The sequence below is a fragment of the Numenius arquata genome, chromosome 7 (assembly GCF_964106895.1).
Source record: "Numenius arquata chromosome 7, bNumArq3.hap1.1, whole genome shotgun sequence".
Lineage (NCBI taxonomy): Eukaryota > Metazoa > Chordata > Aves > Charadriiformes > Scolopacidae > Numenius > Numenius arquata.
Window position 1 is genome coordinate 47,950,711 of NC_133582.1, and position 72,089 is coordinate 48,022,799.

Sequence of the window (72,089 nt, forward strand, 5' to 3'; positions counted from 1 at the left end):
TACAGATTTACATAGGGTTAGTACGTAGAGTAGAGTATAATGTAGTAGCCAAAGGGCAGAACACATATTTTGTTCTTACTATTCCACTGACTCAAAAACCCATCCTAGGTCACTGTGGTCACTTACCTACTACAAAGCTAGACAGTCCCTTCGCAAGATAAGGGAGAAAAATTATTATAAAAAAGAAAAATAAGTTAGTAAATTGAACCGTCTTTCTCTGTTCCTTTTAAACTACTATCCTGCTGAATAAATACTGTGCAGATCAGTCACCCCAAATCAGCTCCCTGCCCCCTGCCAGCTACAACAATTAATTTGGCATGTCCTGGTAGCACAAAGCAAGGAGCTGACAAAAAACTACTGAGATTAAGCCATTTACCTCCTCACTCAGTAAAGGAGAGGAGGAAACGATGAGCACAGGCGCTCCTGGTGTGATGTAGCTGTATACCAATAATTTTGCCAGGGTGAGCCAAACAGCTGAGGGAGCTTATACACCAAAACATACGCTGTGTCAAAAGAAGGCAGTTCAGCAGATGAAGCTAATGTACTACTACCCAGGACCACCCAGCAAAGGAAGGATACCACTAATTAACAAAATACTTTGGACCAAGTTAGATTTGATCCATATAGAGACAGGAAGAGAAGAATATAAATAAAATATATACAGACTCTGTTTTAAAGTACCAAAATAAATCTGAGAGCAAAATGACCACACAACACTCAGAGGAATGTTGCAATGTGCAGCACTTGCCGTGTGAAAATGAATCTCTACTTCCGGCCTTTACCGTAAGGGAGTGGTCAAAAATGCCATATCCACAACTACCCGCCTGTAGTACACACCTCAGTGTAAACACCATGTCTCTAGGAGATAATCTTTGTAGGTAGTTAAAGGATTTACAGATCAAGTCTCCTTTAAGGTGTCTTCTGCTAGCTTACCAGGACATGGTTCCTTCTCCTCTTCCAAGTGGGAATAGACGACTCCATCAGAAAACCAGGAAGATACTCTCTTCTTCCTTTTACCTCCTGCCTGTTTCCCTTCCAGACGTCTTACGCTTTCCCAGTTGTACTTTCAAATAACGTGCCAGCCCTGGAAAGTCAATGCTACGAAAACTTAAGCTAAAAAGTACCTAGCACGGACTCTGCGGCAGGTTACCTCCTCACGGGCCGTACCAGCCTGTGCAACACCTAGACAGTAAACAGCTGAGAAAGTCGTAGCTGTCATTCACTGTAGCTCGTCTAGAAGTGTCTTCCCAAAATAGCTGCAGTCGGTGCACTCACCTGCAGATCTCCCTTTCCTTATCCATCTGGTAATCCTCAAAGCGTACCGGGAGATACTATTCTGGCAAAATGACAAAGCAAGGCACTAAGCAGAAATCTTTTCTTCTTCTTTTTTTTAAACATCTTTTTATTAGCACAGTAACAAATGCAGACTTAAGTAGCCCACAACATACAACCAATCCACTGAGTGACTCCTATTCCACGCCTTACAGTTAAACAGCTTAAGGTATTTCACTACAGGTTGCCATAAGTCCTGATTAAACCCTTTATTCTTTTCACAAAGATAGATTGGCTTATAAAATAATACATTAACTACTTCTCATTTCATATATGAGGCCATATATCCCCCTCTCCGTATCACAGATCATGAGATGACAGTCTTTAAAAAGGATTTGTTAAATACCAATGTGCCCTCCATAAGGGAAAACAATCCCGGCATCTTTTTACAAAAAAAAAACCAAACAAACAAAAACCAAGAAACCCAACCCAGAACAAAATAACCCCCCCAAACCCAAAACAAAAAGCAAAAACAGTGTGTAGAGTCTTGAAAGGACTTTTACATAAATGTCAACATATGTACCTGTACAAAATTAAGCTGTTTTAATCTTTTACATATTGCAAGCAAACTGAAAACCAAAGAAGTCTAAGAAGTTTACATTCTTCTCGGTACTATATGTGAGCTAATATTGCTGAACTAATTACAGTCTTAAAATATGCTATTCCCAATCCTAGCTGTCTACTGTAGCAAGATACCTTAAGTTACAACAACAAAATTTTAGGAAATAAAAGACTGAATAAAATCTGTTATAGAAATACCCTACTCTTTACCAGCACCCTCCCTCCCCCCACCCCTTCAAAATCATAAGCAGCTCTTTCCAACACAGACAAATAATGTAAGAGTTTGACAAAAATCCAGTTTATGTAGCGTATCTTTTGGTCCACTGTCTGGCCATTCTGTCATGCTCTGCTCTGTTAGTCATATACTGAGTGGCAATACTTCCAACCAGGGGGTCAGCTGAAAAGAAAAGAAAGCAAACTGCTTATTTCAGACAAGTTATTGAATAAAAACGTAAAGATAAGGCTGAAGTGTGAATTTGACACAAGAGAATCACACAGGTAAGATACACCGCAACAATCTAAATACAATGAATTGGTGGTCTGTATCTTCACTGATTTGTGTGTATCTATAGTGACATACTAATCTATTACCTATTAAAGAGTGAAATGCCAATTAAAGTTTTAAGGAGTTTAAAAGACAATCCAATAGTCATATTTTGTATTACGAGGACTTTCACTGATTCATGCATTTCAGGTTTATTTTGCCCTTTCTAAAAGTGCCTGGGACACGCTAAGTGTACTTGTACCAACACAAATCTGCCTTCTAGGAAAGATCAGGTCACAAGGGGAGATTTTATTTTTCCAACAAGTTTATTTTTATTATATATAATATAGGATGAACTCTGGTGCTTCTCTCATCTTTGATAGACAAATAGAGAAATACAACCTGTAAAATTGACTTTGCAAACCAAGACATATTCCTCTTAACTGGTGGGTTAGAAAAGCAGCGAGGACTACTTGTGGCATAGCTGGTCACTGGGTTTAAATGGGTGATGGGAAGTAAAAGGCTAACCCCTGTGCTTTCAGAACTGTGTTTGTGGCTCTTCTAGCCCTGTTTCTGAATGACTACAGTCCTACAGACCAGTGAAGAGTGTTACCCAAAACCAGAGTTGGTTTGGAAGGGTAAGGAGTTTTTATGTGCAGGAGGAAGACTGCCGCTTTCCTCGCAGGTCAGCCAGAGGAGTGGTGAAACCTCCAGCCCCTCTCCAGCTGCCCTGGAGAGGGAAATGTGCTGCGCTGGAGGCTGGATCCGTGATGGCCAAAGCCAAGAGAATGAGATGAGGGCCATGTTATCTCACGTTATCTCTCTGAGGGCCAAGAGAATGAGACGAGGGTGCTGGGTGAAGTACAAGGCAGCAGATGGCCTGCGTGGGCCACACAGGGGGACTTACCCGGGTTGCAGTCTGTGAGGAGGGAGCAGATGGAGAGGAGAACTTTAGAAATGGTTAACGCTGGGCTCCAGTTGTCTTTTAAAATGTCCAGGCAGATGACGCCTTGGCTGTTAATATTACAGTGGTAGATTCTTGTCCGAAACGTTACCTGCAAGGAACAGCTATTAGCCGGGGTGCTGGGGTACCACAGGTGATGCGGTAACACACGACAGCGATGTGACGGGCAGTGAGAACTGAAGGGAAAAAGGAAAAGAGCCCACGCACCCTTGCGGGGAAGGGGTCACGGAGGCCGGTCCTTCGGCCCGGGCTCAGGCTGCCCGAGCCAGCCGGGGCCGGCAGCCCAGCACCCGCTCCCCGGGGCCGGGCGGGCTCCCCGGGCCGCCGCCGCCCTCTGGCGGTCGCTGGTGGGAGCGCACCCGCCGCCCCCCCCCCCCAGCCCCGCTCTCCGCCGGGCAGGGAACGGGCGGGCTCCCCCGGGGAAGGGGGATCCCCGACACCCCCACCTCGGCCGCCCGCAGCCGCGTTGCACTAAAAAAAGCCATTTTCCGCCGGTAGTTCCATGGTGAGATAACAGATACAGCCCAAGCACATCTTTGATGCCGGAGGCAAATCAAAAAGAGCCAGATTTTGAACATAAAATAAATAAAAATCTCACGAGCGCGAGGTTGGCAGTACCGTTTCCAGCCCCTCCGAGTACACCTGAGTGGTGTCAAACATGCCATGACAGGTGCTGGCACAGGTTTCCCATCCGAAGGAGAGGGAAGCGAAACCTAGAACGTGGGAGCCTTATTGGAGCCCTGGGGTGAATCACTGCGGCCCCAGCACGGGCTCATGGCTGACAGCCCACCTGCCATCTCCCTGCAAAACAGCCGCCAACTTTCCAACCCTGGGTGCTTACTGGCACCTGTGAAACCCAAGTTGTGGGGTTTTAAATTTTTTTATTTATTTAGTTCTGTCTTTTTGCTCACAGCAGTAAAGGGGCCTGGGGTGCCCAAACACCCCTGGGTGCCCAAACACCCCTGGGGTGCCCCTTTGGTGCCCAAATGCCAAAACACAAGCATTTTTCTCCCACCGGGCTCCCAAGGACTTGTAAAATCCCCCAGACAGGCCAGGGCACTTGGAATTGCGGCTCCCATGACTTCCAAGTGCTGAGCAGTCCGTTGGATTTTATTATTTTCAGATCTGGGAGATGGGAGTAAACCGGGCAGCTTGCCACAGCAGTTACCCGAAAGGGAAACAAAAGCACCACGAGCCATTTTCAGGAGAATACAATGTGACCTGCAGAAAGGCCTTACTCTGACTCACTGGATGAACAGCGACAACAAATTTGGTGGAACTTGCATGAATTAGGATTATCTGCGTGAATAAAGGTTGGTGGGTTCATGCCCTAAATCCTCAGAATTTGTCAGCTCTCCACACCCACAAATTTTATTGTCTGTTTATAGGTCACGGGGGTATTTGTGAAACACGCTCGGTAAGTGTGTGGTATGACAAGAACACACTAGTGCTTTCTCTCGAGATTAGATGAGCCCACATGTAAAACTTGCCAGCCAACCCTCATTTTTTCTACCCTCTTTCAGATGCAAAAATTTTGCCTGTGGCCCTCCCTCTCGCCGGCTCGGGGTGCAGGCACGGGATGGGGTGACACAGCTACAAAACCCCCGTGCCTGGAGCGTCCCCTGCCCGGCATCTGTGCAGTATTCCCAAGAAAGCTCCCGATGCACAGAGCACACCGGCTACTTTTGGTCTCAGCCTCACAACTGCAGTTACTCGTCACACAGGAGACACCCACACTGCACGCCTGCGGGGAGTCTTCCTACTTTGTTCCTTGTAAACTGCTTGGATTTTAGATTAAAACAGGAAGCAAACAAATGGGAAAACAAAACAACACCCAACCCCAAATCCCTACACTTTTGCACATTATGGGCGGGAATAGCAAAAAGCCTGCAAGAAAGCCGAAATGTGTCCCCTTCCCACACCTTCTGCAACAAGCTGCAACTCCAAAACTAAGAACCTCTGCTACTTTCTACCTCGGGAACTTTAGGGGTATAGCAGGTAAGAAACCAAAGCCACCTTTGTTTCCCAGGTCATCCAGTCCTCAGAGAAAAAGCAGCAATGACTCCCTACAGCCATGTGGAAGTCCATGTACATCAGCCTGAGCAGAGGGCGGATCTGACTCTGCAGTACCTGCCCCAACCCGTGCTCTTCAGGGCAGAACAGAAGTTTGTGGCTTTTGCAGTTACTGGCAATGGCTTTGCCTCGGGTTCCTGAGCAGCCCTCAGCCCAGCCCCACTGCTTGCTCAGTATTCCTCTATTTGACCTGCAGCTTTGGTTTCCTTCCAAGAAGGCTTCTAAATGTAGGTGAGGTAGTAATTTTAACAGATTAAACACTTCCAGAACAGGAAGCGTGAAGTATTCCAAATTGATACAATAAGGACCAAATTAACAGAGAGGTCAAGAGTTCTAATTTGTAGAGACAGAAAGTTGTTAATCCTGATTCTGAGCACAAAAGCTAAATACTCTGTAGGCAGTCTCTCAGTCCAGTTGATGAGTAACTGATAACAAAGAATCAATCCTGTTAGCCTTTAAGAATAAGACTTACTTTTAAATTATTATTCATGAAGGAGGGGAAAGAAAGACCCCTATGTATTTGTAGAACAGCCTGGTTCCTTAAGAAACCTTAAGACATAATCCAGAAGTGTTATACCCATGGCACTAAAAGCAGTTTTCTCCAGTTAGAGGAGCTCTACCTAGCCAAAGCACTGTGGGAAAAATCTAAATTTGTTTTCACTTAAGCAGCAAGTCAGAACTGGGATGGTGTTAGACACATGTAGTCCAGCTGTTTGCCATTTACAATTTTTGCTGATGGTACAAAAGCCAGCCGTGCAGGGAACCCAAATGAAGCTGGGAGAGGGGGAGAAACTGGAGGCCCACTTAGAAACAAACAAAAATATTTAAAGTTAAGTGTTCATAACAACAGAAAAAGGAAAAAAATAAATCACAAACCTAGCAGATTCAGACCAAAGCCCAGAGGTAGTACAATGTATTCAGGGTCAAGAGAACAGCATGTGGAATAGCAGAAAAATATACTGTAACTGAACAATCCTTTGGAAATGTCCCACCTGAGATTACATTAATGCAGTAACTACACAGAGGTAAGCACAGCTTTTGAAAAGACACAAAAGAAGCTAATCTCAACCTTACCCTGAAGTGATAGCAGAGGTTAATTTACACAAGCAGCAAAATGGGAGTGGGGGGAAGGAAGTGGTTAGAGGTTATTAATACAAATGATCAAAGCACACACCAGGTCAACACAAACTACTGTTTTCACCTCAATAAATGAAATCTAACCCAAGTATAATGTAACTCTTGGGAAAACGTCCATTGTAATAATACAAAAGGATAACAATCATCTTGAGGACTAAGTACTGAACTCTTAAATGCTAATTATACTTGTTTCTTGGATTCTCCTGAATTCAGGCCCACCCAGCATGTGCCTGACTCAGTTCCTACCTGAAACAAAGGCAAAACCAGAATACCACACAAACTGAGAAAACATAAAAGCAGAGAACAGATTAACACTAACATCTTCAAAGCGTTGTAAGGAATGCTCAATAAATGCAAAATAACTTCATTATACATATTTAGGACAGAAGAGAGTATGTGTCTCTGTATCAGATTTCTCCCACTGAAGTTCCTTGTACTGTGCAATGCATTTCCAAGTCAAAATTTAAGATCTTTAATTTCTCCAGCCTCAAGTACAGTAGCGCAGTCCCTCTTTCTATCCTTCCAGGAATCCGTTAATATCACTTCCAGCACAGGCCTCTGGCTCTCCTTTAGCAACATCACAACATCCTCCCCAAAAAGGTTCACTCCAACATACTGAATCAAACTCTCAGCTGGAGCTAGACCCAGTCCTCAAAGGCTGCACCTGTATGTCCTTCATCACACAGCTCTAGGATGCTCATCAACCACATGGCATTTGTCAATACTGGCTCTGCCTCAACACCTCTCACTCACATTCCTACGGGCTTGGAAGCCTGCCAGGGTGACCAGTTTCACCTCACTTTATTTAAGAAGGTAAATCCTTTAATGACATTTCATTTCCAAGTTATGAAATCTGTTCTGCCATAGGCACTTCACCATGGGGCAGCCCACGGCAGGGATTGTCCTCGTAAAGATTACAGAGGATTCAAAGAGGCAGCAGAGGTTTTCTTCCACTGCTCTTGCAAGGCTTAACAAGGAAGATTCAAGGGAAACTAGTCCTTTCACTCTAGACAGCTTAATCTTTTCAGAGGTCAAGGCTTTTGAAATGACCTTCAGTCAGTCTATTACTCTACTAGTGCTCATCATCAAAATGATACACTGGGTTTTGTTTCAACCAGCTGTTTCTTTATTTCTTGCCCTAAAAGACAAATACAGGAAGGCTATGGTAATTACATTAGTCCTACCACTTCCAGATGACCCACAAACAATATTTATCAGTCACTGCAAACAGTTGGGCAATCTGAAATCAAAAAAGTAGTGGGAATAAAGCAGGATGATAATTATATTTTCCACATTATCATTGATTAACACTAGCATAGGTGTTAACGCAGGAGCTGCTATAAGTCTTTGGTTCTCAGCAAAATTTCTTCATTTAAACTTGAAGTACTAAAGTAGTACAAGTATGTTCTGTTAGAGCACTGTCATGATTTCTCCTAGAACCCCTCCCACTGTGACTGAAGCTGTATGTATTTTATTTCCATACATATATGTGGTTTGTAAACCAACTTGAACTCTGCTAGATGAAAGACTCCATTTAAATACAACTCTGCTACAATACAGCGAATCTCCACTAAACTGGTCTTTTAAAGCCTCATTAAGTAGTGCCTGGTGGTTTTTTTTTTTTGGTTTGGGTTTGTTGGGGTTTTTTTGTTTGGTTGGGTTTTTTTGTTTTTTTTTTTTTTTTTTGTTTTTTTTTTGTTTTTTTTTGTTTTTTTATTTTTATTCCACCCTTCTTTTCATCTGGCTTTGTGTTTCAATCCAAAGATAAAGGCAAAGAGATCTCTGTCAGAGACAGTGGAAAGCAGGGCTGAGCTGGAACAACAAAACTCTATCTTTGTTTCTGCCTCAGGGAACTTGGCACACAGGGTTGTCTCAATACCACCGGTAGTTATAACATGGTCTTGTAAGGCATCAGGCTGGAGAAGCCTGGGACCATAAATGCTTCTGACCTGTAGCAGAGGAAGCAAAGGTGTAGCAAATCAGACATGGGAAGGTAAAAGTTCCCTCTTCAAATGCTTACTGGCCTCATGACATAAGATATATAGTTGATTGGACAATAAATTATCCAGTGCAAACTAATTAAACCAAAATAACGAAAAACTATTCTGAACTGGATTAAACTCTAACACAAGAGAACCATCTATGCTGCCAGAGAACCTCCGAAGAGGCAGACAGGCATCGACAGAAAATCACTAGAGTTGTCCCAAGGTAGACCATGCTGCTTGTGAACAGGAGCCCTAGCTTAGGTATAGAATTTAAGGTCCTGTTGATACTACCAGAAACCCTGAAGTTACGCTGGCAAGAACGGTTTTCTCTATTTAGGAAGCTCCTATTCATTTGGCTGGTATGGTCAATTAGCAATTGGATGGATGGCCCTCAACTACGGCAGCAAGTCCTTTCTACTGCAGACTAGACCAAAGTCTGAAGACGGGGCAGTCATTGGTGTTTATCTCATCAATGCAACTATTTTTAAGTAGAAGGTTAAACATGGACATAAAGGCTTTCAGATACAAGGCAAACATGAAATGTATACACAAGCACCTCTTCTTGTAATCCAACACTCCTCCTCTGGCCAAGTATGTGAACCACAAGATAACATTCATTTGCACTGGTATTTGCCTTGTAGCATTGGAACACAACAACACTGGGATATAAGAGCTTCACAAATATAACACACCTACAGAAAAGGTTTGTTACTGTACAAGTAGATGAACAACACAAGTACCCAACAAAACTGAAAAAAATAAACACTACCTTAGTGGCAAAACCACACACAAATGTTAGTCTTATGGTAACCGAGTGGTTTGAGAAACAAGTACTTGTATCCTTTCTCCTCCCCCAAGTTTATTTACTTTGCAGTTTCTAAGTCCTGTCCTGATACTCCCACTAATTGCTCAGGACTTCTTATAAATAGAATCAGAAAAAAAGAAAACAAGCTCTAAAACAGTGAGCAAGTGGATCGGAAAAGCCACTAACATTAGCTAACAGAAACCAATGTAATGTCCGAAATGAGCTTAAGCTTGTTCTTAAAAAGAGTGGCTTTCAAATGGGCTGTGTCCCATTAACACTGCTTGCTATTTGATGGGCTGTTGAACATTCACGTCTTAAGACATCAGCTACAGGTCTCTTACCTTTGGAGGCTTGAAAGGATATTCTGGTGTAAATGTGATGTCAAGGAAGAAAACACCTCCCTCATAGACTGAACCTGGAGGTCCTAGAATGGTTGATCTCCATTCGTAGATGTTATCACCTTTGGGGCCAGCACTAAGAAATTAAAAAAAAAAACAAAAACAAAAACCCAAAAAGGGATGTTTAGGAATATTACTACAGATCAAATAAATATGACCTCTTACATTCTTCAAGTATGATATGGAAGAAAGTCTTCAGTGTTACACTTCATACACCACCTGGAGTAAAGACAAGGATTAAAACTGGATCACATGCTTCCGAAATCTCAGAAATCTTACCTGGATTTACCAGTGCTCCAGACTGCTTAGCAAAGCTGAGAAACTAGAGGAGGGGTATGGTTTTCAGCTTCTCTCTCCGTACATTTGTAAGAGCAGCATTTCCCAGAACTACTACTAAACATGCTACACAATGTCAACACAACAAAAAAGTTACATTTTAAAGAACAATTTCCTACTGTATTTCAGAAATGACTGCCCAGGCTCAGCCTTAATAGAACTGCACCACATCAAAGACCAAACTAAATAAATTAAGGACTTATGTTGATTTATTAATCTTTAAAATTAAAATATATTCCTGTATTATTGCTAAACCAAGGCTCATTGTATAATTGAATGAAGCCAAATATATGATGATACTCTTAAATGTCAACGTTTTCTATGCTCATATAATTTTGCTACACTGATTTCTAAAACGAGGCCACATGAACTCATCCCATTCATATTATTTGTATTGTGGAACTGCTTTTGTAAAGGGAATTAAAATCCCTGTGTCAAATTAAAACAGTACTTTCTCAAATCATCTTTGTCTAATTGTAGATTCTCCTTAACGAAGAGCAGTACAAACTAAAGGTGTTACAGAACATAAATGTCTGATTGTTGAAAATTGGTTTTACGGAGATCCTCAGACACTTGTATTCTGTAGCGTGCCATATGTCGCTGACTATTTCTAAGTACAGCTCAACCTATAAAGCCATTAATGGTTTAGGACTTCATCGCTACCTCTTCTTTCTGTGCTGCTGTGGTAGTATTTTATCAATAAGATGCCAGAGCTGAAAACTCCCTTTGCATAAAGGGAAGTGCTGACACAGCTTTTTCCATCATGGATGTGCTACGACTTGAGAAATCTCTTCTCCCCTTGTTCTGTAAGGGGCTGGATTTTAACATCCCTAATACAATGAAAACCAGCCTTGCTCTTCTTTCCCCATTCTTTTAAAAAGGCTAATATACGACAGAAAGATAAAAAAAAAAAAAAAAAAAAAAGGCTCTTTTCATATTATAACAATCATGGAGCAATATTATTTCAGAGGGAAAGTAATCCAGTAAATTCAATATATGCATGACAATATGCATTTGATTAATGCGAAGGAAACTAAAGTAATTGTTAGATGTTAGTAACAGTGTTACAAATAGAAATACAATTACAAAAACATAAATTCTCAAAGTAACAACAAGGATCAGAGATGTGCTTTTTTCCCCTGCTCTTTGCAGTACTGGTGAATGTGTTCTTGACAGCAGGGGAGTCAGGGGAGAGAAAGGGAGTTCCATTATCAAACATAAAATTTTATTTTTAGATTAAACTAAAAATAAAAGTTCACAATATGTTGGTGCTAAATATTCAACACTAGCAAAGCTATGACTAAAAGCATGCTTCCAGGGGAAGGAAAGCATGTAAGAAAGCAGTAAAGGGAGACAGGTTCTCTGCAAAGCGATGCACCAGCCACTAGGGAAAGGTTTCTCTCCTCAGAACACAAAACCTTGCACGGCTCAAGATCAGTACTAAATTAAAGTAAAAGCCATTCCATCCTGAACACTCCTGGCGTCCCGCTCCACCTTAATGACTTGTCCCTGTCCTATGCAGGTCTATATATTTGGGGACTCGGTACTCTCCAGCTACCACTTGTGCACTAGACTAGAAGAGCGTTGTATTTCGGCAGGAAGCTCTATCTCTTGAAACATCAGCTTAACTGTGAAAACTTACTGAAAAGGACTCTCTGGGGCACCTTTGCCCACCACTCCAAGGAATCACCTCTTTATGTATGTATTAGCAACCTATTGACACACTGCCATTGCTGCAAGTTGCACCAGCGATCACTCTCCCCTCCCTCCCCTAAAGATGGAGCTACTGAACGGAACAGGTACTTGAGCTTTGTTAGCACCGAGTTACTGTTGGAATTTATATCACGAGAACTGCCAACTGGGAGCACTTCAGCACTCAAGGAACGTGATGTGCGATTAGCACTGAATACAGCCCTCTGAACCAACAGGAAATATTTCAACATTTTGCATTTTATTTCCAGCTTCAACCCAAAGGACTGCCAATAAAAAAATCCCACAGACTTAAAAAATAATATATTATTATTTGTAATAGTCTTAGAAATCTCTTGTATCCTATTAGGTTTCCAATTAGAGCTATCACTGCATGCAAGTAATATACTGCTAGACTGCTGTATTAAGAGAGTGCAACATCTTTGTAAGACATCAGTTGGCTTTAACAGTGATGTACTAAGCTTACCTTTCAAGCTTTTCATAATTCAATTAACAGAGTGAAATAGCTGTAGATGTCCGATTTTTACATGTTAACATTGATTATAAAGGAAAGACTGAAAGAGGAAGATGCAAGTCAGCTTCAGAGTGCAATATTGCTCGGATTTAAATTAGGATTAGGTAATATCAAGCAGCTTAAGACGACCTAGTGCTCAATAGAAAAGTGATGATACTGGACCACAGCATAAGTGCAGCAGCATTAACTTTTGGTGGAGATATAAAAACTGCCAAAGGTTAAAGATTATATTCTTTGTTTAAAATCCTTGCAATTATCTGCTTCAAAAAGAAATTCACTGATGCATAGATACAGGGCTCACAGGCACAGCTGCCACCTTGCCTGATGAGTGTCACCACTGCTCAAATTAAGTGTCTAGATCTAATAACGCAACATTTTAAAGCTGTCCAACATATGACCACTGGGAAGACAATTTTAACCAATTAAATAGAAATTGTTTCCACTGCAAGACAAGAGCATAAGAGCAACAACTTTCTGTATTGAACTCAATAGCCCACAACCTCTTTGCTTCCAAAGAAAGAAATGAGACTAAGACCAGTAACACAGAGCAAAAGATGACATCCCAAAGAAAACTGAAAAAATCCCAACCCATCATTATCATATCAGGCAGTATGTTTCACACAGCAGCGCAACTGAGATGTCTCTTCCCTGGAAAAACAACGATATACTTAGTGGAGATGTGCTGCACCCACTGTAACAACTGGTCCTGATCGTCCCCACGTTATTGCTGGCTTGATCTCTGCTCAGCTGTTACGACAGTAATGCCCTTAGGAAACTGCCCGGTGCCAAGGTAGTTTCTGCTCAAGGACTATCTAACTTTCCAAGTCTACAAGCAGCTGTCTGAATCCTCCTGGTAAATGCAAGGCAGAGAGAAAGTCTCGGTACAGTTGAGACCAAACTCAAGGTTGATATCCAATATCCAATCTAAATCTCCCCTGGTGCAAATTGAGGCAGTTTCCTCTTGTCCTATTGCCTGTTACTTGGGAGAACAGACCAACCTCCACCTCGCTAGAACCTCCTTTCAGGTAGTTGTAGAGAGCGAAAAGGTCTCCCCTCAGCCTCCTTTTCCCCAGGCTGAACAACCCCAGTTCCCTCAGCTGCTCCTCATAAGACTTGTGCTCTAGGCACTTCACCAGCTTTGTTGTTGCTCTTTGGACATGCTCCAGCACCTCAACGTCTTTCTTGTAGTGAAGGGTCTAACAGCCAGCCTGTGGCTTTTTCGTATTAAGCCAGCCAGATACAACCTCCACCACAGGCATTACGTGATACTATCCTGATATTTTGCACACACAAACTCAGCTCCCTCCTCTACCCGGGCATCCCCGGGCAAATCACTGAAAGTGGCCTATGCCACGGAGGGGAGGCAGGATTTTTTGGCGTTCACCACACATAGTTAATGTACAAAAATGCCTGACAACACACTGCTGGTACTTTCCAGGAGAATGACCCAGAAAGAGCCCCCTATTTATGTCAACTAGCTGGTACATTTGGAAACTACCTGGTCCTTTCTAGGAGTTGACCAATTGGTAACATAAGCTTTTCCTCTAGTGAAAACACAATCTGATGAATACTTCAGTTCCTCTTCTCTGAGATACAGAAAACATGCAATAGCAGATCACTGTACTGACAAACGAATCAGAATCAGTTGATGCTACAGGCACTACGTTAACACCCTGATATATCAAAGCAGTGCATACTCTTTTTAAAAGCTAAGTAATTTAGCAGAGTAGTTTAAAAATGCCAGAAACAGCTATCCATCAGGGTTACAAGAAGAAGGGCAATTCCATGGTATGTTGAAGTAAGTAACAGCTAATGAAAAACTACAATATGTGCCAGTTAAAGCCACAAGTAACAATACTGCAAACTCTAACTACTCCATATCCCTAAATACCATTTTTGAGGCTATTCTGCCCTGAACAGGAAGAATCTGATGCAAGTAGCTAAGCTGTTTTGAAGTTGCACACTTGTGGAAAATAAATATAATTTCCAAAAACACTGCAGACATGACCTTTTCCAACGGGCATAGCTCAAATCAGAAAGCAAACAACATACAGCACATGGGACTTCCAAGGTGGCATGATCTCCAAAGTAAAGCTGTGCCATTACAAACTGATAGTAACATCAATTGTTTTTTGTTGTTGTATTATTTTGTAGTAAGAAACAGTGAATGACTGAACATGGAATTGCATCTTGGTCATGTACACATCAGCTTACTAGGCAGCTTTTGGAAATATTTAGTTGACTGTTAGAAGGTCTCTTTGTCGTCGCCCCCCCACCCCCTTTTTTTTTTATATAAAAAAAGAGTTATGACTGGCAAGGAGGCAGCATATCATTCTCACATGAAGTTCTGGTGCACCTTGATTTTCCCTTCTAATCCACCTTGTTCCTGACCTCAGGGTAAATATGCTTTCTTTCCTGGTAGTCCACCAATGGGTCCACACTGAGCTTGCTCACCTACATTGTTAGGCTAAATCTGGTGCAGAGATTGCAGAAGTACCCCAGAAGTCCTCAACCACTCAGGGAGGCAGGTGCAGGGTCTACAAAGCAGCAGGACAGCTCATCTGGCCTCGCCATTGAAAAAAAAAAACAACACACTTACAAAATCCCTCATTCAGAGAAATTTTGCTCTACAGATCTTTAAGAAAGCTGTGTTAAAAATGGGAATGTTACAGAACAGAGCTAAAACCAACCAAACAAAAAAGCAGCTAATCCTTTGGCCACAATGCCACTTCAAAAACTTTGTATTAATGCATAGCTCTAATTTTAGACATAAATTGTCACTTTCTGCATATGCTTTAGCTACCAAATGTATTATTATTTTTATTACTATAGGACTGAGACACTCCATTCACAGACAGAACTCCACTCCGCTAAGCAAGCTCCAGTGCAATGTAAAGGCTGTACACAACTTACACAGGTTTCCCAATTATAAAATAAGCATGAAAACATTATACAGCTATTAGGAAGACATTCAACCAGACAAGACAGAAATAGTTAAAATGATACCCTGGGCCATGCATTTAATTGCCATGTTTCTGTCAAGTAGTTTAAAAGTGAGATACAAATTTTTTTGCCTCCCATTTTTAGTCAAAGAATGGAAGCGAAGGGAAAAGAAAGAAAAAAAGAAATAAATCACAACCGAACAAAACCCCTCCTGGGCAACCATGGAAAGTAAAAGGTGACATACTGAATTACCACATGACTATGTGAATCAGAGTGATATTTTTTGCTCACTGTCAGTATACACAGCCAAGCTGCTCCTCTGTGTTAACATTAGCTAAAGATGATGGATTGACCATAGGTGAAATGACTATGAACTCAACGAGAGACACAGGAAAAAGACAGCAAGAAAAAAAGTTGCAGCTGGCTTTAATTAAAATGTAAGAAGGGAGCAAAGAAGGGAAAGGAGAGGTAAGTGAGCAAAGATGAAACATTATATTATTACAGCAATCCAAACTATAAAATTGTGAAAACAGAACTTAATTCTCCTTTTAATACGTGTTCAGGGGCATGGTTTTCAAGTACAAAGCAGTAAATATTATTATTTTTCTTGTAACTCATTGACGGTACTGTATTTTCTGTCTTAAATTTAAAATGGCAGTCACAATATTATTGCACAAGGGTAAGTACCTTACAAATCCCACCACATTTCTAAATAAGAAGAGCATGCACAAAATTTCTGTTTTAGCATCTGGGAAAGCTTTTCCCTTAAGTATCAGACTAAATGTAAAATTGGGGAGGGGAGGTTTGAAAAATTGCACATAAATTGCACAAAGCTTAAACTAGAGGATAAACAGTGCAGTGAACTACATTCTTACGAGGTTAAAAAAGGAACTAAATAACTAAATAGCCCTGATAATGGAGCTGATAAAGTGTTATGCAGGGATTTATGAGACTTCAAGGAAAACTGTTTCAGGGGGATTTCTTTGTGGGAAGGAAAAAAAAAAACCAACCAGGTTTTCCAGTTTATATAAAAAATACTTGGCAACAAGATCACACAACAACCAAGAGCCTTATCATTGCCAAGATCTCACTCATTTAAATTACAACAGGAAGAGAAATGCCCAGGAGTACTTGCAAATTTAGGACCTTCACCTGAAATATTTCAGTCTCTGCAAAATATTACTGTGAAGTTACTACTAAACTACTTGGTGAAAAGGCCAACGCTCTTGAATAATTTCACTGCAGAGTTTGATTTTTAAACCAGGCTTCAAAGATTTAAAATAAAATCTCAGTTAATGAGGGGGTCAGAAGGAGACTTATGATATTCTCAGGAGTGTGCTACAGCTCTATTTAGTTTAACAATAATCACTTCAATTTAGAAGCAAGTCCTCATGAAAAGGTTCAAGAGAAATTAATCCATTTAGCATTGGTTCCAAAATTGAAAATAAAACCAGCCTGGTCAGCTCTCAAGGGCTTACATTTTTCTTTGTGGTGGCTTCTTTCTAGCCTTCTCCACCTCAAAGCACTGGAATTTTGTCCCACTATATGTAGGAACATTTTCAGTGTCCAACATGACTACAGAGAGGCCAACTGTTTCTGCAAGTCTGTGGCTTTAGTTCATACAGTACACAAACTCAGAAAATGTCAGGGTAAGTAGTCAATGAAATTATTTTCATTCTATGCAAATCTGTTTTCCTTTTCTCCTCATAGTTATAGCTTGACAGCATGACCAAAAATTAAATAAATTAAAATGTACTGGCTTATATTTGACCTTGCATCCCCCATTAAATAATACTCTGTACAAGAAACAATAAAACAAATTGGAAAAGATTAGAAGAGAATCTGACTCGCCTAACAATTAGCAAGGGTTTATATAAAATGACAAGATGTGATGGTAGAAACTGTGCTCTGCCAACTTAACCTTGTGTTATTTTTACATCAGTTTCCTTCCTGCCATTTGTCAACTGGACTATTACCTGCCAACATGGGGACAGAAATTCCTTCACATCATCAGACCTCATTTCCAAATTTAGTATTTATAGCACAGATGTGTAATTTACAATTGGTAAGCAAAACTAGGCAGTTTCACAAATGCTGCATTTTTGCAGCTACATCATTTGGTCTGGGCCCCCTCGTGTTCCAACAGGTTTTTTGAAGTTGGTATTGAAGTAACTAGTAAACCCATTTGTTTCTGTAATCTTAATGCTTTCATAAAGCAAACGTACTCTTAAAGTGGTTGCCCAGCATCAAATCAACAATCTCTTATAAAAGAGAATCAATACTATTAATAAATATGAGATTTCTTGTGTCACCAATCTCAAATGTGACGTACCCCTTGAGAAAACAAAACCTTTACTTCCTCCTGGTACTTACTGGGACGTAGTTCTTCATACATGGAAAAGAAACTACCCCCTCTGACAACAAAACAGTTCGATGATGCCCCATTCCCACCCATATATATCCCTAACTGTGCTATATTAAAACAACCAGAGGGCTCTCTGCTAAATACCATATTTTATCCATTAGAGAAAATGTAAATCCACCACAATTAACCTGTCATTCCATAATCAAGCTGGGACCTACATCTGTGTTTCTGTCCTCCATGCCCATCTCCTGTCCTGTCCGTATCAGTGTGGGAATATGAAAGGTGGTCTCAATAAACAGATAAAAAAGCCCAGCACATCATAAATATTTAGACACCCTGAAGTAAATAAATTGCAAAACTGTTGGATTTGGACCAATGGGATCTGGAGGATTCTGTCTCTTCAAAAGTTGCTTGCCCTGTTCAGGACAAAAAATAAAGGAGAAAAAAAAAAAAGAAAGCATCCCACCTATTTCGTAAGACCACCTATCCATCATTGAGATAACATAGTGGACTCATTATCTTAGACTTATTATCAGTTTGCCCTACTGGTTTCATTATAACTAGTAATTCTGTAGACCAAGAAATGCACATGCTAGGTAACTTAGATTGAAAGGGCAACAGCAGCTACAAACCAGCCTGGAAAAACTGGCCCCAGAAAGTTAAAGATGATGTGTAACACTTGGCAAGAAGCCCCTGCTATGCTGAAAATTGAAAGCAGACAAGACTCTCAAACTTCCTCCAACTAATAAGTACATGGTTCTTGTGGCTTCACCCAACTGTCTCCTCGAGTAGCTTTCTTACTTCCATGGGGAGGAACAGGTCTATTTTAAAGAGGGCAGACAATGCATTGCCAGGCTGGAGATGCACTACCATCTCTCTTGCACTGAACTACAGAAATTCTGTTTAAAGTCTGTACTCAGAGCAGATCATAGATGATGCAGTATTTTAAGATAGCTAGTTTACATGCAACTTTAAGGTATCAAGATAACATAACCTAAGGAAAAAAAACATCTGCACATGTACAACATGCTCCAAAACTGATCTTCCTGTCCTACCACCTACCTACCTACCAAATCACCCTAAAAATATGCTACAAATTAAAACAAATCCACCACCCAATCAACACCAACAATATCTCTTTCCCATTAGATCAAGGATAGGTAGAGTCAACATTACTTAACTAGAGAACCAGGTCATTCCATTATCTTGGCTTTGCATCATTCTACTGCTTCCCATCAGCACACCAATGCTGATACCAATAACATTATGTTGCTAATCAAAATATATCAAAATATATTATGTTTTGAAGGATGTACCTTAACCATTCATGAAACCTAGAAAGAAAAAAAAAAAAAAAATCTAATCTGGATGCCTTCTTCTCCTTCATCTACATTAAACTCTTTACTTGAACTTCCTTTTCTTGCCATTCACTAAAAAAAAAAAAAATAAAAAAATCAAGATCACTGCATTTGGATTAATCTATTTCACTGCAGGTGATAAAAAAAAATATATAACAAACCACCCAATACCAAAACAAAATTTGGTTACTTAAAACAACAAAATATGATCAGTTATGCTGCATTACCCAGAGCATCTCTCAACTAATTTTCATAAATCTAAACTATCAAACCTGTCTAGCAGAAAAGTCATTTGAAAACATCACCTTTGAGTTTTGAAACTTTCACATGCACAGACTAGAAATTTTATGAGAGATCCGAGTTCACTGTTTTTTAAGTAAAGCAAGGTTACCTACACTTTAAAGTAGCACAGCTGCCAGCTAACTGCGTAACAGACCCTAAAAATTGTTTATATACAACTGCAAGTTGTTCTTATTAATAACAGTTGCAAACACAGAGCCAGTGACAATAGCTAAGCAGCATTTATTGTAGCATTTTCTTAGGTAAATATTATTCTGAAGCTGACATGAGGGCAAAAGTTTGGAAAAAACAAACCAACCAACCAAAACAAAACCAGCAACAATCTTTCAAGGGATTTAAAAAAAAAAACAGGCTTTTGATTTCTTGATAGTATTTTCATACATGTGAGGATCGCCTTAATAGGAATTTGTGGTGGCCTTCTAAAGTTTTGGGGTTTTTTTTGTTTTGTTTTGTTTTTTGTTGTTGTTGTTGTGTTTTTTTTGTTTGTTTGTTTTCAAATTATTAGGAACATTAAATTTAATCCACATTGGGAGGCACAAAGGACTAAGCAGTGCTCTTAAATAATGTATACAGTTTTGGGGCCAACTTGCACGCCTTAACTTGAAGAGGCAGATATAGTCCTTCATAAATTATCTTTTTTCTCCAGAACCCGATTTGGCAATTGACATTAAGTAACTTCCCCCAAAGCAAAAAAAAACCCAAACAAAACAAACAGAACGAAACAAAAAAACCCCACACAACCAAAAAACCCACCAAAACCCCCCACATCACTGACTGTCAAACTTCACAATGCCTTCACTTCGTGACATTTTTGTCTGGAAGTATCTGCTGGAATGTAAGGAAACATTAAAGACAATGAAGTGCCGGCAACAGGAGTTTCAACTTCGGGCATTACATCACTTACACCTTTTATAAAAAGCACGCCACATTCACACACATAAAAGCCATCACGGGTGTCTGCTCCTCCCCGGTTTCCACCAAAGAGAGAAGACTGAGCAACAATTTAATAAGCTGGAAAGACAACATGGCATCTGGGTGGCAGCTACGTTCTGCTGGCAGAGGTCGGCAGCAGGTAAAAGGGAACTGCCGGGGAGCACAAGTAGTCCTGGCACACACACACCCCCCCAACATCACTCCTGGTCCGTCACGGCTTGGAAACTTTGCTCCTTCAGCTGATCACTGACATTATTAGTTTAAACTAAGTTTCAGCCTTTCGTAACCTTAAAAAAAAAAAAAAAAAAAGCTAAGTTGACACTGTAATTGGCTGAAAACACTGATGTTAAATAATACTTCCAAGTATGTTCGCATGATCTGGAGGCTCTTCTAGTCATTAAAAAAAAAAAAGACATCTTTTCCCCATAAACCTCCTGCACAACCCATGAAGTTCACAGAGAAGAATCTTTAGTGGCATTTAGTAAAAATTCACATTTCTTTATTGGATGGTGTTAACAATTTAATTTGTAGTTATGCTAGCATAAGATTTTCTGCTATATTTCATAGAGACAGAAGGAGGAAAGCACACCTCACAGACATGAACTGTTTCAGAGACAGCGTTTTATGTTTTCTAACCCTTTAACCTGAGCGTTGTTAAAAGTAACACCTTAAAGCAAGAGTGACAAGATTAGGAGAGAGTTCCTGGGTATGTTTTGGGAGTTGTTATGCTGTAATCATTTCCATACAGACAGAAACAGAAATGAAGAGGCATGCCTATGAAACTAAAACTGAAACAGAGATAGACGTACTGTTTGCACCTAATTTTACACTATTAATTTTCTGAAGAAAAACTGAGTATGTTACTTATAACTAGACACAAATATGAAACCGGCATAATAGCATACAGTACTATGGCAAAACACCCAGAAGAACTGACAGCCTTAAAACCCATGCTTGATGTAATTTTACATACGTATCAACATAAGAAGAGAAATAAATCTATCATTAGCTACAAATCACAGGGATTTGGGGTATGAAGGTAAGGAAAAGCACTGTAAGAACAAAGAAAAATGACTTGTTTCCAGTCACTACACCTTCATTCACTTTGATTTTCTCACTAAAAGGTATTTCAAATATTTCTTTTAGTGAAATAAAGATGTTCAAACAGCAATACACTTACAATGTAAATATATTTACACTATTTACATTATGGTAGAAAAATCCTCAGCCAGTCTAGGCAATCCTACCTGAACTTTCAAGATAAAATAATGAAGAGATATTTCTTCATTTAAGGTTCTATGCCAGGTTTCAATCCAGAAAAGTTAACAAAAACCCTGGAGTAAAGTTTTCTTCATAAATCAGTAAGAATAGACAAATTGTAAAGGCAGCTAACATTCCCATAATTAAACCAAACTTTTAATATTTTTTCTTTAATACTGGGTTCTTAATCAAATGTAATTAAAAATTATGATGAGACAACTCTCTTTTTCCAATTAAGACAAGCTAACTGAAGATAGTTCTCTTCTGCTGAGTTTGTGCCAGTCACAGAAGAGCAAAACAGATCACACACACAACAAGAATCATCGCAATAGTAGTATCATTCATGATTTAGAAAGACCTTTTTCTAAACACAGTTTTCCCTTATAGAACAATGATAAAATAAAGCCCAGTCCGCCCATTACTATAATAGAAGTAGTATTACTGCAAAGACTTTGATGACAGGTCAAATGCAAATATTGTCACAGAACTTTGTTCCTCTACTACCTTATCAGAAGAAATATAGGAAATCACCAGGCTGGATCAGATGTGAAGTCCGCCTATTCCAATGCCCTGTGTCTGACTGGTTTCCAGTGTCAAATGGGGCAGAGATGGGCAGCAGAAGGCTCCTGCCAGGTTGTCTGCTTTCCCCTACTGCAGCAACATCACTTACTTCAGCAGTAACTGATTGAGCCTCAAAAACAGGCATCTGTGTTTCCCTTCTGAAATTAGTATTACAAATTATCTGCAGTGATTCTGTCTGGTTTTGCCCTCCAAAGAAGTCTGAGTCTTTTTAAAGCTTGCTAAATTCCTAGCCTCAGCAATGTAATACAGCATGGAATCCCTGTGTCTAATTTCATTCTGTAAAAAATAAATTAAATTTCTCTATCTTTTAATCTTATTCCATATGCCTTTGTTCTTGTATTAGAAGTCAGAGGAAAATAAGCTTCCCATGTACTTTCTCTAGAGAATAAAATAAGGAAAATAAATATTCAGTCTATTTTCTGAAGGAAACAATCCCCGTGTCTTCATGTGAGAACTCTTCCAGTTTCTTTTTTTATAATTTCCATCTCTCCTCTCCAAAACCCACCTCCTTCTCCAATATTCTTTTTGACATAACTTTTGTGTAATGCTGTCCACTTTGATGGAGAAGACATTACTTTGTATGTATCTATATTAATCTTTTTTTCTCATTCAGAAAAACCTACTGCCCTTCCTTTTCCAAAATGGGAAGACATGACCAGAGGTATGACCTTAATGAGCACCAGGCCAGTAAAGAATAAGTTTCTTACTTTCAAAGTAAGATGTTTGCAGCAGACTACACGTTGTTAAAGCTCTGTCCTGTTAGGAGATATACTTGTCAAGTGTCTTTCTAGAAGCTGGGACTTCTGTATCAGTCTGGGCTAGTTGAAGTCAATAACAAAATTTCCATCAAATTCAGCCGAACAAAGTCATACGCAATGCAAGACAGAGAAATCTCTTTGGGGAACCTGGAAAAAACCAGCAGTGACTGAAAAAGCCAGATTGCTGCAAAGCACTCTGATTGGGGTTCTGCTTCATCACACTTAGTGCAGTCAGTAATTATGGCATTCCTCATTCTCACACTTAGTGTCACCAAAGCACACTTTTGAAAGCATCCTTGTTGCTTCTGCATCCTGTATTCTTTATGGAAGAATAAACTCTAAGAGTTTGTTATCAATCAATGCTGCTGCGGAGCATATTAGAAGTAAGCAACAAGCTTTGCTTCTGTCATTAATCTGGCTGTAGTTTTTAGAAAATTACAGGAGAGCAGAACCTTACAAAGGAATGCCCACATCTCTGCAGAGAGCTGAACTCCTCTACGAGAGACATTTTAAGGTTCTTTCCTATAAAGCCACATGATTTATTCAAGTTGCCTTTCCTAAACTCCCAAGAAGAGAATCTGAAGACCAGGAATATTTTGGTGAATGCCCAGGGATTTCTAATTGTTGCTTCTATAAGGCTTTTGCTCAACAACTACTTTTCTTTTCTTTCTGATACTACAGATGTGGGTTTGACGTTTGTTTGGTTTTTTTTTTTCGGTTGTTTTTTTTTTTAACAAAAAAAAAAAAGCTTTAACATATCAAGAAGATATTTCTTTTCCCTGGCCCCAAAGTGTAGGAACTGTGTGGTTTAAAGCCCTGCCAAGATTTGCAGGCATAAATGTCAACTACAATAGTCAAACGTTTTAACATATTTATTACTTCACTCCTGATATTTTTCCACTCTGTGGAATTAATTTCATAACTTGAAGTGCCACTTATTAAAAAGCCAAGACATGGTAAAGAGCCTGCTACCATCATCACTTCCTTTACAGAAATATAGTGATTTCACTCATCACAGCATACTCAAGTTTAATCAACGTTGTGGCTCTTGCTCTGTGTAGGTATTAATCATTCATAAGTCTTTGGATTCTATTGCTCACTTTGTAGGTCATTTCCGTAGGCATTCCCATGCAACCTGATGAGACATGGCGGTGCATAATGGTCATTCCTGGGATGCATAAGAGTGGCATGGAAAGGGACAAGGAAAAAATGTGAAGAGGATATCCAGACCCAAAGAGATATAAGACAGGTGTGTACACATGTATGTGGAAGAAGGGAAAGAGAAAAACGCTTGCATATGTACAAGCTGGGAATGGACAAAGAGACTTCCATGCAATGCTCAGAATTCAAGTAAATTTTAGTCTATAGGCAAGTTTAATTCAAAGGAACGAAAAAAGCACACTCTTCTGATGCAACATCTCAAGACAAACTTGCTTAAGCCTAGGAGCATGGGTTTAATATTGCTCCAAAATCACCTTCATTAATAAGACTGAATTTGAACATTCACGATAGCTGTACGTCTGCCCAATTCTATTTCAAATTCTGTTATGTTCTTGGCCTCAATAATTTCCTGTGACATTAAGTTCCATAGACTAATTATATGTGTGAAAGACATATATAATACCTTCCCTTTACTACTGTTATATTTGCCACCTTTAATTTCAATAGAACATATCTCTTTGTTCTTCTGTTATGAGGAAAAGAAAACAGATGTTTCCAATTTATTTTCTTTTACACTTTACACACAGTGCAGCATGAAGCTTACAGTTAAATAAATGGTTGAAGTATTTCATCCCAACTGTGTTCTTCCAGAGTAAACTTGCCTGCCTACTAGGAGAATCAGAGAAAGATGAACAAGTAAAGGAAATAAAGAAACTCAGACTTATGAACTCTGAGCAAGAGCCTTATGAGAGAACATGAGAAAACAAATACTACAAGCATTAAAAAATGGTCCCCTATTCAACACCTATACTTGAAGAAGAAAAAACAAACAAACCAACTAACCACAAACTCTAACGAAATGAAATATAGCACATATGGCTGAAGATGCTAGTGAGGGAGAGGGACAATAAAAAAACAAAAAAGAATCTATCATGTAATGTTACCCAAACTTCCGATACCACCCATACTCAGCATGCTATTTTAAACCTCATTGTATAAGCAGTTACAGTCAACAGTTCCAACTTACTTTCCGACCATAAGCAAGTTCTCAGGTGCCATCATCAGAGTCACAGATGAATGGCTTAAAATGGATCGATGCCACACTTTTGCAGTGACATTTCTGGGCACTTGCAGGAAGGGTGTGTTTCTATATTTGCACATAACTACCATTATCTGGGTGCAAGCTGTACCAAACACAAGCATGACTTCAACAAAAACATTTAATAAAATAGGGATGTCTATGTAGAGGCATTAAACTTATAAAGGCAGTGGAAGTAGATTTCAGAGGGACTTCACTGGATTACAAACTGATGGCACTGGCGTTACAATTTCAGTGGAAACCTGGCTTGATTTAGTTATTGCATGACAGAAAAGGACAATTCAGAGAAACTACAGAACTTTTGCATTACCTTGACTATAGGACTGATCCCTAAATACAAAAGTTAATTACTCTCAGATCCAATGCCAGCCTGCACTGTGGCTTACTGAGCCCAATTCCAACTTCCATCACCTTCCAATGACTGAGACATTGCTGCAGCTAGTGGCATCCAAACTAGCCTCAAGTCATCCAAATAAAACCACAGAATGCAGGAAAAAAGTGACTTCAGAATTCTGGCAGTTTCTGTGTTAAATCTTAACCACCTGTCAAGTATGCATAAAGCATGCTGGAAAGATATTTAAAAGAAGCGTGGCCAGCAGGTTGAGAGAGGCGATTCTCCCCCTCTACTCTGTTCTAGTGACACCACACCTGGAGTACTGCCCTGGAGTCCCCAACATAAGAAAGACATACACCTGTTGGATCAAGTCCATAGGAGGGCCCCAAAGATGACCAGAGGGCTGAAGCACCTCTCCTATGAAGACAGGCTGAGAGAGTTGGGGTTGTTCAGCCTGGAGAAGAGAAGGCTCCAGGGAGACCTTATAACGGCCTTCCAGTACCTTGAAGGGGGCCTATAGGAGAGATGGGGAAGGACTCTTTATCAGGCAGTGTAGCGAGAGGATGAGGGGTAATGGTTTCAAATTGAAAGAGGGGAGATTTAGATTAGATATTAGGAAGAAATTCTTTACTGTGAGAGTGGTGAAGCACTGGAACAGGTTGCCCAGAGAAGCTGTGGATGCCCCATACCTGGAAGTGTCCAAGGCCAGGCTGGATGGGGCTTTGAGCAACCTGCTCTAGTGGGAGCTGTCCCTGCCCATGGCAAGAGGGTTGGAACCAGATGATCTTCAAGGTCCTTTCCAACCCAAACCATTCTATGATTATATGATATTTGCATGACTTTGGTCCATCTCTCCCAGGCCAGGCACTGAAAATCACAACAGGATCATAATTCAGAAGGACAAATACAAAACCAACACACCCGAGAAGTCTAGGATCACAGTCCTTTTATGTTATGCTACTTAAATGAGGACTACAACCTCTTCATTTTGAATAATCTGCTTGTGCTTATGTTTAATGGAAATGACACTATACTTGAGGAAAAATACGCTTACATCGCAGTGCTTCATTCTGCTTTCATTTTTGCTTTAAACCAGCATAATTAGTATACATCAGTTACATGTGAAAAGGCATCAGCTGTATGTGATCAGCTTTGAGGACCTGAAAACAAATTTCTGGAGCAGAAAAACTCTTGTTGACAATACACATCACCTGGCTTAGATTTTTTTAAAGGTATATTTTCAATAATGAAACAGTTTATGAAACAAATGAAGTGTCCTGACATAGTCAAGAAGTCCATTTTTCCAAGTCAAAACTCTGCAAAGATTGGGGGAAAAGCTACCAGTCTGCTATGATTAGCCAAGGGCACAAGAGCGCAATTAGTTCTAACTTGCTGACAGAAGGATTGGATGGAAAAAGGAAAGCCAGGTGGGTGAAATACAAAATGAGGTGTCCTAATTGAGTGTGATGACATTCAGATTGAGTTTTCTAAAAACATCATACATCTTTTAACAAACTTGGGTGATAAAGGTACAGTTACATCTATATCTATTATAGGGACATTATTTCATATATAAATTCTGAATATATACATACGTGTATGTAAACATGCAGACAGGCATGCAGACACACAAAATCTGTACTAACTCAGTTCACTGGCAGCTAAAATGAATAGCTATTGCTACCATAATAATACCATAGAAGTGTAGAAAGACCACTCAGGATTGATAACAGAGAATTAGCCCACTTCAATCCCTTTGCTTAGACATTTGTTCAGAACACACACCCCCTTATATAGTCTTCCATAATGGCAGATCTAGAATGATAGTATCATTTTTGCTACAGAACGATAACAAGAATAGACAATACTGCAACACTGATCCCAACTAACACCTTTTGCTCTCAGTCATGACGAGAATATTAGCCTTACCCTTTATACCACTAGTATTAACTGTGGCAAGTCAGCGTTATCCTTAGATTCTGCTTTGCTGCCACTTAAGAAACTTCCCCATGTGTGCTTCTCCTGGGTGATGCAATGTTCAGAGTTTAGGAAAATGTGTATTCAGGCAACTTCTGAGTTAAATGCTGAAGAAAAGGAAAGTTGATCTCACAATAATTCTTTCCCACACTGCTATTTCTGTGCATTTGGGATGGGAAAAGTAAAGAAAAAATAATCTTTTACTTTCTCAGAAACACAACTGCACTCTGGTAAGTGAATGCAAAAGGGGTGTTTGCACACACACACACACGCTCTGAACACACCACTGACAAAAAGCAGATCTGATACGACACTGCTCCCTTACAGCTGTTGCTGTAGATACAAATTTTAAACCCACCAGATGTTAAATTATCATTAATTACCTCATAATTTGCAAAATGAAACGGTGGGCAAAATAAAAACCAAGCTAAAATCTACTTATTTTATTGCAAAATTGAAGCCTGGCAGCTATATTATATTCTCATTCTTGTTGAACAATTCACTTACTGAAAAACATATAGAGAAGCACTATGTAGAGCCTTCCTTACTGTAAGGGATTTACCTTTAACTGCTGGCAAAATCCAAGCACACATTCCCATCTCAGCATCTTTTAATCTTTATTGTTTGTTTCTGTTCCTTTAATCCAAGTATGGCAGACCCCCAACAAGCAGGTATGCCTCCCCCAGCACAGGCTACAGAAGGCAGGCAGCTCTGGCTCAGTGGGGACTGAGTTCAGGCATCTTTCTGAACAGAGTGTAAAGCAGGATCTAAGCTATGCAAGCTCCGATTAAAGTAGAAAAATAGCTTAAATAAGAAAAAGTCTATCTATTAAAAATGTCTTAGCAGCTGTGACCAACATGGATGAAAAGTTGTGAGAGAAGCTGCCCAGTGGCTGCTGTGCTGTTTTTACACACTTTTCCCACTAGGCCAAAGAATGATCAAGAGACTCATCATCTCAACAAGTACTCTTACTGTAAACAGCTAGTGTTGAAAGTCAGACCCTTAATAAATATATGCATGTCATAATTTTACTCCTGAGACATGCAGTTTGACTACATACCAAAAGAGGTACAGAAAGAATAAAAAATGTAGGATAATTTAAACACTTTTTTTATTCAGTACTACTTAGAAGGAGAAACTTGAACACATAAAATAAATCACCTTTCATAATCCTGTAAGGGTGCTAAGGGTGCACACAGGATTGATTCCCTACAGACACGCAAGTATTAAAAAAAAAAAAACAAAAACAGTTCAACAGACCTCCCCTCATCTAGATCAATGTCTTGCTGCACATGTATTTATCTTTTTCCTATCTTTCTTTGCTATATGCTCACTTGCTCTACAGTTGTTGAAGTTTCTTAAAATCAGAGGACTGTAACAGTCAAACCAATAAGCAGAGGAAACAAAAAACCCAATTCTCCCACCAAAAAAAAAAAATCCCAAAACCCAGCAGAGGATGCCCTACCCCTTCTTGTACTGTGAAACTGGATAACAAATATGAATAAGGAAGCAACATGAATCTGTGCATGGCATTATTATTATTTTTAAACAAACTGTCTATATGTTTGCTTTTCATTAGCTCCCTGTGGTGGCTAAACTATAAACGTAAAAGTTAGAGGCATAAGGGGAAAAAATGAAGTAGCCAATAGCAAAGATTTCAAATACACTTACACAACCACACTGTTTGTTTTACAGCTGCTTTACATAACAATAAAAATGTAATATACCATGGGTTTTTGGCAGTGTGTAGAGACACAGCATCAAATGGCAATAACAGAGTAAGCACAAATGATCTCTTTGGAACAATTAAGCAATTTTAGAAGCACCATTATGTCCAACGGTTAATGGGTCCAAAGAGACAGAAAGGTCAAAAGTGTGAGTTTCTCCCTATTGACCTGAAATCACATACATGACCCTTTTCTGGAAGAGAGGATAACTTCATAATCATATTATATTACCCCTACTAAAGAATAATCCTATATAAAACCCAGAACACTAAGCAAAAAAAGAGAGATCTTTCCTTCAGAAGCCAAAAGCAAGATGCACTCTTTAATCCAGCTGCCTCAGCATAATTAATAAATAAAACAAGAAAGAAAAAAAAATGCTTATGTACTTTGTGTATAACTAGCTGAGAAAAAAAGTCACTGGCTATACAGAAACCATTCAAGCTGCTCATATAGTTCAATAAAGAGTCTGGCATGTTTTAAGAAAGAATGGGTAAATCATACATACTGTACACTAAAACCCACAGGTTTAGTGACTCTAGTGACCTCGAACTCTAGTAATATGAACAGGGATATACAAAACCACTTATTTCTGGACAGAGTTCATTCTCTATCTCCGGCAAGGACTGAAATTTAGCACTTGACCTAGTGTGTCATTAGGATATGACACATTATCTTCTAGGAAAGTCAATCTAAGCAAACATCACAGTTCCATTACTATTTTAATATCCAGAAAACAAGATTCTCCTTCTGAAAAAAAAAGCACTTGCTAAAACAGCAACTAGATGACTTTCAAGATGTGTCATTCAATGTGTACATGAGAGAAAGGTTAGTAAAAATACTGACCAGATAATCTTTCATTTGCCTGGCATACAGCTGCCTGCTGCTCATACAGGCTCACCTACTGCACGTCAAATGTCCTCATAGCCCCAAAGTGAAGTTTAGATGCATGCTCTTGCCTAGAAACCTTTCAAAGATAATAAAATACACTTTTCCGATGACCAAAGAGTACCACATAAAGAATGACAAATGTCAGTTCTTATGTATACCTTGCATTTGGGGTTATTCCAATTGCCAATTTAAGTACTTTATAAACACTCTCCTCCTCCCCTTTCATCAAGCTCCTCTGATTTGTCATCTGAATTCTTAAGCAATTAAAAAAATTAATCTATATACACATTCAACAGTTTAGCTGATCATTGCTACTTCATTTGCAAGTAAATTCATAAAAGAAAAATGGTTTTGTCTGTTTATTTTTTTAATTCCTCATAAACATTTTCTTTCTGTCAACAGGACAACCTTGCCTCTTCAGTTCCCTGCAGGCACGGGCTGCAGACTTTTACAGATGTAATGGTTTACTGCTGAAGGAGGCAGTAGACACTAACATCATTCCTTACAAGCCTGTGACAGTTTGCAGCAAGGGGCCCAGCTCCAAGGGCCAGAACAGGCACACTAGGTCTCTTTTGCAGAACTTAAACCACACCAGTGACTTGGGACACACTAGATTGCAATGAAGAGAGCCTAGGAAAGAAGTACAGAGAGCGAGCTGAGAATCTGTGCAAGAGACTGGCAGGTTTACTACTGGAAAAGGATCTGGCAAAATGCGGTTTTTTCCCTGTTTTTCTCAGCTTTTAAGGGTCACATCAAACCCCACCCTACATTTTCACTGTTTCCTAGTGTGTCATAGTTTAGCCATCAACTCTAGCTCCATCCTTTTTCCTCCCATTTGTTCTGATCGATGGAGACCGCTGCAAATAAAGCAGACTTCACCAGGTAACAGACAAGTCTTCTTCCCAGACCCCAATCAGCACTTCCTCCTTATCTCTCTTTAAGCTAAGCCATGAATTGCTAACAAATCCCACCCAGCCGTTGAGCTAGCCATGACACAGGTCACAGCACATCCCCACTTGCCCTCAGCCCCTCACTCTGCTGCTACAGCTTGTGGCTGGACCCCGTCTGTTCATCGCATCCCCACTGCAAAGTGTTACTCTACAGAGGCTCCACTGTCCAATCCCTGCTTTTCAGTCTTTCCTGACAAGATCCAGTACCAGTTATTAAAGATGCCCTAATAGCTAGTTCTATGCTACTTAGCATTGCAGTGAAACATGCATCTGAGCAATCTCAATGCTAAATTATTTGTCTGAACTTCATATCTCTTCATAAATAAGACTGCACTATGAAACGCAAAGCAAAAATCCTTGTAAAGCAATGTAGAAAATACAGCTTGCATCATCTATGGCTTAGAAAATTTGCATTTTCTGTGGAAAAAACAATGTACAAGACATACCTGATACATTATAAAACCTCAAATGTAACATAATATTTATAGTCATTAGGAGTTAAGTACACACACTGAATACTAAGTACTTTAAATTGGAATGTCTCAGCACATGTAATAGCTCTGCAATTTAACTAATATTTCCCTAACAAATAACTACAGTCCTCCTAGTTATTGAGGTGGAAGGTGAAGTAGGAGCTCAAAGACAACAAAGAAAGACATTAGCTGTTGGACACCTTTATTATTTCTCTGCCACTATCCAGGAAGAAGAAAAACCCCAACACTAATATATCTCAAAACACATTATCCTATTACAATGTAGTAGCATCACGAAGTAACAGCTGTGATAACCTTGATGTGCATAAAACTGGAAAATAACAAAATCACATATTCAAGATAATACAATAGCTGCTGAATAAAACAACTCGCTTATTTACCTCAATCAGATAAGCAAAAAAAATGCAGTGTCGCAACATGAGCAGAACCTCATTTTTTTGGGAAGTAGGGATAGGGAGACATCTACAAGCCCAAGGACTAAACCTATTTTATTATTAAAGAACATTTAAACATAGCTGGAAATTTACATACCACTTTGCAAACAGAGACAGAAATGAGAGAAGTCTTTGCCCTGAAAATTTTACAGTCTAAATTCAGCAAGACAAATGCATGAAGGTTAACCCTTCAAAAAAGCAAGGAGAAGTGGCTAAGTGACAGGAAACGATGGCTTGCTTTAAACAGCAAAGGGTAAAAAGAAGGGAGGTGAGAACTGTTCCATAAAGGGCAGAAGCTGAATGCTTTATGTGGCTAAAAGCAATGTCAAGTGGAACAGGGAAACAACCCATTCCCCTTGTACTCCCGCAGCATCCATAGCCACTGGATTAGGGAGGCTAAAGGGTACAACCCTGACTTCCCTCTTTCAGTCTGTTTATGGACCTGTTGCCCATGAATTTGTTCAGCCCATTTTTGAGTGTGCTGATACTATCTGCCTCCACGACCTCCTGCAGGAACAGCTTCCAGAACTCCACTGCCTACTGGGTAGGACTTAGTCTGTTCTAAAAGAATCTCTTTAACAGTTTCAGTGAATAACTCTGTTTCTAGTATTATGGAATTCACTGAATAACAGTTCTCGTCATGCTTCTCTTCCAGTTGCTACAAAAGCAAGGTGTGCTCCTGTGGGAGATGTAGGTTCACAAGATCCTCAACAAATTAAATTTGAAACTTCCTGTCTTTAATACTAGTCTACTTGATTGGGATTGACTGAGTCAAGCAATTTTTTAACTTTCCTACCCCTTTTTTGTCTGCCTTTCTCTCCCTCTGCTTCTGTCTTGCTATCACTCCCCTAATTTTCTTTTCCCACTCCTTACTGTTGTTTTTTCACAGCTTGCTCATGCACTTCTAAAGATAGAGGAGAGCAGTCCATGGGTCAAGAGCCGCATGCAACTCATGCAGTCATTCAAGGAGGTCTGCAAAGGTACAGCTGGGCACACGTTACATGCATTGTATTCTTCAAGCTATAGTAGGTTGTGCCTTCTTGATTTACAGAGCACTGTAAATAGGGTGAGCTTGTATAAATGCATTTGCTTTATTGCTGTATGAATAGTTTGCCTCCCAGGTCGGGGTGTAACCCAAGCAGCACAGCAAAAACTATTGCTGCAGCTTGTATGCTTGCCTGTTTTAAAAATTCACTTGTGCCCTAGAAAAAGCTGGCCCATGGATGGCCCATTCAAAAGGAGGATGCCCCATCTCTTCTGCTCCATATAGAAGGCAATAAGAAAGTGGAGCTAAATTGCTCAGTCTGTCTCTGCTTCTACCTTTGCCGCAACTATTTCAGCAACCAGTGCAAAAATGCCTCAGCCACCCTGATGGGCCATGTCTTTCTGCTGCCCCTTACATTCACCATTAATGCCTTGCACAATCTTGCTGTCCATAGGAACATAACACGCTTCTGCCTCCAGTGGGTTTGTGTTCTTTTCTGTTCTTCATCTGCAACTCATTCCTTCTCTCAGTCTTACCAATGTCTATGATCTGATTAGCCTCATAATGGGAGTGAGAGGATGGTTAAAAAAAAAAAGGCAAAAATGCTATTTTAAAGAATGTATTAAAATGTCACTAGATGTAACTAGAAGAGAAGCAGTAGAGCAGCTGAAGGCCTTACACTTCCAAGTTACATTCCAAGTCTCCTGGATCACTCTTGTCGCTACTGTAGGTCCTCTTGCCTGGTTTCCTAGATCACACGGGTGCTGTTGAAGTTTAAATTAAGATAGGAAGGAAAGTATAGCCACAGCTTTGATGCAATGGAGAACTGTAGTCAGATTCGTGACATTGTGAAATTTTATTTGATACAGCTATTTAAAGCTTTTAGTCTTTTCCCTACCTCCCACATTCCCCCAAGTGTAAATAAGCACAAATACTTTTATCAGAAGCCACACAATATATGATGAGATTCTCAAATTAAGAATTACTCCATCAAAACCAAAACTCTACCATTCTTACTGATAAACAACTTACAAGGAAGTCAAGGAGGATACCAACTATAAATGCTTGTATGCATCACTAAATTTATCTCCGTTAAAAAGGTTATCAAGACATACAGGAAATAATATTCAAATATTGTATTACAACAATCAGTATGCTCAGAAACTTCCGATGAAATGACCTTTTGTGGTATACTATAGTATTGATACAATTGCTTTAAAACTATGTCATTACAACTGTATGCATTTCAGCAATCTTTCAAAACCTTCTGCAACAGTTAAACATGGCTGTAATTAAATATATCGCACTTTCTCCACCATTTATAGGCCACTTCTCAGAGCAGTCTACACTTATTCAGAATACCAGATAACACATTGAAACTTTCTAGAAGTTGTCCACTTGAAAATTTCAAATATATGACAGATCTATAACAGTGATGACCTAAATTAGCACCCTAAAATTTCAGTGAAGATATTCAAACTGCATGTAAAACTTTTGAGACAGTTATCCTGACAGGCTTCCTTGTATAACAATCCCCACTGCCCTGGAGCTTTGCTATTGTCTCCAATAACTCTGACAAAGTTCTGAGTCCATACCAGAAGTATTTTTCTTCTTCTCATCAATTCAGCTATTGTGAAAAGATACCTTCAATTTCAGAATTAATTTTTAATGTTTGTGGGTCTTTTCACTCCTGTGCGTGCACCTCTCTGTTGGATCCTAGGCATCAACAGAAAGAAAGAGACCCCAAGACCTCTCTCTTGATTTCTCCTTAACAGACACTGGAATTAGCTCACCAGCAAAAATCTATTGCTCAAATACTCATAGCGGCAAGAGCATTAAATATTAGCAGCCCACCTGCCCCAGGAAGCACCTCTCCTCTAGCCCAGAGCATTTACTATTGCCTTTACAATACTCAGCACCAGTTTAAGATTCCCTGTGTTTCCAGCAATTCCAGCAGCTCCACAGGGAAAGATGAGAAATCTCTTAAAGAATCGTTTACACCAATACAAAGAAAGTGCAAAACACATCTGCTAACACACTGATTTGGTTTACACTCACTTTTGACTGTAAAAGTTGAAGCCCCTGGAGGAATCAAGACCTGAATTCTGCACTGATTCACACAAGCAAAGAAATTTAACAGGACTCTACATCATTAATCGTACAGCCTCTTTAATCCAATTACTTTGTATTTTCTCTTAAACAAATGAACTGCCAAAACTTGGCCTGGACCCAGTTCTCCGAACAGCTCAACTTAATCTTACCTGATCTATATTTTCACTTGTGAAATCACGGAAGAGATTGGAGGGAGTAGGGGGAATCAAACACCACATCTGCCCTGAGTTACAATCTGCATGCCCCACTCTCCTTTTCTCCCACCACCTCCCATCCCAGGGAGTCCAGGTTAATAAAAAAAAAAAAAAAAAAAAAAAGAAAAGATTGCACATTGGATGTTGTAAGCATACAGATCTGTGATATATTCTCCTGGCAACGTCAATTAGCCCCTCATGCACAGAAAATACATACTAAATGCACTGTAGTAGTAACCATTAAACTTTCCACAATTGCATGTTGCTGAGATTTGCAAATTGGCAAAAGAAAGAAGAAAACCCCTCTGAATTCCAGAGCGCACAGTGTTTATTTTGACAGTTGTAGCTTATTTATAGTACTTGACAATACATGTTCTCTAGTTCATCTGGTAAAATAATGAAGTCAGTATTTAGACCTCCTCTGTTAAGCCTCAGAGGGAAAAATAAGTATAAACTTATTTCACTCAAATAAATGTACAGATTGGCACGATTCTACTGTAATGACTAAACTACATCATTAATTTACTTAGTTTAAAGCACTTTCTTTGGTGGAGAAGGCATAGCTCTTAACTTTGTATGTGGTGTGCAAGTCTGCACAGATGTGCGATAATCTCTTAACCCATTCACATTAAATAATATCTTCTTTTTGTTTAGAACATTAAATACTTTTAGAGAGGTGCTGCAGGGAAGGCTGGTCTTTCATGTACAATTACAGAAGAGCGCAGGCAAAGGCTGCAGAAGTTTTGCTATGCCCTAACTCATCAATAACCCCAATCCATCGACATAACTTGTACTGGTGCAGGCGAGCTCTGTCTCCATTCCCAGCACAACCCCCGTCGACAGCGGGGCCAAAGTTAACATCGTGTCAGATGGCATCTTATCGGCTCTCAAGACCAACCCATTCTTCAGAAACCACAAAGCTCTCAGTCACTAGCAACCTGCCCTTGTGGAAATCCTCAAACACAAAACCGTCCCCTATCACTTTCTCAATCCCCTAGACTAGCCAGTTCTCCATGGATAATTTTGTCTTCATATAAAAAGACAAGACAGATTCAAGCCTTTAAAGTATAAATACTCCATACACAGTGTTTCCTATTTATGTCTATAAAGTACCATACACGTATCATGAGTTCTTCTTAAAATAAAACCAGACATATAACCTGCTGCTATACACATATCCAATATAAAAATCTAGACAGGCAGAGCTGGAATACAACGGAAATGAAACTAAATTAAAGACTGCATAACCAAGAGGAAATATTAGAATTTTGTCAGATAAAACATATATGTAGTATCATAAAAACAGTTGCACAGTGCCCTCCAAGGGCAGCGAAGCTGAAAGTCAAATAATAAAATTAAGTGGTATACAAGAAAGTGCACACAGAAGGGATTTCAATCCTCTTTGTTCTTAGCCATGATACAATTTCACAGCCGCTCTCAAGATTCATCGTTCTGATGTTTGGCATGCAAGAGCACAGAATGCAGTTCATTTGGGAATTACTGAGCCAGGATGTGCCAAACAAAATCTACCACAGCATCAGCCAGCTCCTGCCACGGTGTCCGAGGAGCCTGGCCATTAACACGTTTCTGATTTTTAAAAGGGAGTCAAAAAATAAAACCAGGAATATCTTCAGAAAGGTGAATTCCTGTAATATTAACTAATCAATCCACAGTAAAGAAGCTGCTCCTGTGCAGCTATTGTCTGTCAAGCAGAGGACTTCGCCTGCAGGAGCTGCTACCTACACGTACTTTGAATTCACCGAGTGTAGAAACGGTATTATTTTTATGGTTTGCAAGCTACACCATCCACAGCTGCGGAGGATCTCTAAATTAGTTAATACACTGTTTCAAAAGGAAGAGTTATTTCTCCAGGGATCATGTGCCAAACAAAGGGGGGAGGGAATGCTGAACCACTGGCAGTTTATATGACAAAAGATATTTTTCAACTACACACAGCATTAATTATGAAGGTCCTTCCTATCCTATGGCTGGAAACTTCTCACAAAAAACACTCCCATTTCAGAGAAACAGGAAGGATGGGGGGGGAAAGAAAAAAAGTGCTAAACCCACTTTTGTAAGCTGACAATTTTCATTAAATATTACCTGCATTTTTTCTTTCTACAAGGAAGTAAACCCCAGAATTTGTGTCATTCTTGATCTAATAATTTCAGTGTGCATATAAAAAAAAAAAAAAAAAAAAGGGTCATACCAAAATTAAGCTTTTTAATTACAAAATGTAAGACCACAAAGTTTATGCTATAATATAGTTAAGTTCAGGAAGGACTATTCCAAGTATGAAAATAATAAACTATAATGTCAGTGTTGTTTTTAACAGTGATAATCCATCCTTAGATAATACACTTGATTTAAAAGCAAAAACACTTAAAGCATTATTGGAGTTGGAGGTATTGAGAAAATACATTTGCAAAAAATTACAAGCACCATAAAAACAAGTGTAATCAAAACAAATGCCAGACTTTCATGGTATGTAGATGAAATACATTAATTATAATATGAAACTATTGAGTTCAAAACAGCCTTTGAGCCACACATTTTCTGCAGACTTCTCTCTAACCAAGAAATCTTAATTCCACATTGCAAAGTTTTGAAAACTATGAATATTCCACACTTTATAGCAGAGAGCACTCCTCCTCACTATCTATACTGATACATATATTTATTAAGTGCTGACAGTTAACTTTCCCAAGACTCTGAGGGAGATCTGGTCCTTATTCTGTGAATGTACAAAAAATGGGCTGAAAGAGCCAGGAAACACAACTGTATTTTATTATTATTTAAATAATGAATTTGCGATAGCATTTCACTCTGAAGGGATGGTAAGCCTTGCAGGCAAAAGCCTCCTTCAGTAAAGATTTTAAAATAATTTTTATTTAAATAACAGCTGGTCTTGCCTATATGGACTTAAATGAGCCATGTGGAGCCAAACTTGTTTCAGTTTGGGTAAGAAAGATTAAAAAACATTAATTCTAGCTAATATCCATTTTGGTCCCTCTACACAGATGGGAAAAATAACATTAAATTACCATGCTTACATACAGTCAATACCAGACACCCAATAAAGCACAAATTCAAAGGCCTGTTCATAACGCAACCGACGCACACAGTTCCAGGAGAACGGCTCAGCTGCGAGTTAGCCTGAAACAAAGGAGATTTACATTCATTTCTCCACTTTGCCACAGACTTCCTGCGTGACCTTGGACAAGTCACTTGGTTTTTGTGTGCTGCAGCTCCCCATCCCTAAAATGGGGAAAAACATTTCTTTCATAACCTCACAGCAATTAGCAGATTTACTATCAGGAGATGCTTAGATGTGGAGGTCAAATAAATGACATAAAGCTTCAATTAACTTCTGTTAAAGCTTTGGAAACCTTGTCACAGTGACAGAAGTAAAGCTTTGGGCACAATACTCACAAGTGTTACCTACAAACAAAGGTCAGGTCTCACTATGTAGCAAGACGGAACTATATTTTGACACCCATGTACACAGACTTCCATGATCCAATGCAAAGACATGACATACTTCTCTACCACCAATACATAGAGAAGCCCAAAAGTCCAAAGTTTCTATGCACCTTCTTTGAGTTCTAAAACACGTTATAACTTTCTGATATAATACAAAGTAGGAAAAGAAATCACCGGGTACCCTCTTAAAGGATTTTAAATACTTCAGGTCCAAACAGTTATTCTCCAATTCATATGAACCACTAACCACCTTTTGAACTTGAAAGCCACATTTAACTTTCATAACTCGGTATTAATATCAGGAGTCAAATCATCTTGCAGACAACAGAAAATTAAAGACCTTCAGAGCGCCAGCCTACTGAAAAAGATGAAGAGGGCAAGAACCATCCAGAAGTAGCCAAACGCTACACACATACTACACTAGGACACTTATGAGGACAGCATTGCCTCCATTGGGTATCCACAAGTTTGTGACGTGAATTAAATACATCTTTTTTGAAAAGATAAAAAAAAAAAAATATTTTTTAAATGTAGGCCAAACATATACTGCATTTCCATGCACATACCCCACACCTCTGTACAAGTAACTGCACTAGTTAGAGTAATATCAAAACCACAGCCTGAGGAGGGAAACATGAGGGGCAAAGGGACTATATGGGATGATGAAGCAGTTAATGAGAGACAAGCACAGGTAAGCATCTGGGGGACACAGGCAAGCTATGGAAAACCAGAAGCAAGGAGACCACTGAGGGGAGAGGAAGTTCTGGGATAAACTTCCCCTCATATTACCCACATATGTGTAAAACCCACACAGCTGCTCAATCACAGGGTGTTGAGTGTGCTTGGGGTTCAGATTTTTGTTGGCTTTTTTTTTTTTTTAAACACAGATGATCTGTGGGTTACACTCATGAAAATACCGTCACTGCAAGCTACAAAAATAAAAATGAAACTCATTTGTTTTTAAGCTATTTTGTTTGAAATATCAAATGGTTTTCATTATTTGTAATTGCATCTTATATGTGGTGTTTTATAAGAAGAAAAATAAAACAGTTCTTACTAAAAATCATTTACAACCTAAAGCTTTTTCTTTCAATATGCAGAGCTGCTCTGGGATGTGTTAAATATCTTGAACTCCCATTGCTGCAATAAGACTGGAAGAAGAACAGCACTTTGCAACAAGGCCAAAAATTAAAGCATGGTCAACAACGAACTGCTATGAAACACTGGGCATGGCACAGAAGAGGGGAAAATACTAAGAGGGCGGCGAGGGGTATAAAACCAAATGTCCAGTAGAAAAAAAGAATATGACATTTCCAACATAACACAGGACACAGTTTTGGATGCACATTTTCGAACGTGACTTCTAAGACTTTGGCACCCCTGAAGTTGACAGCAGAACAGGCAGTACTCGGTACGCATATAGCTCCCTGAATATGTAAGTTCTGAGATTATTCTTGCAGGAGAGAGTGAGGGGCCTATAAGGAGAGGGCTGCCCTCCCCTCCAGTGACACCCAAAAAAAATCTGTAGGGGCACAAAGGCAGCAGAGAGATGAGGGGCTGGAGGTCAGAAGAAAGGGTGAGGATAAGCAAAGTCATGAAGGCAAGAAATTGAAACTAAGTTCTGGAACTATGTATTTAATACTTCCCTCACAGCATGCTAATAATGTTCATACGAAGGGAAAAAAAAAGTAATAAAGGAAAGCAGTGATACTGTTAGCAGGCTTCCCCAGAGCAAGTTTTGGCAACCTTAAACATCACGCAGCAACTAGAATCTCTCACTTGCTTAATCTCCTCACACTCTCAAATTGACTATTTCTATTTCTTTTTCCACAAGAGGTGAACTTTCCCCATAACTGCGATAGCTGAAATTCATCTCACTGTTGTGGCAATCGGCACCTGTGTACCCTTCTACAAACCAGCTGCTAGAGAGGCAAACTCCCAGTGATTGACTGTGCAATTGGAACCTTGTTAGCCATAAGCAGAGCTGTTCTCCTTCACTCTCAGCACTATCTTTACTGAAGCAGGATGACTTCACCCCAAGATGAGCAATACCAAAACTCCTTTGGTCACACACCTCCCCCCTCCATTCATGTTTTCCTATCTATCAACATATTAAGAGACAGTAACGACTACAGCAGTTTCATGTATTATTTGCAAGAGTTGCCAGCCTTCACTGTCACTCACCTGAAGGTCGAAAGGAATGCAGAATACCTGTAACTGCATTACGGGCAAAGATCAGTCATCACTACTTGTACTATGAGCTAATTTTTACCATTAGAAATATTTATAAAGGCTGAAACAACACAAACTTACTATGTTGGCCTTGAAATGCATTATTCTCAGTGGTCTATGCAATTGAAAAAAGAAAAAAATCACAACCATATTCTACTTTGGCAGGTAGTCTGCCAGCTCATCTTTACCTGTGAATGATGCCAGTTGAGACAAGGACAAATTAGGGTTCTTATTTACACAAACCTTCAGAAGCAGCAGCCTGCAATCTGACATACTTATACACTACCACAACTTTTGGATAGATTTTCAAAGTTCAGACTGCAGCCCCGGTGCCTTCATCATCCAGACTCAGTTATCTACAGAGCAAGCTACAGTGCCTTTCCGAGCCATGCTTCTGGGTTTCTTCCCCGTGAAAATCAGGGTATGGTGGGAGGAGGAGGGGAAACCATGTGGACTTCATCCTGACACAGAGCCAGGATTCAGGCAGGACAGACACCTCCAGCCCAAGAGCTGGAAGCTGTCGTAATATTCAGGTAGTCACTGTCACCAAAACAATATCAGTTATATATACAAAGTCAGAGCTTATCAGTTGTCTTCCAAACAGCACAAAAATCTTAGTATCAGCCCAAGCCTCTGCTCACATGCCTTATCGCACCCCTCCTTTCTTTAATAATGATCCTTGGGACTGGTACTGAAAGGGTGGCTCTGGACCTGTCAGGCTAACTCTTGTGCCAGTGCTCCCCTGAAGACTAACAGCAGCAAAAAGCTTCAACAGAAAGGCTCGTGTGTGTTTGTGGTGTGGGTGACAACTTAATACTAAAAAGACCAACTTACATAGTTATTTATAAACAGAATTTTCTCTGATTTCTGCTGTTACCAACATCAAAAGGCCTCAAACCTTAGCCACAACAAGAAGATAGGAACAGATTTGTGCTTTGGCAACTACACCCAACCCAAATCAGACCAAAAGCCACTTTCCTTTTGAATGAAGAAGCACAACCAAAGATGTTACACTACTACTGTCCCATCTCCAAATGCAAAGAGGCTTGGACCACCATGAAATGAACCAAATCAACCTGCTAGATGTTTTAAACAAACGGTGCGTTTCTAAAACATACTTGAAAACAAGGTGCTCTATAAAAGGGCAACAGAATATCCCTGCTTGTTATTTCAGCAGCTAACATCTGTACTCCTGTAGGGCACCCACTGAGTGACGAATTCGGGCTTCTCTTCCGCTTTAAGTTAATGTTCGCAATAGAACTCTCTGAGCTAAAAAGCTTGTAGCATTTTACTATTCTCTTCTTCCTTGGCAGGGCTCTTATATAAATAAGATTAGTGCAGTCAGGCATTAGATTTATAAACCAGAAAAAACAAACAAGGAGAAAGTTTTCACACTCTTCTTTATAGGCCAGTTTTGAAAATATACACACAAAGCAGTATAACAGATTGAAATGCAATCATTCAAGAAGACAAAACCAAAACAACTCCCCAAACAAACAGAAAACTCGTATCAAAACACATTTAACCTCTGGAGGCCCCCCCCACCTGGAAACTATTTAATGTCATCCAAGCATTCACAAAAGTACTGTCAACCACACAAACAGCCATTCCTCTGCTCCATCCAGAGCCTCTGAGGACAGTGACAATACCCACCAGCACAATTCAGCCCCTCGCCTTCCCCCACCCTCCTCAGGGAAGGAATCGACACCAACCTGCAGTTGGGAGGTGGATCTAAGGTGATGTCAGCCAATTCCTTCTGAATCCTGTGGCAATAAAAGCGAGAAGGAACAAAGGTAAGTCACTGTGTGGGACAGCAGTTAACACGTACGCCTTACAGACATACTGTCACCGTGAGTTTGCAACGCTACATAAGAGAGAGGCACTCTCAGCTGCAGCCTCCCACCACTCCAAACACACTAAGCAGGACAGGCACCCTGTTACGGAGACGGTCGGAAAAACAGACGGGCACCACGCACTGAACCCAGACAGGTGCACTGTTGTACGCTGCCATAAAGATGCCAACCACACAGGGGCAGCGGAAAAGACTGTCTGCTTTACTCTGCCAACCAGCCCGTCAATGAGAGGAAACCTCTGCAAATGTGATGCACCAAGTGCTCAGATGAAACTGCTCTCTGAACAGGAATTTTGTCTTGCTGGATTGAGAGAAACAGTCATTGCCAAATTGGCTCCCCCCCTTCTCTCCCCCTGCTTCCCAACATCATCCTGAGAAAAAGCACCAGGCCCAAGGGAGAGAATAACTGCACCATTCCCAAGGATATTTAAAGGAAGGTGAATATCTACTTCTGAGGCTCCTGCACACTCCTGCCACTACGATTCTCCCCTCTCTTCACCCTCAAGAGCCAACAACATCCCCATGTCCCCTCTCTCAGGACTCCAGCCGCTCCCTCTCTTCCCTGCATTCAGCCAACACCCTCTCCTCCCTGCCCAGACTATTCTGGGCTCACACTGCTTTTGCCACAAAACGCCCAACCAGCTATCATCCCCTTCCCTGGAGTCCCATCACTGTCACTCAGGCTTCCCCTCCAGACTTCCCCACCCAGCACTCAGTCCGCCTCCCTTCTCCTTTAAACTCAGCCAGCATCTTCTGCCTCTCTTCCACTTGTCACACATGAGAACCACAGCCTTTTCATATCAGGCAGTTTACAATCTTCTCTATAAAATAGTTAAGGGCACGACACGTAAACACCGCTTGCCACTATCTATGTCAGTTTGCCATGGAAACCTGCTGAGTGGAGATCTGGAATAACCAAACTGCCTAAATTCTACAAAGCCACAGACAACTCAGTTGCAATGACAGGGCATTTGCATAAAACCCCAGTCACTTTTGACACCTACAGATACAACCTCTCTGCGCTGCTTGGCAAAGCTGTTCTGTGAGATGGTTTATTATTCTTACTGAAGTACTGCAAGTTTGCTTGAAAACTTCCATTTGTCAGCTTAGCTCCCTGGAGCAGGATGGTGCTGAATTTAGGTGAAACACAGAATAAGAAAGGGTAACCATTTGTTTTTTTTTTTTTAAAAAAAAAAAAAAAGAGTGACTCTCAGTCTGCCCAGGTGAAGAAAACTGACCGACGTAGCTGTTCTGGAATTACTATCCTATGCAGGCATCTCTCCCCCATGTAGACATTATTCTGGAACAAAAATTATTTCATTCTCAAAAAGAAAACCCAACAAACCAACAACCAACCCACTCTGTGCTGTGAGCAAAGACTATTTCAGAGCAGAATGTCCACAAGTGGACATGCTGTGGGTTATTTATTCTAGTCACCAACCAACCATATGCAGAAAATTCAATGCAAGTGATGAGCAGACAGAAAAACAGTAACATATTTGGCAGAAAAGACTTGGGGCTATATCACACCACTTGCACTGGAGTGTACTCCCACAGTGCAAGGAAACTCAAAACTCTTCACAAACGTTAATTAATCCCCAGAGAAGTCCTGGAAAGAAGAAAGCCACCCTAGATCAACCCCGACCTACAAAGGGGGAAACTCACGTTGAAATGCAATGCCTTACTCAGGACCATACAGCTCCCAGTAGCAGAGAAGGAATTCAGGTCCTACATGCCAATCCTACACCACCCCTATAACCAATGCTAATACAGAAAAAGGAGGAGCCAGCAGAATAATTGAGGGACAGAGTAACAGCCCAAAGGAAGAAAGACAGGAAAATATTTGGGATGGAACAGAGGAAGATGCAGGAAGAGAGAGCAGAGAGCAGTGAAGTTGGGCAGACGCTGCACAGAGATGCTGAAAAAAGTGAGACAATGGCAGCTTCGTGAGCGTAAGGGTTAGAGATGAGGAACGGGAGCAGCAAGGGAGCACTGGGGTAACGGAGCAAAATAAAATGAGGAAGGAGAGAAGATGCAGTGAATCAGTGAGAAAACTGACTGCAGCCTCACCTCTTGGCACTGGTAGATAGCAGCTTAGAGTTTTTACTCATGCTGACTTTGCTTTCCTTCTTCTTAGGCGTGCTTGTCTCTTTCTCTGTCTGTTGGTTGGAGGATGAAGATGAGGAGGAGCTGGTGCTGGCCCTCGAATCGTCATCCGACATAGCGACCCCCCCACCACACACCCCAACCTGGAGAGGAGACACCATGGGGCGTAGGGAACAAACAGTGAACACAAACACACACAGAGAAAGGCCGCTGACAATCTCACTCTGTGTTTGGGTCACGCTCCTTTTAAAGGGTCCTCGTGTCTCCCTCTCCTTTTCAGGCCCTACAGTCGAAGCAGGAGGAGCAGCAGCCTCCCCTGCACTAGTAACACCGAGGAGCAAGACGAAAGGGACTTTTAAAGCTTCCTCTCAGAAAGCAAGCGCGAAACGACAGGAGAAGAGACTGGAACGAGGACGACGGCGGGGATCAGGAAAGCTCAAAGCAATTCCTTCTAATCTCCCCCAAACGGCACACACACAAGAAGCCATCACCACCCACCACTATCCAGCCTAGGGGTGTAGGAGATAAAAATGGAACAGCTTTGGTCCCTTGGGTTCCCGGGAGGCACGTGGGGGAGGTGGGAAGGGATGGGGCTTGGGGGGGGGGGGGGTGACCATCACCATCCCTAAAATGGAAGTGGGGCATCACTAGCAACAGGGTAGCAGGGAGACCCCGAAGGATGATCGGTGTCCTGCAGTGGGAAAGCCTCTGCCTGCTGGATCAGGCCCTGGGAGCAGGGACATGGGGGTGGTGTGGGGGGGAAGATGAAGGGGAAGAGCTCAGCAGGGAGTGGGGTGCACAGAGGGGACCCTCCGAGGGCCACTGCACCGAGGGGCACACCAGCAAAGGGGGACGGGGGCAGAGAGTCTGTGCTGGGGGGGGGGGGGGGGCGGGGGGGAAGCAGGGGGGAGAGAAGGAAAAGAAGGGCCAGGGCCTACAAGGGGTGAGAGCGAAGGGGCCTGGGCAGGCCGGTGGCAGGGAGGGGGGAAGCGGGGTGCCGGGGGGAGACAGCCCGGTTTCCTTGTGGGCACCTCAGGGGCACAGGGGAGGAGGGCGAGCACGGTGGGCTACCGAGGGCAGGTCCGCACCCGAGAGGGGCGAGAAAGCCGTCGGTAGGGATGGGGAAGGGGGGGGGGGGCGGCAGGCCATACCAGGGTGGGAGCCAGGGGGGGCAGCCGCGGGCCCCGGGGCGAGCGGCGGCGGGGCAGCACTGGGGCCGGGGGGGCCGGCACACGGCCGCCTCCCTCCCAGGGCCACCGGCCCCCGGGGAGCTCCTCGGCCCCCGCCGGCCGAGAGCCGGGGGGGGCCCGGCCGAGCTCCCCCGGCCGCGGGCCCGCAGGGCCGGGCGGCGAGGGGCCGGGGGGACAGCGGTACCTGACAGCCCCGGGCGCGATCCCCCTGCCCCGCCGGCTCCGCCGCCTCCCGCCCCATCGCCGGGCCGCGGCCGGCCCTGCCTCTCGCCCCTGCCCCCGGGGCCGGCGGGGAGGGCGGCGGGGGGGTGCCCCGTCCCCCTACCTCTCCCTTTGTGTCTGGCTGCTCCTCCTCGGTGCGGCTGGGCCTGGCCACTCGTGTCTCTCTCGCTGGGAGAGAAGCGGAAGTGCTGCAACAGCAACTATTAAACAGGCAATGGCTTCCCTGGCTGCCTCCCCCACCGCCGAGCGGGGCTGGGGGGCGGCGGGGACGGGGCGCCTCCCGCCGCCACCTCGCACGGAGCGGGGGCTGGAAGGGAGGGGGGAGCAGTTGGCGGAGCCCCCGCTCCGGGGCTAGAGGGGGGATCACGGCAGCCACAGTCCCCAGTGTCCCGGTCCCCCCCACCTCCCCCGGGTGCCGGGGAAGGAAGAAAGGGGCGCTCAGAGGGGGACGGTGAGTTTTTAATGGAGACCCTCTGGAAAGTACTCTGCGGGGGTGTCCGGGAGGGAGGGAGGGATGAACGCCCTCCCCGGCTCCGCTCCTGCTTCCGTGCGAGAGCCCCACGGGGCCGCGGCCGAGGCAGGTGGCTGGGAGAGGGGACAAGCTCCCGGGGCTGCTGGTTTTTTAAGGCTGAGAGGGGGTTATTTGGCTTGTGGGGGGGGGGCTGCTTGCTTTCCTCCTGTTCTTACAACTGTTTCAACCCCAAAGCTTCTCCCCTGCCTCACCTGCTTTGTCCCTCCGGCAGCAGCAGCAACTTCTCACCTGTCTCAGTTGGAAAGCGATGGGGGGGGGGGGGGGGGGGAGAAAAAAAAAAAAAAAAGAAAAGAGCCCAGCCCGAAGCCCCCCCGCCCCCAGCAAGCCGAAAGGGATCCCCCGGCAGCTCTCCCGTCTCTCACCTGTTTCAGCCCTAAAGCAGCAGCTGTGTCCTCCCTTCCCTCCCCCGGCTGAGCCCTGAACCAACAGCAGGAGCAGGCGCTTCCCACTCGCCCTCGCCCGGAGTTCAGGATTCCATTGTCCCCCACACTGCACTTGGTGACATCACTGACACACAAAGAAGGGGCACTTCGTGATGTCATCAACGCATGCTGGGAAAGAAAACAAAATCCTGGGCTTGGCAGCGACAGCACGAGAAAAAACCCTTCAATTTTCCAAAGGTAAAAGTATTAGGGATTTTTTTTTTCGATTTTTTTTTTTTTTTTTTTTTTTTTTTTTTCCCCCGAGTCCCCTGATGGGGATCCCGTCTGCGGGAACGGCGCAGCGGCGTTCAGCCGCTTGGGCTGCTGGCGTGTTGTATGTGCGAAGCGTTTTACTCTTCTTCCCCGAAACCTTTGCTGTCGCTCTCTCTCCCTGCCCACCCAACGGAGAAAAGTGATTTGGCCGGAGCGACACGCCACCTCCAGCCCACGCGTGGGAGCGGGGAGCAGCCCCGGTGGGCTGCCGCCGCTCTTCCTGGAGATGCCGGACCCGCTCGCGAAGGGACAATAGGGACCAACATTCCCACCGACCTCACCCGGGGCAAATTTGGCTCCGCGCTGCCGGTTTCCGCAGCCTGTGGAGGGATCGCCTATGGAATTACTTGCTGTCCTCGGTGGCCGACAACACAATGCCTGTCACCACCGCGCATCACGATAATGAATAGGAGCTTGTATGTTTGCCCTTCCTCCCGCGGGAGGACCCCGAGGTGATCCGCAGGCACACACGGCTGCTGCCTCGACAGGGCGCTGTCGCGACATGACGCCTTGGGAGTCCCGGGGCTTCGATTACAAAAGCGAGGCCGCCGGAGCGGCGGGGCACGGAGGGGTGACACGGACCCACGCCCAGGGGGACATCCCGGGGCTGGACATCTCCGCTTCATAGCGACATAGGGGGAGAGGGCAGACTTGAGTGGGGACAAAAACCTAAAGGTTGGGTCCGGTAATGGATGCCCATGGCTTCTTTTGGTGACGCTTGGGACCTGAAGAAAAGGTGTGTTTGGACCAGCTATAAGCAGGACTGCCTGGGGATGCTGAGCCAAGCCTCTGTGGGACAGCGGCTTCACACTCTTGTGGCTCACCACTAGAATCTGTTCGTGGCACTGATCTTTCACCATTTATGGCCAATAATCCTTGAGCCAGAGGTACCCCTGGGGGAGACGCCCAAGGAGGGAAAACCTTTCCTGTTTCCAGCCTCCCCTCTGTTTCCTTGGACCTCTGCGTCTGCTGCTTCTCCCTCCTCATCCTTCCCCCAGTCCCCTCCTCAGTCTTCTGCACACATCTCAGCAGCCCTTCATTTCACTGGGATTAATCCCAAAACTACCTACGCTCCCACAGACTTGCTGCCCGGCCTGCGTGTGGTTGAGCAGTGCAGCGTGTCAGATAGGTACACCAGCGACGTTGTGAGAGTCACCCTGTCAAGAGAAGGAATTCCACTGCAGTGTCACACTTTGGGTGTTTTTTTTTTTTTATTTGAATTGTTTTATTTTTTTGCTAACCCTTCTCTTCAGTCTTCTGTTACCTGTGGTACTACATATTAGGCCTTGGTGAATTGTCCTCCAAAAGCAGCTTGCTAGCACTGCCAATCTGTCTAGTTTGACCTATGGGAATGACACTTGAGAAGTCATGTTCATCCTTCCCTCCAGTAACTGTGGAGCTTTGGCATCTCCACCATTGACAACGGCCTTGAAGGCATATAATAAATTTCATGAAAACTGGCATTTAGATAAAGGCGGGTGACCTGATCACTTAGTGCCCCTCATTGACAAAAGGGGGGCAGAACTCAGCTCCTATGTTCTTAACAGCAACCAGCCGCTCTGTCAGCATTCTCCAAACTAACCCGGGGGGGCTGTGGAGGATGGGACTGGTGTATGGTCGTACGTGCCAGGCGGCAAATACAGAAGATGAGAAGACACAAAGCAAGGTGACCAGGCTTCACAAATTTCACTGCTTATGGAAGAGCTTTTTAAAAACAGAAAATCTTCACTTTCACCACAAACAAACCTCCAGCCCTTTCCTGTCATCACAGGAAACCTGCACCAAAGTCAAATGAGACAACTGATATTAATAATGAAAGCCCTCTGCTTCTGTAATAGGGGTCAGGGAAAATGTAAAGATTGTTACAAAGTTACACACACTCTTTTCCTTTATTATGTTAATAACCTTGATAGGGGGTTATCTGTAGACTAACCTTTTCTGCAGCACACAATCCTTGGTAACCCTGTTCAAAGTAATAATACAATAACCAGCAGCAGTGGTTATTTACTTTGAAGCCTACCCAAAAATGCGTTTGCTGAAAGCACCTACTAATGTCATCGCTTGAGCAGCTGTTACAGTAGCAACTCCCATTTTATGACTCACCTCCTAGGTCATGGCTAGGATCAGGCAATGGGCTGTTCTCCCGTGCTAGCCATTCTGTACCCATAGCCCTGGAGAGAGAGGGAGCCAAGAAGCTGACTTCTATGCCCAGAAATGTTTTTGCAGCTTGTGTTGCTCCCACCCATGATTGTCCTCTCAGCCCTGCATGGACACTGAAGAACTGCAAAAGAGTATAGGACATGATCCTTTTCCCAGCAAACAGGAGAACTGGATCGTCTAATCCAATCTCTTTCCATCTTGGGAATTTTGACAATACCTCACTGATCGGCTTCTATTTCTTTTCTGTAAAGTGTACAGCACTTTTTCGGGTGAGCTTGCCACCTTATCAGTGCTTGCTCTCACTGTCTCCTTACATTATTTTTTTTTTTTTGGCCAAGTTGTGCAACGGACTTGCAGAGGAAAACTGACCCAGATTATTCCTTTTCCCTGTGCCCCAAGCTTTTTTAATCGATGGCACTAGCTCAGAGTAGCAACTGAATAGGATTAGTCACTTTTCCCTCTGGACTGAGTTTGGAGGAGGCTGCAAAGCTAGATGACTAGAATCAAGTTGCCTTTGGGGGTTTGAGCTTAATTCACAACAGAAGCTAGCCAATTCAAATCACCCTGAGCCTCTTCCTGAAAGAAGGTGACTGGGATTACTCCCTTTGTACCATCTCAGCTCTGGATATGTTTTCAGCATTATTCCTGGCTGGTCTGTTTGGGTCTGAGCCAAAGCCCCTTATATTTCCACCAATTCCAGTGAGCTTTGCATCAGGCCTTTTGTGGGGAGCAGAAAGGAAATGATCATCTCTTTGGCTCTTCTAATGTGAGCTCGCTGCTAATGTCACACTTGCAAGTGACAGCGGCAAAGCCAGAAACATGCTGATATCTCACACAGTCCTGTGATGACACACTTTGTCCTTTTCGTGTGACCCTGTGATACAAGGTGAGGTAGCAAGGAAAAGCTACGATAAGCTCAGGACTTATGACACAGCTATTTGAATAAAGCTGGGCAGAAACTCTGAACTTGGCCAAAAGAGGAAGGAACTGCATTCAAATGAGAGAAAACGTAACAGAGAAAACACAAGTGGCTCATTTATGTGATATAAGGGTAGTGAATTTACAGGCTCACCCTTCGGTTTCCTGCTCACAGCTATCTTGCCATAACTTAATGAGGCAGTCCAACTTCCCTTGCTGTAATTTTCTCACACACAATACAGGTCTTACTCCTTAGAGTTATATCTTTTTCAATTCCTTACAGAGGAATGACAGGGTCCACAAGCAGAAAAAGATTTGTTTCCTCTCCTTTTATTCCAGTGCCAAAGAGGACTTAGTTGTGGAAGGAAAAGTTTAGGTCTTATTGTCAGATCCCTGTTATTTGGTTTTTTTTGAGACTAGCTTTGGGAGCTCTCCGAAGGCCTTGCCGAGAGACTGTCTTGTGGGCAGAAAGACTTGAGACCTGTTACATGCCTTGGCCTTATTAAAGTCCTGGCTGAACTCCCACAGATGTGAAGAGTGGCTGACAATTAATTCCAAAAGCTTAAGCAGAGAAGCATAGCTGCATATATCTATACATAGCTCCTATCTTACCGTGATTCTTTTATGCCTCTCCTGGTATATGGTCTGGTTCATTTTGGTAACTGAAAAACTGAAGATGCTTCGATCAATTCAGTTTCACAGCATCATAAGAAGTTTCATGAGATATATTTCCAGGGGTTTCTGCCTTGCTTCCAGGTGATGAGATTGAGCCTTAAAATTGCTTTACCTTGAAGATACGATGATTCACTGCTTTCTCAGTTATCCCCATCTATAGCTAGTACTTAGCGATCAGGACTGAGAGATATGTGATGCTTTCTCTGTCTATGCCTCTAGCAGTGACTCCATATTTCTGACCCTCATTTTCCTTCCTGTAAAAGAAGAGAATGATGTTAATCAGGAGTTAGACAAAGTGTAAATAGAGGTGCACATATGGACTTCACCCCTAGTCACTCACTAGACTTCTCTGTCGCTTCCTTTTTGTGCCTGATGGATCTGCTTTTCTGCAGAATGCTGCCTCCCCAGTGGTCTCTGTGCTTCCTTCAGGCTTTGCAGTAGCTGGCTCTGCTTTTCTTCTCTGTCTCTGCTGCGCACAGGCTCCCTGGACTGCTGTATGCCAGATTCCTTGACTTTTTCTCTTCTTGCACTGCATGCTACCCTGGTTCAGGGATTTTTCCTGTTTCTGCCTCTTTTTCAGTTTACAGAAACTGCTGCTTTATTGATCAATAATCAAATTGATTGATTATTGGAGACCACCTCTCCATTTCTACATATCATTTTTCCTGGCAGCAGTATGCAGATCCTGAAGAAACTCAGAAGGTGGAGTGATCATACTAGATTAAGCAGTAGATAGACTATTATCAACCAGTTCTGCCCAGGAAAGCTCCCCCACAACGGCATTCCTCTTGGCAAGAGCCCTGGGAGAGGTGAAAGGTGTTGGCCAACATGACCCAGACAAAAGGACTCCTGGAGACAATGGATCAAACAGCAGCAAATGTGCTATTTTTACCACTCTTCTCCTGCTAACTTGCAGAAAACTACAACCTGACTTTAAACTTGTGTTTGCCTTTTCTTTGTCACCACTAAATGGCCAATGGTAATGGCTGCTGCTGGACCAAGTCTGTGGTTGAAGCTTTCCACTACAGTAATAAATGGTTAGGTTGTGACATTCCTGTGCTGGCATATTGCCAGGTGTAGCCCAGGAAAAAACAGCTTAAAAGACTGTTTTGCCAGCACAAACTGCACCTCCTGATGTTGCATTTTGCTTGTACAACTGCCTTGCCTGCACGGCTATCCCGAGAGGTTTTTTTCCTGGTGTAAGCTTAACCTCACATTTTCTCTGTCTTGCAACGGAATAGTCAGAGAGCAGAATGGCTGAGGGTTGCTTATTAATGGTGTACGCTCACAGTTTACGCCTCTGCCTTTGTAGGGTGCTTTGATTAGTTCAGATGAAAAGGATAGTATTTTTCATACGGTCACCAGAATGTTACAGGTTAACCATAAACTCTGAAGACGTATCCTGGAAAATCACTCATTGTGGAGATGCAGGTCTGCAATGAGATATAAAATGTCAGCCAATTGCACTGAATGGGCTATTTAATACGTGGACAAAGTAATTTTCCTAGTATCCGAGACAATATAAATAATACTTACACTTACAGTCCTTTTTTTCTGCCCTTTCAAATATTTCCCAGTGTCACAGTATGTGTCACTCTGGCTCAGATGGGTTAGTACAAGAAAATCTGCTTTGCTTGCTCATATGCTGAATTGGTAATATTCTTATTCTAGTTTATTCTGTCTACTAAAAAAATGAGTGATTCCCTGTCTGCTCCAATTCTGTGGATTTGTAAATCCATGTGGGGGAAAAATCCACATGTCCTAACTTCTCAGAAAATGTATTTAGTAAGGATTTCAATTGAGTCTTTCAACCTCTGCCTCCTCATCTAACAAAGGTTCTTCTCAACAGAGAAGGATCAGGAGAGGTGTTCAGGGCTCAGTAATTTCACTCTGTGGCTTGACTACAGTTCAAGACTTCAATGGTCTTCGACTGCAATTTTTCTCCCTAGGCCTCCTTATTATTAGAGCCCTTCAAAAGGAAGCAATAGAATCACTCAGACTTTTACAGATCCCTGATGCTGCATTCTTGAGAAATCAGCGTATAGCACTTCTTTTCTTCTTTTTTTTTGTCTGACCAGCACATGGAAGCAAAGAATAGAACATGCTTCTGATTGTTAACCATTGCTTACATTTAACACTTGAATCGTATGTTTTTCATATCTATTGAGGGATAAAGCATTCTTCATTTCCCACGTAAAGTCCATAGTTAAAACAAAAAGGTGTATACTATTGAAAACTCCAGCATTAGAGAACCCTGCATTTCAAGACTTCTTAAATGCTGTTGTCTATTTTTTTCTTCCCAATATAGGCCATGGCAGCTCTCAGATTATGCCAAAGGTTATAGAAGCGTTCACAGCATGGACTAAAACTTCACGCATAATATTTTCTCTTCTCATTATCTTTTCTAACATTCGTGATCACAAAATTTCCATGTAGCATCTTATTGCTTACATGTAAGTATAAGCTTAGGAAACTTAAACATTTCTGAATACCTGCAAAAGACTTTTTTTCTACTAAGTAACCTTGTGGTGTTCTGCTCTGTTCCCATATAATCATAAAAGATGTCTTTGAAATGTGGCTTCTTGCTAAGCTAAAGAATGTCATGTCTGTGGCTTGACGGACAGTTAGATATTTCAGGCTCTGTCCACACAGGCACATTGCACCCCTCACGTCAATACAACTATATAGATATAGTTAAACAAGCATAACCCTACCTGTGAACTCCTGCCCCAACAGAAAAATAGTCTCCAGTTCAACTAAAAACCTTTTCAGAGCAATATAAGTCAAAATTGGAAAAAGAGTCACTTCTAGAGTGTTCACATGAGGAACTATACCAGTATAATCGTATAACATTACATAATATAATAATTTCTTTTGTTGCACAGACATGCATTGGGAAACTTTATCCATGGTGTAACAAAGTTGCTCTGCCAATCTTTTCATTCATCATTTTCGTTGAGTTAGAACTGAAACAGGAGGACTTTGCTTTGATGCTGCATTTGTGATCCCTTCTCAAAGAATTCATTGCACCTTTTCTCCCCCTTTGGCATTTCCTTTTCTTTCCCTCTCCCTGTAGCCTGAAACACTGTCTTTCTCCACATTTGTCTGACCATGATTCTCTGTTTCTTTTTAACCTTTTCCACCCTTTCTTCTTTACACCCTTCCTTGTTTCTGGCTTTCCTTAACACCCTGCAACTGATTCCCTGAATTTTAGCCAGTGTGTCCTGTCAGCCAAGCATTTTTTCTCTCATCTTCTCTGAGCATACAAAATGGACAATTAATTCCTTCTTCCCCTTCCTTCCAGGTGTTATGGTGGCTACTTCTTCAGCAAATGCCACTGCGTTTGTTCCTTCTCCTTATTTTCTTCTTCTTCTAGGCTTACAGGTTATTCCTTGAAGCGCCTTACAAATGCCTGTGGAAGCCGCTTTCTCTCAATGGACCAGTAACATGGCAAATGCTCTACAGCCTCACTGGTGTGCAGTGGCTGTAGTTTGAGAGCCACTACCCATTGCATCAGTTGGCATGATAAAAATAGGAGCCCTCTGGACATGAACTTTTTCTTCTTATAGCATAACTGGGCCTTAGTATATGAATAGGACACAATAATATAACTGCAGAAATTTAATTCCTGTTTCGTGACTTTTAACTTCTTTTTTTGAACAATACCCCAAGTCAAAAAATATTTTTACAAAACTTGATTTAGTAAGACATCTACCACCCTAAAGACACATGGCTGGTAAGAATCCAGTCACGTGTATACGCTTAAAGCAAATCAGAAGGACATGCCTCCTATACAGAATATGATATTTAAGGTGTCAGTATAACTGCACAGCTCTGTGGCACTTGGGGTGGCAATTGTACCACACCCTGGAAGGGTTTGTTTGCAAAACTGAGGTTGAAAAAAAAATGACACTGAACAACAGATGTCAAGTGTACTTCCTCTACCAGGTATAGTCAGGAAGGCAGAGAAAAAGCTTTTCAATTGCTCTTTGAAGATTTGCACACAAATTGCTGTGTCCTCGAAAATGAGATTTGCATTTCAGATCTCAGGATTTATGTATTGAAACTACAGGCAGCCTTTACAGGGTGGGCTGATACGAAAGGCATATTCAAATGATTTTTTAAAAAGAGCTAATAATGAAATGGAATATTGACATTTTTTCTAGGAATTTGTTGGCAAGGAAATTGGAGATTTGTCAAATAGCAGAGACAGGACTAACAGCTTTCCAATGCCACTTCTAAATTCTGCCATTATTTTTGTTTTAAACATCTGTTAACCTCAAAAGATGCCTTCCCCCTCCCCCCTTTTTTTTTTATGTCATAGAAAGTTGACACCCTTCTAAATATACAGTGTCACACAGGACAAACAACGCAGTACAATTATCTGCAGTCTGGTAAACTATGAGTTCATTTATCATGACAGCATTTCACCAGTTTACCTTTTATTTAAACTCATCAGGCCTCATGCACTGACTGATGAAGTCAATAAGATTCTTTTCACTAGTTTAATCTGTTTCAAACCAAGCCATTGGACAGGAGCCGACTTTTGGAAGGAATTCATTAGTGGAGATGCGGCTGCTTTTTGCAACTCCAAGATTGCCATCAGGAGAATCTTTTAGTTGCCTTAATGTCTCTGCTGCAGCCGTGTGTTGTGTTGTGGCCATGTTACCCAGGTATTGTGGGTTTCTTTAATTTAGCTGCCTCGATCTCCATTCAGTTATGTTTTTTCCCCTGCTGTGAAATATTATTTTCCCATCTTCTAGTTTCTGTGCTATTGGCAGCCCTTCCTCTCTGCTTATCAGGAAAGCAAGAGAGAGGACAGTGTCACACTTGAATGATTTTTTATAAGGCTGGGGTATACTGTAGGTTTCACAATAAGATAGCCTGGCCAATGGAGTTTGTATATATAGATTTTTCAGTTTCATTGCAGCTATGGGATTAGCTAGCACAGTAAAAGAAAAAAAAGCAAGGGGAGTGATTCTGATTTTGCCTTGGCATAACTCTGTTGAGTTCAGCAGGCTTACTCCAGATTTACGCTAGAATAAAGGGAGTTCAGAGTCAAGCCCAATGGCTCAGTTTACAGTGCTTTTGGAGGCATCAATTTACTCAGTCACTTGGAAAATCTTACTCCCCTACTGCCAAAGATCTGGGACAATTCACAATTCTAATATATTTGGGGGTCTGCTCTGTGGTGTGTAGATGCGTTTGCTTAATGGAATTAGTTATCTGTAAAGTAAACTTTATACAGCAAACCCTGCCCTCTCTTGTGCTCAAGGGCAAAGTAGAGAATAAGACACACAGGGAATTTCCTGCCCCTGTACAAAGACAAAAAGCTCCTGAGTGCTGGCCTGTAGCAGCCCTGGATATAGACTTCCAGCCAGCCATCACTTACACAGCCCTCACAAGCAAATTCCAGCTAGATACAGGTCTGAGTGCTCTCATTCAGGGGAAAAGGATGCCAACAGCCTGCTGTGAGGGGTCCTGTCCTGGCTGATAGGATTGCTCATAGCAGAGCCCATGCGGAACAGCACCTTTGCTCCCCTTTACTGCATGGACAAGATTCTGGTCCTACTATAAATGGCTTAATGTACTACCCTTGTTCTGTAATGAGACAGGCTTAAGCAAGTTTGTAGGTGTGGGGAAAAAGGCTGCTTTCGTCCTGCATCAGTGGCAATTACATGAAGTAAGCTCATCAACGCTGACCACACACTACTACCGTAATTTTTCTTTTAAGAAAAAGGACTCTATGGTAAGTAAAAACAGAGATGTGTTGCTATTCAGAGGTTTGTTGACAGATATATTTTTTTTGTGCTCCCCAAGGTGTGAAATCACACTTGGCAAAAAGCATCTGAGCACTAGAACATGTCATTTAGTGCCCTGAGTGCTTACGTCCAAACCCCTGCCACTAATGACATGACACGCTGCAAGAACAGGAGTCTGTTGGCTGGAATCTGAACGGGTTTCCTAATTCACACCTGTGCATTGGCAGACAAGCAGCCATCAATCCCAGACTCCTGCGCATCCTGGGTATGGTGCTATAGGCGGGCTGGAAACATTTCTAGAGTGCTGATGGGAGGGATAGGGTAAGAAAAAACAATAGAAGAAAAGTAAGAAACAAAAGGTAATAGAGTTACAGGAAAAAGGGCTGGAAGGGATGTCAGAAGGCTGGATTGACTATACTTGTGTAATTCCTGACAGATGCGATTAAAAAAAAAAAAAAAAAATCTCTTTGAAATGCATTATGGCCACAGAGCCACAGATACAATTTGTTAGAAACAAATCACTCTTCATCTACTAAATCTTAAAGCACCATTCCGGAGTGGTAGACAGCAGTTTGAGTCACTGTACAAAAGTTCCTATATCTTGTTTTATTTGAGTATGTATAAAATATTTGTATAAAATATTTATCTACAGAATGGAAGCATATAGGTATGCATGATTTTTTTAACACTCTGCCAAGAAATGGAATTTTACTAGAGTAAGGCTTGTGTAACACGCTTGAAATTGGGCTCATAACCAGCTTGTACAGCTTTCAGTTTTATGAGTGTATTTTGTGTTTAACAAGTAGAAGTAAATAAAAGAAGAGGAAAAAAAAAGAAAATTAACTCCTATGCAGCTAAATCATCTTTAGAAAGGTATTAAGGCCAGGTCTCCTCATTAGTTTCTTTCTTCATTAGCATTGGAAGAACAAAGAACAGCATTTACTTTATATTCTAAAGATTAATTGAAGTGGGGGATGAAACACTGAAATTGAATTAGTAAATTATTAACCAATTTCTAAGTAATAAGAAATAATCTATTACAGAGTCTATCCTTCCATCTAGAGATTTGTCTTAAGCATTTGTCTTTAGGAGAGAAGGTGGAAGGAATAAGGGAACACAGACTGGAGACAATCCATCAAGTCAGCTGCTGGAACATTATTAATGAAGACCTTTGAACTTGGCAAATCTTCCAGATCTCTCTCTTAACTGTGACTTACAAATTGTCCCAGGGTTACTGCTTAATCTAATGGCCTCTTTTTAATTTTTGCCCCCCATGTTATTAAAAATGCTCCTGTTACAATCTCAGCGGCTAACAGTGAAAGCAACAGTTAACAAAGCCCGAATCTGGCAGCGTGACAGCTCAGGAACTCCCTCCAGCCTGCAAATACAGCTCCACCCACTCACATTTTCAGGAGAGGAGCCTGGTGCCAAGGCAGCGCTGGCGAAGGTGGTGGCTGGGGAAGTGGAGGTTCTGGCTTCTTTGATTTCTGAGGCTGCCTATGAACAACTGGGTTCTTTCTTCCCTTTTGAGTCAAACCTCACTTTGACGACTGGAAGGTTTCCCCATCACTTATTTCTAAGATTAAAACTCTGATTTACTTTTAGAAACCATAATAAGAAACACAAGCATCCGACTGAAACCAACAGACTTACCTCTTGTAGAGTTCTGACTAAGAGGAAGGGTCTGGCTCTCACTATGAATACTTCTCAATGGCCTTGTGACATAAACCTGTTCTGAAGTAGCTCAGGGGTGAGGTTTTAATCCATCAGTCCCTCCTGGCCCCTGGTGCACAGGATGTACTTGCAGGATGCATGGGAATGTTGGGGAGGAGGAGGGTAGAAGACCTATGGGGTACTCACAAGCACCTCCACCCACAATAACTGCCTGATGGAGGTTAGGGCTGTTCTAAACTCCCCCTGATCTGGGAAGGGTTAAAGCCTTTACACCAGGCGTAAAGCTCTGTGTCTCTCTGCTTGTATGGTGGTCTCCTTCCGCCCTGCTTCATATGTGCATCTGTCAGCTCACAGCTCCAGCCCACAATACTTTGCATCCAGATACACATATGCAGTCTTTGCTCAGAAGAACAAATGTGTTTTGTCCTACAGTCTAACTGTGCTCCACAGTCTATAGGGCCCTATGAATGGCCTTGATGGATTTTAGAGATGGGAGGGGGGAGCACAGAAGTAGGATTTTTTTTGGAAAATTTCTACCCTGTGGTACCTGAGCTGTGCCAGATTTCCCTGGCTGGGCTGCAAACTGTGCAAACACACATTACTGTCTCCCAGACTTCTGCTTAGGCTTTTGATGAAACCCCACAAGTAATGTACTAAATTCTTTACTCCCACCTCGTCTTAAATGAATAGCTTCTTGACTCATTGAACCCTATGCACAGCTTTAATGAATGACTTCCGCCTACAGGGGTGAGCCTCTCCCCCCAGCCTCCTTCCTTGTGTGTCAACACCCCTGTCTCCTCCCTACCCTAGCCCAATGCCTTAGACTATCCTGTAGGCACTTCCATGCTCTGCCAGGAGTTGGAAGTGGAAGAAGGACGTGGGTGAAATGTCCCATGCCTGGGTTCACTTTCACCCCAAACGATGCTCCTCTTGTTCCATTTTAGTGACAATTCTCAGCCCACATTCAAGAGAGGCCTGAATTCATTTTCCTCCTTTTTCCCCTCCCTCCAAATGAACATTGGCTCTGGTTTGTAAATGAGGGAAGAGCTACATGACTTGAGCCACTGGTTCATGGTTGCTCCAGATCTCACCCTGCCTCTGAGAAAGAGTGAGAGGAAACTCCTGGACTTGTTCAGCTCATCTTCACTGTGTGACTGGGCTCTAAACCACGTCAGACCCAAGGGCAGACCTACAGTGATTGCATGTTGTCTGGCAACACTGGCTCGTGATGATTTCTCAGCAGAGCTTTCACTTGGAAAACCTCATCCCTTCTTAAAATGCTCTCAAGACGCTGTATGTGAAGATGAGCTTTAGTAGCATTCACAGCAAATGCACTTCTGGATCTGGCTATCCCATCCCTCATGCCTGGAGTACACGGTGCAAGCTTCTGCCCATTCTCCTGCTGTATAAATACATGCTGCATCTATAAAACATAAATGGGGAGAGTGCGAACAAAATTGTTCCAACTACAATGCATGTGGTGCCCTCTCTCAACACTACTCTGTATTCACTTTTGCTCTCTGCCTCAGGGGCAGGCTTACAGTCTCTGAAAAATTTCATTTTCTCCTTCCTAGATCCCAAGCCCTTCGAGCTAAACCATTACAAGGGAAGATACAGAGATAGCAAAGGAACAAGGGATTTTCTTGTAATTTTAGCATTTATTTCCTTCTTAAAGATGCAATTGTTTAAAATAAGTGATGTCCTGGCAAAAGCTAGCACTATGCTGTGCCAGACAATTTTTATCATCCCAGCCCATGAAGGCTCTAGCGTACAACATAAAGCTGCTTTGCTTTCCAGCATGCCAGTTTTTCAATGCCAGACCCGGGTCCCCCCCGCCCCCGGCCTTTGGCAGTGCCCTGTTCCTCTCCAGAGTTTTCTTCGTTCAAAATTACATGCCCCATCCTACCCCGGCTTCTCCACCATCCTTCTGCCCTCCTGCAGGTACCATCGGCTCGGCTCCGGCTCGGCTCAGGCTCGGCGACAGGAGGGGGAGCTCGCAGCCCGCCCGGCTTTAATAGGGGACTTAATTTAGCAAGGCTGCAAAATCACGACTGCAGCTGAGGTGCCCGTAAGGCCGTTCTCAAGTCCCGTCCCCACCCCCACGCCCCCGCAAAGGGAAAAGAGGTTTTGCTTTTTTTTTTTATTTTGGGGTTGAGGTTAGGACGGAGAATTAAACTAAATTAAAGGGGAGTTGAGAGGCCACACTTGCTGGGAAGTGATGGAGCGGGTGAATCTTAATACGTATTTACGGCGCTAGCAGCGATGAATAAGATGCTTCCAGTAATAAATAAGACCTTTGCTCTGATAGACCGGGGCAGGTTCACTGCTGCTGGAGGCTCCTCAACCCAGCTGAGGTATAAAGGGTTGTGCCCGCTTACACTAGCGCTGAATTTAGCTGTATATCTGCTATGACACCCATGGAGGGAGCAATGCCATGCCAGAGGAAAAGTCTTTGTTTCCAAAAGTGAGACAGAAAAGCATCAGCTACCAGTCTTGTCCTAGAATCATGGAATCGTAGAACGGTTTAGGTTGGAAGGAACTTTAAAGATCATCTAGTTCCAACCCCCCTGCCATGGGTAGAGACGCCTCCCACTAGACCAGGTTGCTCAAAACCCCATATAGCCTGGTCTTGAACACCTCCATAAAATCACAAGACCAAAGGATTGAACTCTCTTCTTCAGCATAAGCTCAGGAGAAGGATATTGAAGTCTGTGCTCTTACATGGAGCAATAGGGGCAGAATTCGGCCTCTTGCACAGACTTTCTGCCACACTTTTAGGCCTGATGCAAAGCTCAGCCCAAATTAACATCAAGCTTCACAAAGTTAGGATGCCTTCCTGAAAATTTCCTCTTGAAGTTGGAGGCATCACGCTTTTTTTTTCCCCCCATTTTACTCTTTCTCTGATAAGTCAACTGAGGGCAGAATCTGGGAAAAATTCCCAACCTGTCAAAGCACCTTCCTGAAGTCATTTCTCCCTAAGGATGCAGGGGAAATCGTAGCTTTCAGAATGCTTTTGTCAAGACAAAACTAACATCAGCTTTTATGGAGCTAAGCCACAAGGAAAAGTTGTATTAGTTTCACAGTGGTAGTGAGAGCAGGTTTTCATGACAGAATGATAAGACCAAGTCCTGTCTACCCTCGCGAAGAGCCTACCAGTGCACCGCTGCAGCTGAGCTAGTCTTCAAAATGGACATTACTTTCCCTAGTGCAGCCCTGTGGAAAGCTAATCTCCTACTAGTGTAGTGATCCATTTGGAAGAGATTTATTTTAGTCCCCTAAATGCTTGCATAATTCTTCTGTATAAATTCCATGAAAATTCCCAGATTTAAAATCAAGCAATCTTGCACAAGATAGCTTTCTCAGATAAAATATCCTCCTCCTTATGCATAAGCTTGTGAGCCTTACTGTTAATGCAAGCTGGGCCTGTGAGCCTTTTGTTTTTTTTTTTTCTAAAAAGATCCTACCACTTGAGCTGGAGAAGAAAGAATCTACATTGGATTCAGAATATTTAGTGCCGAATTAAAGAATTTCCTGAGGAGCTCTCCCAGATAGAGGGTCGTATCTTCCCTTGCCACGGAATAGGAGCAGGGCTCTCTGCAGGCACAGAAAGCTTTCTACAGATACAGCCCTGTGATACATTTAAACAGAATGAACCTCATTCTTAAACCTCTCTAAAAATGTTAGCGGAATCATGAACACTGACCTTAAAATGAAAAATGATTTGCAACCTTTGCAGTGGTGTCTTTATCATAGTGCCATAATTTAAAGTATTTTATCCACTCAGCTACACAATCTTACCATTCATTTGCAGTTGTCATTTTACCTACAAAAGAGTTCACCTAATATCCCCCAAAGCAAGAGAAACCTACCGAGTACTACAAGGGGGAAATTATTACTAGTATATTATATAGAAAGGCTGTAAAGTTCAAACAGAGGCAGTTGTGTGTGCACACCACGTTTCATGCAAATTATGCTTAATAGTTTGACACTGCATTATATTTTGCCTCCTGAATGAAAATGCTTCTTTAGTTATTTTTCTAATAATCTGTGTAACTTTGGGGAACTAATTAAGGCAAACCATTTTCAATGTGCCTGTTTAGCTGCCTAAATCAAGTGGCTTGATTTCCAAAAGTGCTTATTCTTAACATCTCTTACTACCTGGTCATTTTTATGTGGTCAGTGTAAATTAAGGAGTCCTATGTGAGCTACCTATATGGTATTTTTGATTTAATTATTTTAAATGTAAGTCCATTGCTCACAGTAAGAAAATTAAACCTAAGAAAAATTTCTATTAAGTTTATTTCTTCTCTCCCTTTCCCCCACCTTTCCAACTTAGCTGTAGGAAAAGATGCCCACCTACAAGACTGTTTCAATGCGAAGGTGTTTCTGTAGTTGCAGGAAAGTGCTAATATTACTTTCTTGATTGCAAAAGGAGCATGTGATGCATAATTAATCCACATATGGATAAGGATGTCTTCCAAAACTGGAAATGGAAAACTAATCAAGAGTGCATAGGACATGCTGGATCCAATACACATACTTCACTGGGACTTCTTGGCTGCCTCACATCTGGCTGGCTTGGAGCAAGGCAGAGCAGCACATGACTGTCTGCCCTCTTTCATGGAGACAAACACTGAGCCGAAGCCTGGCTGTGCCTGCAAGGCTTCAGTTTCATCAGCTTTGTGAGGGCTAAAGTATGGTTTATCTTGCCTGGACTAGAGTTTTGAATATATTATTTTGTTTCCAGCAAACTAACACCATTCAATAGGAATATTCTGAATCCTAAACCTTTGGCTTGGTCGACACACAGATTTTGTACTGATGTAGCTAACAAAAGTGCTGCTAGCATAGTTTATTTATTTTTTTATCCAGGGATGTTTCCCACAGAAACAAATCCCTGCTGGCAACTGACTTGAAAGCCACATACTGGTACCTTATTTTGAAGGGCCAAATTGGCTGCTGATACAAATGCCAAATTCTCATTGATTTTAGCAGGGGATCTGCCTCAGAATGGATGGAGGTGTCATGTTTTATATTAATGTATTGGCTACTGGAACCAGCTGTGCTTTCCAGTCATATGGAGAATTACTGAGGTCTCAAACAGGGTGCTGAGGTTCCCATGGCTGAGCACTACCAGAAAGACTTAGATTTGGTCCCCCGGGAACCTCTTGCTTTCCTCAAAACATAGATGAACATGTTGACAAATTAATTCTTCAGTGCTGGATGCTCTATCTTATAGAAAGATTTACAGAGCTGTGTGTAGCAGGTGCTTTGGCTGTGCTGTTTACTGCTTCAATGAGAGATCAAGTAAGATTTTTATATTCCTCTCCCATAATATTTAATGAGCAATATTTATGCTTATGTTGGAGATATGCTTTGAGCTGTGATTATTGACTGCATTTTGCAGTCTAATGCAATGTCCAACTTCCATACTCACTGTTATGAGGTACTGTTATGAGGCAGTGGTCCTTGTCATCTGATCTTAAAAAACAGAGAGCAGTTATGGTTTGGGAGGCTGGAAAGGTCTGTGAATCTTAATAGTGAATTATGAAACTGTTTATTTTTTGTGTCCTGAATTTGAAGAGCAGCCAACCAAAGCAATGTGCCTACTATATATATACACATATATAAATACACAGGCACATACGCACATAAACAATACAGGTATGGAGACAGAATTTAACTCTGTAACCGTGCCCTGAATCAAATACTCTAAAATAAATCTCAACTACGCTGTCTCGAAAGTGCCCCGTAAACAGTAAAGTGCTCAGACACGTTTGACCCCACTAGCAAGGTGCCATGCATCAGCTGCTCTGTAATACCTCACTTGAAGTTTCTGACTCATCAGTCATGCTGTCTCCCTTTTACAATGGGCCAAGGGATGGGCACAGTTCTCCCATTTCATGGGTGGCTATTTGTTGCGCCTCATAGTGCAGGCAGGAGTCTGAGCTCTATTTCTGAGGGAAAGCGCTGGCATGAGGCTAATTCAAAGAAAACTTAAAGGACAAGACCCTAGTAGGGCCAAATCTGTAAGTGTATCAAAGTGGAAATTTACGTCAGCTCAAGACGAGGGCTGATGTACTTTGAGAACGCAGAGCCTTAGGGAGACAGGGGGTCTTTTCTCTTTAAACATGTCACCTGTTACAGGTCAGAGTCAATGAGCACTTCAAAATGCAACTGAGGCACAAAGATTGCAAAAGTACTTCATGCTTAGTAGGACTGTGTTTGAGGTACAAAGCTTCCAGAGAGATCTTTGCACAGAGGGTTTTAATGCTTCCCATGGAAAGACAGTGAAAGGAAAGTAGAGCGTGAGTGAGGGTGAAGGAGGGGGTCTTATGCCAAGGAAGTTGTCAAATCTGGAAAAAACTGTCAAAAACAGCTTTCACAGTAGCTTTCTTTGGGAGAACGGTTCTTCAAGTAAGGTCTCTTGGGGCTGTATCACACAATTCATTAGAGAGGACTGGTGGGTAAAGTAGTGGCAAAGATCTTTGAAAAAAAAGTCAGATTTCCACTTTCCATTTTGTCATGAGCTGTCAGGAAGTGTTACACAGTGCTATTAAACAGCTGTTGCCTTTCTCCTTAAAAACGGATGAAGTAACGCTGGTAGAGAGCCTTGCTCTCAGTAGATCTGTGAAGTGTGATGGAAATCCCCCTAAACCCCACCTCACAATACTTTGAAATCTTAGTTGCCCTGGGTGGTTTTTTTTTCCTGAATTCAAGAAATTTCCAGTTTTGTTCTCTGGGATGTTCTTGGGCTGGATTTTAATTTTTTTTTCTTGCAGAGATGGATGCTGTCACCAACAACTGTCACTTTGGATGGTTCCAGGTCTGGGTGAGGAGGCAGTGGAGAAACAGGGAGGAGGATGGTGGGAGAGGAGACAGGCCTTGGACTAAAGGAAGTAGTTTTTTAATAGCTGGTCCTAGCAACAACTTGCAGCATGGTTTGGTTTGGCTGCTGACAGACAACTGTTCTGCAGTGGCATCTACACTCTGTTAGGAGACTTGGAAAGCAATTAAGGCTGTACTTTAAACTAGACCTCACTGGCTCTTGTTGACATCCTCCTGATTGACGCCAGCATAGATGAGAAGAGGATCTGACCTTAGGGCTTATAAAAAGCCCCCACAATTCTAAACAAATTTTTTCACGTAATTAAAGCTGGCAGAGTGTTGGTGCTACCTCAGAGAGAACTGAATCAGCAACGTAGTCACTTGGCTCCACAATCCTGCTTCTCCTGAGGCAGCCAAATGACAGTGAGAGGGGGAAGGAGGAGCTGTGATGAATGTGTTGCAAAACCACCAGAGTGCAAGAAGATGGGGGACGAGACAAGCGGTTCCCTGCTTCAAAGCACTACCCAGGGAAGACTTCTAGCTCACAGAAAGTGGTGCAGCTGAGGCTGTCAGCCAGCATCTGAAGGAGATGGTTTGGATGGCTACGCTGAGTTGCTCAGTACTCACCCCGCTACATGCACCCAGTTAATGCTGTGAGGCTTGTATACCTTAGGCAGCATTAGTGCTGTCATCCCAATGACGAATGGTCACAGCCAGCGAAACAGTCCTCCCACTCAGGCTGTCCTCCCTGCTGCAGCTGAAGGATGTCTTCTGTTGTAAGGCATCACCAGGTACATGTGGGGTGAGTGCCTCACACTGAACATGGCTCTTGGGGTGTTAAACCGCGGCAGAGAACTGCATTCTTGAACACACTCAGCATCTCCTGGGTTCGTGCACCATGAGGATATTTTAGTGCCTGAGTGCAAATACGACGTATTATTATTAGCGTTTATATTTAAAAGTCCCAAAGTCATTAGTTCATATGGACTACCAATTCTGCATTTCAGATGCTCCCTGCGTAGGAACAATTATTGGGACACCTCTACTGCTGATCCACAATGAAGATGGTCCAGCAGAGCAGCAGACCACGCAAGCTGAGGCTCTTCAGAGGAAAGAGCCAGGCTCACTCACACTGCCGTTGAAGACCACCTCTGTTTGCACAGAGCAAGGGACCAAATGCCAGTGGGAAGAATTGAGTATTTTCAGGCTTCTCAGAGGAATATTATAAACAAGGCAGAGTAAAAGGAAAGGTGTATAAAATGTCTTGACAGTGCCTTTTAAGTGAGTCACCATGTGTTATTTTAGCCAAGTCTTTATTCATTTCTACTTAATGCTGCGTGCTAAAGGTCTCAAAGCTGCTGGCAATACTCAGTGGAATAATTTTAGAGCAACTTTAATAGAATGAGCAGAATAAAGGACTGTTCAAATACATTGTAGCAAGATAGCTTTTTAATAGAACAAGTTACCCGAGACACTGATGGCTGGGGCTTGTGGATGGAAAAAAAAAAATCTCCCCCGTGTTTAATTACCCCAGCCTGTCTTTATTTCCTCCTTATAATTCTAAACACTACTCACTTGTGCTGGACATCGTCCAGTTGGAAAGCTGGTGTTTGATCAACAACGTGTCCTATTTGCAGGCTGGAGGTCCAAACAGGATGACTACAGCCAACCATCCCGTCTGACCTCCTGCGTAATGTAGGTTATGGCATTGCAGCCTGCAAGGCCCACAGTGGAAGGAATTACTCTTCGCTGCTATTCCGGATTCAGGAAAGCATTTCTATTTAGAGCAGTACTTAAGCACACACTTAACTTTAATAATATGCTTAATTCCCATTTAAACATGTGGTTAAGTGCGACTTTGAGTTTCAACCTTTGTGAGCAAACAGTATGGGGTCCAATAACTTGGTCATACCGAAAAGCATACTTTATGACTCCCAGTGCAAAGTGAAATCTTCAGGGTTTATTGTAAAAAGTCAGATGGCTTGCTAATGTGTCTCCAGTCAGCAGTGACCCCCCAGACAGGTCTGATTTGCTTGGGGATTTTCAGGCCTATGGGGGTTCAGTGGTGTCACCAATTGCAGTGTGAAACTGCTGCAGGAAGCGCAAGTGATATCCCCTTCCAATTTCTTATTAGAAAGGATATACGAATCAATAGTATTTCATTAATTCAGTAACAACCTCTGCTAAACCTCTCAAAAGACAAGAAAGAAAAGAAGCTGATTTTGTCTTCATTTCCAAGGTTTTTTTCACTTGCTTGGGGAATGGAGGAAATCTTTGCTGCACCATAATACCTTACCTAATTGAGCTCTTAGATTAATGTTTAAACTTCATTTGCAAGTCCATTACCAAATCTAATCAATTACAAAGGTACTATTAAGGAAGGGATTTTTTTTTTTTTTAAATCCACTTTTAATTCACATTTCCCCCCACAACTGTCCAAGGCTCTGGCAGTGGCTGCAAGTACTATGTTATAGATATTATACTTATACCAGAAGGAAAAAAGAAACCACAGAATATTTTCAGTGGAGATAATAATATACAAAATTACATGGAGTTCATAAGTTGGTATGAGCCAAAAAAGGGTCAGTTAAATCTTGAATCTACTGAAACTTTCAATTATCAAAGGAAAACAATACAAAGGAAAACTGTTCAGCCTCTTTTAAAGCGATGATACCACCTTTGAGAAGGTGCTGGATTGATTGCAATGAAGGCTTTTCCCTAGATCCATTACTTGCAAGAGATGTGCAGCATGGTCAACATTAACCACAGCATCTTCCAGTGTACTGAAATCCTGATACAGCCCAGAAGTTTCAGGTCTGCTTAATTTTCCCTGCTCATGTACTCCTCAGCTTTGTTGCTAATAAATCCTCTTCGCATTGCAGTAAAATGTTCCTTTTGAGCTACACATCAGAATAAGACCACCAACTTCTCAGTCCATGGGATAGTGGACAATATAAATGCTAACACACGGCTGACCTGACCACTGTTGAATGGGTGACTTCAAGCCAAAGACTCTCTCTCCCATTACCTAATCCCCGAGACATCCAGACTCCCATCCTCATCAGCACTTAAAAAAAATAAATCTGGATTTTATTTTTATAACAGTTCTCAGAAGATAAACAAAGTTGAAATTGAGATATAAAAATCAGCAGTGTGATATTATGCAGACACCACTACTTTCAGGGAAATCAAAATTTTGCTGCTGTGTGTGTGTGTGATCAGGGGAAGCTCTGCCTACCCCGGGTGGCTGGACCCTGGCTCTGGGAGGGAGGGGTGTTTAGAGGTAGTTGATAATAATCAGGCATTCAGTCACCTCTTCTAGGTCTCCTGATGCAAATATTCATTTCCTGATCCCTGTGCACCCTTTGCAGCCTACTCACTCAGCCAGCCTAGCAATCCCTATGGGAAACAGTGGTTGGGAAGGAGTTTTGCAGAGTCCCGAGATGAAAGTATCTCAATTGCTACAGTGCAGATAATATTGCACTGGGCTGCCTTGTCCACTAGAACGTGCAGTGCTGCAGCTCTCAGAATTGCTTTTCAAAAAGGATGTCTTCTGCTGGTCAAAATGTCTCTGATTAAGGATGAGAGGCCTTTCCACCAGGCTACTTGGCTTAAGAAGCACACATCATAAAACCTAACATGCTGTATGGAAGCTGTATGATTTCTTTCACCCTGTGTCACTGGCCTGCTGTGGGCCCTTAGGTTTGTCTCTTAGCCTCGCTTCTCTAATTTGACAAACAGGGATGATAATTGCTATATTAGCACTTACCTTTGTAGAGCACTGTGAGAGCTGTGGATAAAAAAAGTGCTGTGTAAGTACTTCTGCTATGATACACTACTGTCTTTCTGTCTCCCTATACAGGAAAGAATGAGAGTAAAGAACAAAAAGAGAAGCAGGTAAGAATGATTAATAAATATGCAGCCTACGATGGCCTCTCTCCCAAGATAAATGTAAGAGCGACAATGAATGCAGAGGAGGAGAGGGGCCGGCGTACAGCAGAAATGAAAGTGTAGACAATGCCGACGTTATATCCACAGATCCTTGTCTCCACGGACTTCAGTCACCACTGTGTGCTTGAAGCCGGGCAGAAGAATCCCCAGCAGAGGTATCTGACTACGCGCCCTTAACACAGGATCACTCTGCCTGCTTTAAGCATGAAGAAAAAGAAGGAGGGAGGGAGAGCCCCAGGGTTCAACGTCAACAAGATCTAAACTGCTTGACATTCTCGTTCTGAAATGCCAGCTCTTAAATTATCAAGGCATCTCTTTTTGTCTTTTTTTTTTTTATTATTTTTTTTTCCCCCGAGTGCTCTGTGTTTCCGCGTGTAACAGTGTGCAAACATTTTATCAGCAAATACTGGGGGGGGAGGGGGGAGATGGAAATCATCTATCTAAAACTGATAAAGCAGTTTGGCACAGAAGCAGCAGCTATCACTTCTAAATGGGTATGAGCTTTCTGAGGTTTAACAAGTGGCAGGGATAAAATTCTGGGTTCTGGGGATTGACTGCTCCGAGGGTGAAGGGGAAGCTGTGCTCGCTCCCTCCGTGACATTTCTACCTGCTCCACTGCCCGTGTTAGTGGGACTGTGCCCTAATGAAAGGAGTTACACTGCTCTGCTGTATAGCAACAGTCCGTGACGCTGTGCTAACAGTATGTTTGGGGCCATTACTTAAGTGATAATCTCACTGCTCCTTTGTTTTATGAGGCAATAATCTGATTCCCATGTGCATAAAATGAGGCCAAAGGGTAAATAGTTTGTTATAATGAGGGAACAACATTAAGACTGATGAAAACTAGAGGTCAGTATTATTATTTCTGTTATGACACCCATTCATTTAATAATCCTTGTGTTCATATTCTAACGGCAGGGATCCACGTCCTGGCTTTTCAAGGCAGTATCTGTCCCCTAATAAAAGCAGATATTATCCTGCTGCCTCTCATATCTAACTCAGCTCGCTCTCGATATGGTTCCTCATTACAATCAGATCTGAGAGACTCCCAACATGGCTGTGTGGTGAGGACCTACTAGAGGGGGACCAGAGATGCTAGAGATACATACTCTGTGTGGCCTCAAGGCACAGTGGTATCAGTGGCAGGACAGGGAACTCCTCACAGGTTTTCTAATTCAGGATGAGCTTCCCACTTTGTGGACTCTCCTTCCTTTCTGCTGCATCTTTTTGTGTAATTTTTTTTTTCCCCAGGGTACCTACTCTCAGCTGATGGTTTGTCATTCCCAGCTGAGAAAATATCCCCAGTAGGAGTTTAGTGCATCAGTGATGCACTTCTATAGGTTTTCTTTTTTTTGAGAGAGAAAACAAAAGCACAGCTGGTTTGCTTAGAATGGACCTGAACGTGGCAACATTATGAGGTTTTCTTAATCGCAAAATAAAATGTGTCATGCATTCTGTATGGGCAAGGTTTCTATATGCGTTAAATGCATATAGGCATGTATAATTTCATAAAACAAATAAATAAAACTTTTTTATCTAGAGACCTTATTATAATATACAGTCTCCAAGCGTCCTGTATCCACCTGTTCCCATCCTATTCTCTTGTTTTGTCACCCAGTTAGCCTCCTGTTAGGTAAATCCCTTCTTCATCTTAATACATATATCACTGGTACATGTTTTTCTGCCTGTGGAGTATATAAAGTATTAATATTAATGTGGGTTTATTTTTTTAATTATTTTACTATTTACTATTAACATTATTGATTCCTATATATTATAAAAATTAACATTATTAATAACAATTATTATTGTTATTATTAATTATGATACTGTGCTGGCTAGGAGAAATAAGTACAGACCAGCACTATGCTGGACTAATGTTTGTAGAACAGTAGATACACCTTTTTACATACCAGCTATAGGCAAGAACATTATAATAAATACTGTCAGGAAATAGAAAACAACTGCTGAAGAATAGGGGTCTTATTATACATTTTCTAACTCATTCAATGTGCAGCATTCAGTATTGTTGCTACTGAGTTAAAAAAATATAAAACACTTCTAGTAACAGTGAGAAAATTTGACTTAGAGTTCCCAGCGAAATTAGCAGAAGTAGAGCTGGCTCTAACATTCCACATCCAAGATTTTACTTTGCTTAAACACATTTTTCCCAAGTACACCTAAGGGCCAAGTTTTCAAGGAGGCTTGATGAAGCAGGGAGGCAGGTATGACAGACAAAAATGAACATTTCAGAAAAGAGTGGTTTTATTGTAGGAGCTTAAACAAAGCTATTGGGATGAATTCCCTTCAGGTCTTCTAGAGTATTGTCTCTTGCTTTTTGGGGGAAAGAGGGAAGTTCAAAACCCAAATTATTTGGCACTGATATTGTGAAAATTAACCTTATAATGGAAGTCAATACTATCCTCATTGTGGAATTACCTGAATCTTAGCAAAATATAATTTTCTCCAGAAACGGGTAACAGAATCACATATGTTATTTTATGAAGCTTCTGGATGTTAATTAAAAAAAAAGCCCACAAAGTGTAAAGTTTGAACCAATGCAGATGGACTTCCCAGGTGTGCATCCAGATCTACGTCACTGTAGCTGATGTCTGTTCTACTGACTGGATGTGGATACCAGAAAACTGCATAATGA

General features: G+C 41.9%; 1 protein-coding gene across 5 annotated transcripts; it reads right to left on the bottom strand.

Annotated features, from left to right (window-relative positions):
• Positions 1-1,392: 1,392 nt before the first annotated feature.
• On the bottom strand, positions 1,393-47,312 carry UBE2E1 (ubiquitin conjugating enzyme E2 E1). Of its 5 annotated transcripts, none has more exons than XM_074150123.1 (6): positions 47,133-47,312; positions 44,791-44,969; positions 42,581-42,631; positions 9,683-9,815; positions 3,285-3,432; positions 1,393-2,290 (listed from the first exon to the last, which is right to left on the bottom strand). In XM_074150123.1, the coding sequence occupies exons 1-6, from the start codon at positions 47,310-47,312 to the stop codon at positions 2,193-2,195; spliced, it is 789 nt and encodes a 262-aa protein (XP_074006224.1). In that variant the 3' UTR covers positions 1,393-2,192. The 5 variants fall into 5 exon arrangements, with proteins under 5 accessions (XP_074006224.1, XP_074006228.1, XP_074006227.1 ...); XM_074150127.1 differs by having other exon boundaries at positions 44,791-44,879; positions 47,133-47,257; XM_074150126.1 differs by lacking the exon at positions 47,133-47,312 and adding an exon at positions 46,342-46,452 and having other exon boundaries at positions 44,791-44,879.
• Between the last annotated feature and the right edge of the window lie 24,777 nt (positions 47,313-72,089).

Bases quoted from the DNA above. Each gene is read 5' to 3' on its own strand.
- UBE2E1 (XM_074150123.1), bottom strand. From the start codon at position 47,312: ATGACATCACGAAGTGCCCCTTCTTTGTGTGTCAGTGATGTCACCAAG. The intron at 44,970-47,132 runs GTGAGAGACGGG...TCTCCTCTCCAG, and splicing joins CTGCTTTAGGGCTGAAACAG to GTTGGGGTGTGTGGTGGGGG. The intron at 2,291-3,284 runs GTAAGTCCCCCT...TTTTCTTTTCAG, and splicing joins CCTCACAGACTGCAACCCGG to CTGACCCCCTGGTTGGAAGT.